This window comes from Oryctolagus cuniculus, chromosome 5, assembly GCF_964237555.1.
Source record: "Oryctolagus cuniculus chromosome 5, mOryCun1.1, whole genome shotgun sequence".
NCBI classification, from domain to species: domain Eukaryota; kingdom Metazoa; phylum Chordata; class Mammalia; order Lagomorpha; family Leporidae; genus Oryctolagus; species Oryctolagus cuniculus.
The window spans coordinates 156467560-156537462 of record NC_091436.1 but is presented as its reverse complement, the minus strand read 5'-3'; the positions used below and the strand labels follow the sequence as shown (position 1 = coordinate 156537462).

General features: G+C 51.0%; 1 protein-coding gene and 1 long non-coding RNA gene across 4 annotated transcripts in view; one reads left to right on the top strand and one right to left on the bottom strand.

The window, feature by feature from the left end:
- LOC127493094 (uncharacterized) overlaps positions 1–3382 on the bottom strand; it is a 5300-nt gene extending 1918 nt beyond the window's left edge. The window contains exon 1 of one of the 2 annotated variants that reach the window (XR_011389047.1): positions 2937–3382. This is a non-coding gene — a long non-coding RNA (uncharacterized lncRNA). Of the gene's footprint in view, positions 1–1985; positions 2791–2936 lie in introns of those variants that run through there. The other variant, XR_007923068.2, reaches the window with a different exon arrangement.
- A 17837-nt stretch (positions 3383–21219) lies between these two features.
- On the top strand, positions 21220–38363 carry CD83 (CD83 molecule). Of its 2 annotated transcripts, none has more exons than XM_051830990.2 (5): positions 21220–21639; positions 21737–21852; positions 34005–34236; positions 35373–35479; positions 36838–37103. In XM_051830990.2, the coding sequence occupies exons 1-5, from the start codon at positions 21597–21599 to the stop codon at positions 36961–36963; spliced, it is 624 nt and encodes a 207-aa protein (XP_051686950.2). In that variant the 5' UTR covers positions 21220–21596; the 3' UTR covers positions 36964–37103. The 2 variants fall into 2 exon arrangements, with proteins under 2 accessions (XP_051686950.2, XP_017200406.3); XM_017344917.3 differs by having other exon boundaries at positions 21223–21639; positions 36835–38363.
- The last annotated feature ends 31540 nt before the right edge of the window (positions 38364–69903 follow it).

Sequence of the window (69903 nt, the reverse complement as noted above, 5' to 3'; positions counted from 1 at the left end):
AATATATATTTTATTAATAAGAAAGAAACATATAAAACTGTCAAACTGGGAGTGAATGTTCGCTCTACATAAGATTTCACTTCATAGGCCCTTTAATTAGGTAGCTTCTTCAGTTCAAAATTATTTTTCGTTTTTGAAGATTTATTTATTCGAAAGGCAGGGTGATGGAGAGGGAGAGGAGAGAGAGGATCTTCCATCTAGTACTTTACTCCCCAAATGCCCACAACAGCCAAGACTGGACCAGGCCAAAGCCAGGAGCTGGGATTGCCATCCTGGTCTCCCAGGTGAATGTCAGGGCCCTGAGTACTTGAACCATCACCTAATGCCTTCCCTCATGCCTTAGCAGGAAGCTGGCTTGGAGGCAGAGCAGCCAGGATTCCAATAGGCACTCCAATATGGGATGCCAGAGTCTTGCGTGGTGGCTTTGCCACTAAGCCAGAACACCAGCCCTGCAATTATTTCTATTAGCGTATTCTGGATGGAAAAAGACATTTTTATAGTCAATATCCTCATGAAATTAATAACTGATTATTTATCAAAAGCACATGATATTGAATAGCAACAGATTAGAAATCTGATTGAGGCCGGCGCCGCGGCTCACTAGGCTAATCCTCCGCCTGCAGCGCCGACACACGGGTTCTAGTCCTTGTCGGGGCACCAGATTCTGTCCCGGTTGCCCCTCTTCCAGGCCAGCTCTCTGCTGTGGCCCGGGAGTGCAGTGGAGGATGGCCCAAGTGCTTGGGCCCTGCACCCCATGGGAGACCAGGAGAAGCACCTGGTTCCTGCCATTGGATCAGCGCGGTGCGCTGGCCACAGCGCGCCAGCCATGGCGGCCATTGGAGGGTGACCCAACGGAAAAGGAAGACCTTTGTCTCTCTCTCTCACTGTCCACTCTGCCTGTCAAAAAAAATAATAAAAAAAAAGAAATCTGATTGACAGACCTTGATGACGTTTGCCTTCCCAGTGGACATTTCGTAAGTATGTGAGTGCCTCCCACATCTGCTGTGCCCTTGGCTTTCTGCTGGCTCTGTGAACACAATGACAGTGTGTTTCCAGCAACAAAGTGGAAGTCTTATTCTGGCAAAGACAGGAGATAGCCGTACAGAGTATTTGTAGTTGGAGTGTTTTATTGCCTGTCCTGAACTCATATAGTCTCTGTTCTCAATGACGTCATAGTCTTGTTGATAAGTGTTCAAATAGGCAAATATTTAAAAATATATCAAGCCGATTCCTACAGAGGATTATGTTGAATATGAACAGGTGCCAGAATACAGGGCACAGAAAACAGGTTCTAGATGATCAAGTTAGGGGAGGACTGGACTAACCAGGGAAACTGCCAAGAAAGAAGTAGTTTTGAGGGTTATCCATGCAAGGATGGCGCTTTTTTCTGGCTATAGTCTGGATTAGACCTTATGTTGATGATTTTATTAGTCATCTATGAATGCAATAATATCGCTTAACAAAATACCCCTCCCCCGAAATCTCAGTGTCTTGCTTCACAAACGTTTATTTTTCTTGTTCCTAGGCCAGTGGGCTGGCTGGGATACAGCTGACCTTAGCCAGGCCCAGCTGAGTACGATTCCAAGCTACAAGTCTACACTGGGCCCACTTCGCAGATTTCGCTGTGGGGTTGGCACTGGCCGGGGCAGGGTCTTTTCATGGGGACCGTACAAGCACAAGAGGCCAAGTCAAATCATGCAAGCACATCTGAGCTTCTGTAACACAGTTTTCACTAAACCTGTCTCTCAAAGCAAGTCACATGGCCAAGCCACGCGCCAACGGGGTGAGGAGAAACACTACACCAGTTCTAGCGAGAGCTACCGCACAGTCCCGTGGCAAAGTCCATGAATGGGCCCTTGTGTAAGGTTGGTGGGGGGGAGTATAGTTCAGTTCCATATTTGAGAAAATCATGGAGAAGTTGCCATCGGTATGGATAGGAATCCCTTGTAACACAGGAACGCAGTGAGGAATTCTGGGATCTATACTCGTGTTTTCTGGCCTGTTGATAGCTCCTAACAATGTCTTGAAGAGACGGGAAGTTTGTTAAGTGGATCCACGCTGGCTGATTGGCCTTCCTGGATGGAAAATTAGTAATAGACTGAAGTTAACTAGGCTGAGAGCTTGGGTCAGAAGCAAATCCACTCTGGGAGATTAAACGCAGGCAGCAGGTAGGGGACCAACTCTGGGTCTTCAAGAGTGAGGGAGAGAGAGCCACGGGGAGCCGGAGCTGCCTTGCTCCCGGCGCCTGCACAGGCGAATGTTTCGGGTATTTTTCGGTTCTGTTTCTCTGATGTCGGTGTCACTTCCCCCGGCCAGAGCCCCAGCTGTGGCTCGGCGTCACAGTGCCGCAAGTGCCAGGACCCGTGACGGCCTCTGCAAGTTCTGCTTTTGGTTTCTCTGGCGGGGGTGTGCGGGGGCGGAGAGAAAGGCCAGGGTCTGCTCTGGGGCTGTGATCCCTGGGTGTCTACCGGAGACCGAGACGTGCTCCGGAAGCCTGGTCGTCTGCCCCGGGCCGTGTGCCTGCGGCACTGAGCGTGGCCTTGCGTGTGAGTTGGGGGCGGAAAGAGGCCACAGACACCTGACTTGTGTGCACTGGACCCCACACAAAGCCAGCTTCCGCTCTCAGGGTTCCCATGCAGATCGCAGGACCCTCGGAGTCATCTGGGGCGGGGGCAGGGAGGAACTACAGCACTGTGCAAGCCGCAGGCGCCCCAGACCACGAGAACACGCCAAGTGGGGCGCGCCGCCCAGCACGAGTGTTTAACAAAGAGCTACTCCCACTATGTGGAAGCAAGCAGATGACTTTTCCCCCTGTCTGGTGGTGTAGACACTGCTAGCCTCAGGCCATGCTGGCGAGAGCAGGTTGAGGCCCTGACCTGATAAAGAGGAATCCTCAGATGCCCCCAGCTCAGGACGGTCAGTTAAAAAATCCTTACCAAACAATATTTGTCAACAGCCACCCTCACCCGGCCCGGGCATCGCTGTGGAGGTGCCAGGCATTCCTAGCTGCCTCCTCATCCCCCACTCCAGACACGCTTGGGCCCCATCTGGCCTGAAACTGGCTCCAGGGAGGAGGCAGCATTTTATCCACTGTGGTGAACTCCACCGGGTTCAGCATTACACAGAGGTGGGGCACGCCCAGGCAGGGGCCGCACAAGGCCCGCAAAACCAGCCCTTGTGGCCCTGCCCCGGCAGCTGCAGGTGGGACTCAAAATTCAGTCTACAGCAGGCTAATGCTTAAGTGGGTAACTTTGTATGGCCTGTGAATGACGTCATAAACACACAAAGGCTCTTGGCAGGAAAGGGCTCCCCACTCCTGACCATAACGGATTGCAACACTGTCTAAACACATCTCAGATCACCCTATTCCGGTGCACCTCCACCGTCCACATCAGCTTAGGCACTTCACTGATTTTCACAACATGAGCTAACAATTAGCATGTGGTATCTTATGTCACCTGATGCTGTGAGAGGAACTCCATTCCTGTAGCTGAGTTGGAGATCTAGGACTACGTGTGGGATGGGCTGTGTCAGGAACATTGGATCATCCAGGTGTGTGTCTGGGTGTGGCTGAGATTGTACTAAACTTTGATAGTTCTCCCACCTGATTTACTGAGAACTTGTGTTTCCTCTGTCACAGCATGAAACCAGATTCAAGGGGAACGTGCCCATGTTTTAAGACTAACCTTGGGGGCCAGTGCTATGGCGCAGCGGGTTAACACCCTGGCCTGAAGCGCCGGCATCCCATATGGGTGCCGGTTCAAGACCCAGCTGCTCCACTTGTGATCCAGCTCCCTGCTATGGCCTGGGAAAGCAGTAGAAGATGGCCCAAGTCCTTGGGCCCCTGCACCCATATGGGAGACCCGGAAGAAGCTCCTGGCTCCTGGCTTCGGATTGGCACAACTCCGGCTGTTGTGGCCAACTGGGGAGTGAACCATCAGATGGAAGACCTCTCTCTGCCTCTCCTCTCTTTGTGTAGCTCTGACTTTCAAATAAATAAATAAATCTTAAAAAAAAAAATAAGACTAACCTTAGCTTCTTGTGGGGTCCACATGGGAACTCAGCAGAATTTCACCAGCTTTTAACAAATTATTTGAAAGGCACAGTGAGAGGCAAGAAGAGACAGAAAGGGAGAGAGGGGGATCTTCCATCTTCTGGTTCACTCCCCAAATGACTGCAACAGCCAGGTCAGGGCCAGGCTGAAGCCCAGAGCCTGGAACTCTATCCTGGTGTCCCACATGGGTGGCGAGAGTCTAAGTACGTGGGCTATCTTCCACTGACTTTCCAGGCACATTCCTGGGAAACGGGATGAAAGTGGAAGAGCTAGGACTTGAGCCAGCTCTTCAATAAGGGATGCTGGCCTTGCAAGTGGCGGCTTTGCCTACCATGCCACGATGCTAGTCCTCGTCACCCGGCTTTTGCCAAAGCCCACATGGGTTCCTGTCCTTCAGTGTTCAGCCTGGGCAGCTGCACCTGTTCACACGGTCAAGAGGCGCTGTCAGCCATGGCCTTAGTGTTGGCCCTGACCTGGCCTCGAGTCGACAGTGACACTAGTTTCCCTGGCGGATACCTGGGGGCTGGGATTTTTACCTTGGAATATTTTTTCCCCCTTTGTCTCTAATGCTTACCATTAATCCACCTGCCAATCACTTACACTACCCCTGTCTGGGTAGGTATCCTAGGTTTTATATATCAGCCAACAGAACTGGAGTTTAAGTTCTCATTTCTTCTTTGATCATGGACTTTCAGTAGGATTTTGAGTTGTGCCTCTGTACCTAGAGGCCACTAGGTCATGTACTAGTGGAGCTGGGAGCAGAATGGGGAGTGGGGCAGGAATATCCCAGGCTTCTCAGCTAATCCTTTGTTTCCTGCTTTGGACAACACACCTGCACAGAGCCATAGTTCCCCACCAAGAGACACGTGGTGGCACGATCCTCAATGGCCACTGGAATCTATGACTGGGGTTTTCAGCTGCCCTGGGGGCAGGAGAATGAGCCACGGCGCCTGCTGCAAGTATTTTTTATTTTTAAGAGAAGTCAGCCATGGCTGGTGCGGAGGCTCACTAGGCTAATCCTCCGCCTTGCGGCGCCGGCACACCGGGTTCTAGTCCCAGTCGGGGCGCCGGATTCTGTCCCGGTTGCCCCTCTTCCAGGCCAGCTCTCTGCTGTGGCCCGGGAGTGCAGTGGAGGATGGCCCGGGTGCTTGGGCCCTGCACCCCATGGGAGACCAGGAGAAGCACCTGGCTCCTGCCATCGGATCAGCGCGGTGCGCCGGCCGCAGCGCGCCTGCCGCGGCGGCCATTGGAGGATGAACCAACGGCAAGGGAAGACCTTTCTCTCTGTCTCTCTCTCTCACTGTCCACTCTGCCTGTCAAAAAAAAAAAAAAAAAAAAAAAAAAAAAAAAAAAAAAAAAAGAGAGAGAGAGAGAGAGAGAAGTCAGCCTTCTGGATTTTTAGGTGAGCTATCTCAGTTTTGAAACATTAGCTGGTTCATTTAAAAAAAAAAAAATCTGTGATGGGTGATTAAAATAGCCCGTGGACATTCAGTTCTGGCTAAAAAGTCCATGAGAGTATTTCAGGCATGGAAAGCCAAGACACTGTGGCAAAAATAAAAAAATGACCTAAATGAAAGATCTCTGTGAGTGAGATCCCAGTGGAAAGAACGGGCCATCAAAGAAGGAGGTGCTTTTCTCTGAAGGGAGGAAAGAACTTCCCCTTTGACTATGGCCTTGTCTAAACAAGGTCGGAGTTTGTGAACTCAAGAGGCTTCCATAGCCTTGGCAGCTCATGACAAGAGCCTCGGGTGATTACTGATGTGTGGGGAGCAACTGGGACTAGACTAAGTTACTGGAATTAAGACTTATTCTATGCATCTGCTCTCCCACAATATGGCGCTGAGAAGGGAGTAGCAGCTTCTACGCAGCTGCCTCTCGCCAATTTGATTGACTGAGCTGCAGGAGCTGATCTTGCTCCTGATTGGAGGAGAGCAGCATACTCGGCGTGTGGGTAGCAGAGTTGGGATTGGTGGAAGAGGACTATAAAGGAGGAGAGAGACAACATGCACCAGGAACATCTAAGGGGAACATCTATCTGAAGGAACACCTGTGCAGCCCCCGAGAGAGCCGGCCGGTGGTGTGCCGCTCCCCTGCGGAAGTGGGGAAAGTGGCAGGGGGAACCGCCCTTCCACGGAGGTGGAAGGGTCGGCAGCCAACCCGGGAAGAACCAGCAGCAAACCTGGGGAGGGCCAAGCAGACGAAAGGACAACGCAGAATCTTGTGTCGTTCCTCCACGAAGACGGGGAGCGACACTGATGCAATAAACAAGAGTGTCGATTGTTAAATCAACAACAGGAGTCACTGTGCACTTACTCCCCATGTAGGATCTCTGTCCTTAATGTGTTGTACTATGTCAATTAATGCTATAACTAGTACTCAAACAGTACTTTATACTTTGTGTGTCTTTGTGGGTACAGTCTGTTGAAATCTTTACTTAATATATACTAAATTGATCTTCTGTATATAAAGATAATTGAAAATGAATCTTGATGTGAATGGGATGGGAGAGGGAGTGGGAGATGGGATGGTTGCGGGTGGGCAGGAGGTTATGGGGGAAAAGCCCCTATAATTCAAAAGTTGTACTTTGGAAATTTAAATTTATTAAATAAAAGTTAAAAATGAGAAAAAATTAAAATAACAAAAAAAAAAACACAAAAAAAGAGAGAGAGAGAGAGAGAAATAGCCCGTGGAGGAGTAGACATTGTGGCACAGTGGATGAAATAGTCCCTGGAGATTCCCCCGTCCCATATCAGACTGCCGGTTTGAGTCTTCGCTTCTCTGCTGATGCAGCTCCCTGCTAATGCACCTGGGAAAGCAGTGGAGAAAGGCTCAAGTGCTTGGTCCACTGCCATCCATGTAGGAGACGAGGGAGGAGTTCCTAGGAGGCTTCTGGCTTTGGTCTGGCCCAGCCCCTGATGTTGTGGCCATCTGGGGAGTGAACCAGTGGATGGAAGATACCTCTCTCTCTCTTTTTCTCTCTTGCTCACTCGCTCACTCTGCCTTTCAAATAAATGAATACATCTTAAATAAAAGTAGTCTATAGATGTTGTTGAGGCCTGTGGGCAGCTGAGTGGAGGACTTTCCCTTGCAGAGGTGTCTCTTAAGTGTTGGTTCTTTGATTCCTGTGAGCACTGTTATTACCCTCCCTTAACATGAAGGAGGGCCCCTGTCCACACCAGTGGCAGGAAGGATCCGGGTCCAGACCTACATCTTCCGACTCTACGTCCGTGAATCCAGCTGCCACGTGAGTGATTCCTAGCTGCCGAGTTTCTCAAGGCGTAGCCCAACATTCTTATGGAATGCCAGGAAGTTCACTGGACTCTCATCAACCCTGGGTCTCCAAGACCTCAGATGTCTGTGAGCCCGGAGAAGTCACAGCGCTGTCCAGTGGAGAAGTGCACCTCACGGGGCTGCAACCCTGGTGGCCGCACACGAGAAGGTCCAGAACATCTCCGGATCGGCTCCCTGTATGCAGCCAGGGGCAGGTGGATCTGCACCGCTAGAGGAGGTGTGGGGCACGTTAGGTGAGGGGGACGGAGGCCTGGTGTCTCTGTGTTTTATGCTGGAATAACCGTAGACTGGGTAATTCGTGATAAGCACACATTTATCTGGCTCATAGCCCTGGCAGCTGGGAAGTCTAAGAGCTTGATGCCGACACATGGTGCCTCATCTCATGGAAGAAGACAGAAGCACACGAGAGCAGGCAAGCAAGAGCAAAGGGGGTGGACCCATCCTTTGTATCAGGAAGCCACTCTTGAAACAGCAGCCTCAGTACACCCACGAGGGCGGAGCCCCCACGACCTACACCTCCCAGCGGTCCCCACCTCCCAGCTCTGCCACACTGAAGATGAGTTCCACTCCAATTTGGGAGGTCGCGAATGCTCACACCGTACCTCCCAGCTTGCGTTCTCTTTCTCTTCCGCCTGAGACATCACCCCTTCCCTGACTTCTCCCTCGGGTAAGCCTGGGTGAGGACCATCTCCACAGGGACTGGGTCATCAGAGCTGGGACCCCCAAGGGTCTGAGTCTTAGCGAGACCTCGGGGCTGTTCCAGCGTGATGGTAGCACCTGCCCCTTCTCCCCTCTCAGCCTCAGCGTCCCCATCCATAGAAGGAGAAGTCCGAATGAGTGTGTCACTTGAGACTTTTTAAATGCAGGTACAGAAAGCTGAATCCAAGCAGGCAGAGGCAGAGGTGTGAAATGGTTGGTTTATGCCCTTAAGTGAAATGAGCAGAGGCCTGATCCAGGGCTATGAGCAGTATTTCCAGGATGTTGGCTGTTAGCTCTCACGTGTTCTTGGTCTCTTTTATTTTGGCTTTTTATTTCAAGGCTCCGCAAAAGGGCCGTGAGTACCTGCTGGTCTCCTGCTTCGCTGATGAGAAAAAGAGGAAGGTGGCTTGTCCGTGAACAGCAGCAGCCAAATCCTGGTGTGCTGGCTCAGCTGTGCTGGCCGCCTACCCCTAAGCCAGGGCCAGGACTTCACATGCCCACCCACATATGGGTGACAACCCACGAATGCCACGTGGGTAGGCTATTGGGAGAAGCACTTGCCCTAGGAAAATTAAGGTGTAAGTCTCCAAAGACGGGCATATGGCTGTTGGGCATTAAACTTCATTATTGATTAAATTGTATTGATTGATTGATTGATTGATTGATTTTTTGCTAAGCAAACATGAAGATGCTATCCCAAGTCAACACTCTGCAGAAATGTGTGTTCAGGGAAGTTTCATTTCAACCCATATCTCAGTCATTCCATCCGCCTGCACTCCTTAAAGGTAACCAACTATAGGGTTTTTAAAATGTGTTCTTACTCTGCAGAATTTGGGTGTTTTCCTTCTTTTTTGTTAAAAAAGATACGTGCTATATTTTATGCAACCAGTCCCCTAGGTTTGGCCATGTAGGTAGTTTCTAGCGTTTTGCTATTACAGATAATGCTGCAATGAATAGCCTTTGGGCACCAGTATTTTACTGTGGAAGGGTAGATTCATGGAAGTAGAATTGCTCGTTGCAACGGCAAATGCACATGGAGTTTCGTGAGGTATCACCAAGTGCCCATCGCAGTGGCTGTGCCACACCCTGTTCTCACCACAGTGCGTCAGGGTGCCTGGCTCTTGAGTCTCATCAGCCCTGTGTTGTTGTCAAGCTTGGAATTCCTTTGTCCATCTATTGAATACCAATGCTATTTAGTGTGAATCTAGTTTGCATTTTATTAGGTGTGCAATTGATCATATTTTCAGATGCTTAAAGACCAATTTTATATCTATTTTAATAAATTGTCTATTCATGTCTTCTGTGTTTCTGTGTGTTTTTCAATCTTTTTCTCAATTTTTAGACTTTCTTATGTTAAATATTGGTCCACTATAATCTGTGTTGCAAATACTTTTCTGTTTGCTTTCACTCATGTTTTAACTACACGTATGACTTTGTTCTCAATTTTATTGCCAAGTTTTCCAATCTTTCCTTTGTGGCATTTGGATTTTTAGTTATATTAAAAACTCTCACCCTTTACATTTTATGTAAAAGTTTTCTTCGGGGACTTACATAGTTTCATTTAGTATCTGGAGTTTTGTTTGTTAATTTTTATGATTCTAGTCTGATATATCTAATTATAATACATAATATAAAATTAAGACTTACCATGTATTATTTATAATATATACTGTTATAGAATATATTTTATAATATTACATGTAATAAGATAATTTACAATGTATAGTTATGTCATTCTATTTTACTTTTTCAAGGAACTATCAATTTTTTTTTTATTTTTTTGACAGGCAGAGTGGACAGTGAGAGAGAGAGAGACAGAGAGAAAGGTTTTCCTTTTGCCGTTGGTTCACCCTCCAATGGCCGCCGCGATGGCACCGCGCCGATCCGATGGCAGGAGCCAGGAGCCAGGTGCTTTTCCTGGTCTCCCATGGGGTGCAGGGCCCAAGCACCTGGGCCATCCTCCGCTGCACTCCCTGGCCACAGCAGAGAGCTGGCCTGGAAGAGGGGCAACCAGGACAGGATCCGGCGCCCTGACCGGGACTAGAACCCTGTGTGCCGGCGCCGCTAGGCGGAGGATTAGCCTAGTGAGCCGTGGCCCCGGCCCCTTTTTCAAGGAACTATCTAGCTGTCCTAATACCCTGTTTGAAGGTGACCATGGCTTCTTCTCAGGGTTCAGTGGTTTAGGGGTACCTCCTTCACATAAGCTACATCTCCATTTCTTGACTTTCCATTTTTTCCATATATTTTTGTCTTAGTACCATACTGTTGATAATAGGAATTTCATAGTTGGTGTTACTATTTATAGGATCACTCCTCTTTAATGCAAGATTTTTTTTTTAAAAAAAGGATTCTTCTCATAGTATTTATAAGCTAATGAGAATGAGTGGGAGAGTAGGGGCAGGGGAGAGAGGGGTGATGGTGAGGCCACACGTGGAGAAGTCTTGGGAAAGAGCCAGAAAAAACAGATTCAGGAAGTTGGCCAACGTGTCGGTGAGAGGAATTCTCCGCTGGTTTTGTTTGCTAGTGAAATAAGAACCCGGGTCATCAGTTCAGAGTGGGGAGAGAGGACAAGAAGTGAGGGGCGTATCCAGGACTGACGAGGGACTTACCCAGATGGTGCTGGGGCGCACTTGAGGTTTGTGTGATGACTGTGGGGCAAGGCCAGGCAGCGTCGTTCTGTGTTTTCCTATTGCTTCACGCAATGGCCGGCATTTGGGAGCTGAGCTGAGTTGAAAGAGAGTTGGATTTAGCCTCAGAAACATGACAAATAGTGACAGGTGTTGTGTCATGGAAGGAGCGTGGATGCCAGTGGGCAGAGTGGAGCGCCAGGGCTCCAGATTGGGCGAGGGGACAGCTGTGAGAAAGACAGCAGCAGGAATGGATTACGAGATCCTGAGTGTCTGTGTTTGGGAGGCAGTGCCCCTGGTCTAGGCTCTGATCTTGGGTGAGGAGGGGCAGAAGTAAAGATGTGTGGGGCCGGCACTGTGGTGCAGCGGGTTAAGTGGCTTCCTGTTGATGCTGTCATCCCATATGGGCACCAGTTCAAATCCCAGATGTTCCACTTCCTATCTAGCTCCTGCTATGGCCTGGGAAAAGCAGTGGAAGAAGGACCAAGTCCTTGGGCCCCTGCCACCCAAGTGGGAGGCCAGGACAAACCTCCTGGCCCCTGGCTTTGGCCTTGCCAAGCCCTGGCCATTGTGGCCAGCTGGGGAGAGAACCAGGAGACGGAAGATTTCTCTCTTTGTCTCTCCATCTTTGTGACTCTACCTTTCAAATAAAGAAATCAATCTTTAAAAAGAAGAAGAAAAGATGTCAACAAGGCAGTGGAAAATGGAAGGCCCAGAAGGCAGGCGGGCTGTCCCTGTGGTAGTGATGATGGTGGTGGGGAGAGGCAGTGAGCCGGATCGGAGCGCTTCAGCAGTGGGGCGGCGCTGGGCCGGGACTGCAGTGCAGGGGGTGGCCGCTGGAGTCTGATTGAGCCATCGCTCGGGGACCTGCAGCACGGCACCCATGCAGCTTCTAGCATCCATTGGACCATGAAGTCTCCTTGTGCCTGTCTCTGAGTCACTTTCCCGGCATGCCTGCGGCTTGCCTGGTGTCTGTTTGGAGTTCCTGGAACATCCTCCAGTATCCTGTAGTGAGTTCTGTAAATGACCAAGACAGACGCGTTAGGCCTTATCTGGTTATTCTGGGTGTTATACCCTGAAAGAAGAAATCCGTGAACGAATCATTTCCTAATCCTCCAGAGGCTCCAGTTCAGTTGTTCAGGGAATGGTTGTGGACCGAATGATGCTGAAGTTGGTCCCTGGCATCCCGTGATCTGTCTTCTCTCCTCGTAGCATGGCGTTTCTTCTTTTTAGATTCATTTAATTTATTTAAAAGGCAGAGAGAAAGGGAGAAGGAGAGGGAGAGAGAAAGAGAGAGAGAGAGAGAATTTTCTATCTGCTGGTTCACTCCCCAAATGGCCCCAAGGCCAGGGCTGCGTCAGGCCAAAGCCAGGAGCCTAGAACTCTCTCTGGGTCTCCCAGGTGAGTGGCAGGGGTCTAAGCACTTGGACCGTCTCCTGCTGCTTTCCTAGGTGCACCAGCAGGGGCCTGGGTCAGAAGCAGAGCAGCCAGGACTCAGACTTGTAGCTCCAGTGTGGGATGTAGGCAGTGCTGTTGCAGCATCGGCTTCTCCCACATCGCTGGGTCCCAGCGTGACATCTCTGTGTCCGGCAGAATCTGTCCCCTGCCCCACAGGAGGAAGCAACTGGTCACCTCCTGCTGACCCGTGCCATGGAGGACACCCCCCATCAGGCCCCAGAAAAGCCCGCTGCCCCAGATGTTACACATCATGCCATAAAGGAGAAGTTGAACAGTGGCAGCCAAACGCGTGTTTGGTCTTTGCCTTGCTTGGTGTTGCGAGTCATTTGCAACTTGTAAGAGATTTCATTTAGGTAGCCAAATTCTGAGCTTCTGCCCCTGCCCCAGCCTGCCAGAGAAAACTTGAAGGATTTGGCAATGCCAGGTCAATGGTTTCACGTTGGCAACAACTGGCTGCAGCTAAGTGATGGTGATTGATGTTCAATTTGCCGTAGTCTCCACTACTCCCTATTGCCTCCCTTCTCACCCAGGCCATGTTTACTGTCAGGCAATTGACTGTTAATCCACTCACACCACCTTCCTGGCCCTGTAGGTGCCTATGAGACACATCACCTACTTTCATCTAAACTCTGCCAACTCGTGCCCATTTTCTCAAGCTGCCCTTTGGTGATGCCAGCCAAAGGAGCCCTTATTGAATCAGCAAACTCACAGGAAAATATGCATGGCCCTTGGGGTCTGATATCTTTAGCAAGTTACAACGCCCACAGTAATGCTGCTTAAAAAGCAGTCACTGGAGTGGGCATTTAGCAAACAGAAGATGCCCGGGTCTCACATTGGTGGTGTACCTGGGTTCAATTCCCAGCTCCGGCTCTGGGAGGATTTCTTTACTTGGTCCCTGCAGATCTGTGCTAAATCTTTGGGAGACCCAGGCAAAATGGAGCCCTCTCCCCTGCGTGCCCACATGGAGCCTGACACCGGTTTCTCTGTTTTGGTTTTGTGCCACGTGCTTAGCTGTACGGCTCCCGCCTCATGGCTGACATCAGAACCAGCTCTCTGCCTCTCACAGGTGAGCAGTGTTTCTTTTTTCTTTTTCTTTTCTTTTCTTTTTCTTTCTTTTTTTTTTAACAGCTAGAGTTAGTGAGAGAGAGAGAGAGAGAGAGAGAAAGGTCTTCCTTCCATTGGTTCATCCCCCAAATGGCTGCTACAGCCGGTGTGCTGCGCTGATCCGAAGGCAGGAGCCAGGTGCTTCTCCTGGTCTCCCATGCGGTTACAGGGCCCAAGCACTTGGGCCATCCTCCACTGTCTCCCCGGGCCACAGCAGAGAGCTGGCCTGGAAGAGGAGTAGCCGGGACAGAATCCGGCGCCCCAACCGGGACTAGAACCTGGGGTGCCGGCACCGCAGGTGGAGGATTAGTAGTGAGCCGTGGCACTGGCCACCAGTGTTTCTTAAGTATTTCTAGTTTCAGAGAATACAGGAAAAAAAAAAACAAAAACAAAAACAAAAAACAAAAAACAAAAATGGGAAAAGTCCAGAAAATAACACTGATTCTCTTTATCTGGTTCATTAAGTGAACACTTAAGCCCATCACTGGAAAGTACAGGGTGACTAAGAAGTAACCTAAGGGAAAAACCTAGGGGGAAATTTTATTAAAAATCATAGTTGACACATCCACATTCGGGCTTCCCTTTCAAGCCCTGTAGGGTTCTCAAAACCCTGTGGTGTGTGGGTGCCAGCAGTGGGTGCAGGGCGTCCCTGTAGGTCCTCTGGCCTTGAGGGAAAGGCTGCGGGGAACAGGGACAGACGCGGGCTGTCGCAGTCGGGGGCTGCGGGTCAGCAGGTGCTCACCCCAGAGGTGGCTCTGGACAAGGGCTCAGCAAGGGGCGGCTGCCGCGGTCAGTTTGCTGGTAGCACACGTGCTTTCCACCCAAAAGCCTTTTTCTGAAAAGACAGAGGCCCCAGGGGAACCCTGCCTTCCCCTCTCCGAGTACTTCCTCCTCCTGTAGGTTGGCCAGCGTGGAGGCCGGGAGCCGGGGAGAGGGCTGCGTGGGGGAGGCAGCGTGCCCTTCTGCTCCCAGCAGGGACAGGCAGTGGTCCTCTGATGAGCCGTTCTGAGGTGACTGCAGGCATCTTTTTGCATATTTATGATGCGCACAGCACCTGAAAGGGGTCTGGCCATGTGATCCAAGCGGGTTCTCTAGCGCCTCCCCGCGGCACTTCTGCCTTCCTCTCACTGCCTGTCTTCTCTGAATCCAGGCGTCCCTGCCGTAGGGCTGCCTTGTGCCCCTGCCCTGCACCCACCGGCTCAGATCTCCAGAGAGAAATGGCGCAGAGGCGAGAGGGCAGCCCGGCCCACTCTAAGAGCCTGTGCCCCCCCCCATTGTGACTTCCCTCTTGAGCTGGAACCCCCCCTCCACGACGAGCCGCCCCTGGGGAGGGCAGGTGAGACGATGCCATCTAACTTCCCAGAGCGTTCTTCCCTGGCCTCCACCTCTGCCCAGGTCCTCAGATGTCTGAGCAGACCGTCAGGACACACTCCCTTGGCAGGCTCTCGGAGAGACCTAAAACAACAAGGGCCGAGTAAGTAACAGTCAGACAGGAAGGTCTGGGGGCGACCAGGGCGTGCAGGGCGCTGGCTGGTGTTACTTTCCGCCCCAGGTTATCGAGTGCTGGCCCTTGGCCGTGAGCGCACGTAGCTGCGGGGTCGGCTGATGATTGGGGGTTTTCTCCTTTGATAAGAACAGAGCAGAAAGATGTGAAGGTGACAGGCGGTGGTTTCAGAAGGCAGGAACCTCTTCCTTTTGTTCATTTTCCTTGCCCTTCCTAGGGAAGGGCAGGGTCAAGCCATCCGTGACTCCTGGCACTGGTTCAAGGAAGACCGCAGCTTAGGGCTTGGAGCTGTGGCTTCCGCACGGTGCACGGCCACTTTAGAGACTGACTGTGAGGGTCTCTCTGGTTTCCCATTGGAATGAGGCTCATAGTTAATCTGTAAATGCGTCCTAGGAATGGGCTTCCTCAGAGATGTCTTCCTACTCATACAAGGGCCCAGTCGGCTCGCCGGGAAGAAGATAATGTGAGTGAAAATACGCTTTGGAGAGCGGCACTGTGGCACAGCGGGCTAAGCTGTTGCCTGCGGTACCAGCATCCGTCTCATATTGGAGAGCCAACTGGGGTCCCAGCTGCTCTACTTCCAATCTAGTTCCCTGCTAATGTGCCCAGGAAAGCAGTGGATGTTGGACCAAGTGCCTGGGCCCCTGCCACCCAAGTGGGAGAGCCAGTTGGAGTCCCAGTCTCCTGGTTTTGGCCTGCCTGGCCCAGCCTTGGCCACTGCAGCCATTTGGGGCATGAACCAGAGGATGGATTCTCTCTCTCTCTCTCTCTCTCTTTCTGTTATTCTGCCTTTTAAATAAATAAAATAAATCTTCAAAAACTTTGACACGTCTGTGGCTTAACAGAGGACAGCTGTACCATCACATTTTTAGTTTATCGGATAGCAGGTTGGATGCTTCCATTTTCAACAACGTGGATTTCCTTGCAGTTTAAAGTATGCTTTATGGATTGCGAGGGATGTTGATGAAATTCTAACAAACGCACACCCACACTGGGAAGAGGACCATGGAGCAGCATGCGCTGACCTGGGGCTGCAGGCGTGGGCCCGGAGTGGGCGTGGCAGCCAGGGATCAGCAGGTCTGACAGGAGGCCGCCTGGGCCCCAGGGGAGAAAGAAGGTGGAATCGAGACCTCTGTAGGGGACAAGGGGACAGGCAGGGGGCACAGGAGGCTGTGACAAAGCTAACGCCTCTTTTGGGGGCCACACCCTGACCCCAGGCCCTCCAGCCTCCAAACCCTGATCTGAGGTCCCTGCTGAAGACTCATTGACCATTAAAAATCAGCCAGCACATGAAAAATAACAACCAAGAGTTAGCCAACAAAACAAAAAGCCCCGTTGAAACTCCAGCATCTTAAGAGACAAACTCTGGCTATTGGGTGCATGTGGAAATAAATGTGTTTAAAATAAGATCGTGAGAGAAAGAATAAAGAACACAGTAAAAGAAGATGCGGTCGAGAAAGACCAGGTTGAGTTAAAGAAGAATGAAACAGAACTCGGGAATAAAATAACTGCAGCTTCAAGTTAACGCGTCAGACAGCAGCTCACTGGGGAAACAGCTGGCGACTGGGAAGACAGACGCGGGGAGGGCTGAGCAGGGAGCTGGGGAGGTGGGGCTGTGCGGGAGGGCTTGCTGACCAGGGCTGTGGGATGCGAGGACCCAGTGCACAGCTTACAGACGTCCCAGCAGAACGTACAGAGACCAGAGGGAAGGCCTAAGAACGCATGAAAGGCACGAACCCTAGCAGGCTAAGGAACACAAAATCCTCTGCTAGACCCAACCAAGTACACCTGAAACGACATGAGGTGTGAGGGCCGGCCAAGGTCACAGAAGCGCTTCTCCTCTATGGCCACACCACCCTGAATGCGCCCGAACGCATCTCGTCTCTGAAGCCAAACAGGCTCGGGCCTGGTTAGGACTTGCATGGAAGAAGCACATGAAAATAAAAGACTACTTGCTGAGGATTGAGCATCTGACTACCCAGGGCTTTGCAATAGCGACCGTGACGTCAGAAGACCGTGCAATGATGTATTCAAAGAGGTCGGGGAAAATCGGTATTAGCTTACCTTACAACCAGACTGTCTTCCCAGGCCATGGGCACAATGAACGTTCTCGGACAAGAGCCGGGGGCATTTACCACTGACAGGTGTTTGCTCAAAGAGTTACCCAAAAAGATACTTCAGAGAAAATTGACCTGCAAAAGAAATGAGATGGGGAATAGTAGGTACATTGGAACAAGCACTTAATACCTGATCATGATAGTAGGTAGGATGGGTAGAGATGGGATGAGTTCAGACATTCAGGCATTTTAGGAGAAGAGTAGCAATACTGATTAATGTTAAAATGTATTGGCCAGCGCCGCGGCTCAATAGGCTAATCCTCTGCCTGCGGCACCGGCACCCCAGGTTCTAGTCCCTGTCAGGGTGTCGGATTCTGTCCTGGTTGCTCCTCTTCCAGTCCAGCTCTCTGCTGTGGCCTGGGAGTGCAGTGGAGGATGGCCCAGGTCCTTGGGCCCTGCACCCGCATGGGAGACCAGGAGAAACACCTGGCTCCTGGCTTTGGAAAAAAAAATGTATTAAGTATACTTACTGAAAATTATTCAAAGGTAACCACCTAAGAAGAGAAATAGCAAATATGTAGAAAGACACCACTGAATTAAAAAAATCAGCCAATAAAATAAATGCAAGAAAGGAAAAAGAAAGTAGAGAAAAATCAGGTTAATTATAAAGCATGAAACAAGACGACTGAACTAAATCCAAAGATGGCAGAATTCAATTCAGGAAATAGCAAAATTTAGCTCTAAATTAGATTGTCATTTGTGTTGGGTTAGAAAAAGCTGATGATATTGTTTTCCTAGGAAGATTCTATTTATTTAGAGGCAGAGAGGCAGAGACAGAGGATGGCGGGGAGGCGGGGGGAGCTCTCAAATGCCCACAATGCTTAGGCTTGCTCAGGCCAATGCTGGGAGCCAGGAGCTCCTGCAGGTCTCCCATGTGGCAGCAGGGACCCAGCTACCTGAGCTGTCCCTGTTGCCTTCCAGGGTCGGCATCGGCAGGGAGCGGGAGTCAGGAGTCGGAGCTGGGAATCCAACCCAGGTGCTTCTTGGGGCATACACGCATCTGAAGCATCAGATCAAATGTCTGCTCCCAACTCTGTGCTTCCAAAGAGAAGACACGCTTAGACCTGAAGCATCAGGAAATGCTGAGTGTAAAAGTACAGAAAACACCAGCCAGGTAACAGCTCAGAGAAAGTGGTGTGGTTGTATTAAGAGTAGACACGGCTGTCTTTGAAACGAATAGGAATATTGGAAAGGTGATATTCAACGAGATTAAAAAGGAACAGTTTACCGGAAACATATATCTTGCAGGCACCTAAACATAACACCACATTATATGAAGCAAAAAAAAAAAAATGTCCAGAATTTCGTAGCTGACTGGAGCATGCGGTGGGTGCACAGGGGAAATGGAATGGATCTCTCAGGGTCACAGTGACAGGAAGAAAGGCTACAGGACTTCTCAGTAACAGAATGAGCAAACCTGGTCAAAAAGAGCAACGCAGACACTAGACATTCTCTGCAAGAACATGTGGCGTGCTCACCGGGAGAGAGAGAGAGAGAGAGAGAACACTCCAGAGGCCACGGAACAGCCAGCCAGGAGCCCTCTCAGCTGTTGGATCCCAGCAACGTTAAAACCAAACCGTGCACTTGGAAAAACACTTAGAGCCCCCGAAAAACTCACCATTAAAGAAGCACCTTAAGGAAGTATCAAAGAACACACTGTTACTACTAATAGGAGAGTAAATCTCTATTCATTGGCTGTGAACACCGAGAAAAATGTAATTTAGAAAACAGACGTGAGGCCAGCACCGCGGCTCACTAGGCTAATCCTTCACCTTGCGGCGCCGGCACACCGGGTTCTAGTCCCGGTCGGGGCGCTGGATTCTGTCCTGGTTGCCCCTCTTCCAGGCCAGCTCTCTGCTGTGGCCCGGGAAGGCAGTGGAGGATGGCCCAGGTGCTTGGGCCCTGCACCCCATGGGAGACCAGGAGAAGCACCTGGCTCCTGGCTTTGAATCAGCGCGATGCGCCGGCCATTGGAGGGTGAACCAACGGCAAAAGCAAAACCTTTCTCTAGGTCTCTCTCTCTCTCATTGTCCACTCTGCCTGTCCAAAAAAAAAAAAAAAAAAAAAAAAAAAAAAAGACGGGAAAATAGCAACACTTAAAGGTACTTAGGACTCAATCTATCAAAAGATGTAAACTTTTATGAATAAAATTTAAACATTCTTACAAATGGAACATACACAATGTTGCTGGATTTGTAGACAGATTTCTTAAGAGCAAATTTTTTGCAATTTATACATTTCAAAGTTCAAATAAGATTTTTTTTTTAAGTTCACAAGTTGATTCTGATTTGTAGAACGAAGCGTTAAGGGTGCCAGGCCAGTTTTGAAGAGGAAGTTCAACATATGAGGACTCACGTCGCCACCACAGCAAGATCTCATTAAACTTAATTAGAGTTAAGTTGCAAGAAGATGTGATATCCACACAGGCAGGAACAGAACAGAGCCTAGGAACAGGCCCACTAATACCGGAACCTTGTATATGGCCGAGATGTCATTTCAACTCAATGAAGACAGCACGACTTTTAGCAAGCAGCTCTTAGAACAACTGATTATCCATATGGAAAAAATAAATTAGATCCCTACATGAAACCGGATTTAAATGGATTAAAGACCTGCATATGGAAAAGCGTGACTTTAAAAAAGTTTTGGAAGAAACGGAAGGAAAATGTTTTTATGATTTCAGGGTAGGGAAAGAGTTCTTAAACACTGAAAACACAACACATTCATAGAAAGACATAAATTTGACTACATTAAATATTTTTAAAAACTTCTTTTGTTCATTAAAGAAATCATAAACAAAGTGGAAAGCACAAACCCTAAACTTGGAGGGGCTATTTGGCATGCACACAAGCAAGGAAGGAGTTGGCCCAGAGTTTATAAACAGCTCTAACGGAAAAGGCCAAGGGATAGGAACAGGCACTGCTCAATAGAGGACATCCAGGGGCTAGGAACACGCGCAATCAGCGCCGTGTCGTTTCAACAAACACTCTGAGACAGGCAAAAGAAAAAACCTGGCCGTGCGGAGATCTGCTGCGGGGGCTGTCAATGGTGCGTCCCTTGGCAGGGCCAGATGCAAGATCTACCGGTGCAGGAATTGCTGACCCAGGACCTTTGAGCTCCTTCGTCTTCCCTGGTTATAATTCCCTCTTTATAACAGAGGGAGGTTTAAGCCCCCAGGTGGGGATCCAGCAGAGGGCTCAAAAAACTTAGTCATTTTTTGTTTCTTTTTAAGGACTTTATGTTTATTTATTTGAAACGCAGAGTGATGCGGTGGGAGAGAGAGAGAATATGGCCACAGTGGTCAGGGCTGGGCCAGCAGAAAGTCGGGAGCCAGAAACTCCATCCAGGTCTCCCTCATCGGTGCCGGGGCCCAAACACTGGGGCCATCTGCTGCTGCTTTCCCAGGTTCCTTAGCAAGGAGCCGGATCAGAAGTGGAGCAGTGGCACCTCAGACCAAAGCTCTGATCTGGGATGGGCTGAACCCACCGCACCACAGCTCGGGCCCCAGCATGCTTTGTTTCTTAGAACGGACTGCATACTGATGTGTTCCATTCCACAGTTTCCCTTACTTCTTGTCTGCCTAAAAGTTTCCCAGTTAATTTCCTTTAGTGTGGGTTACAGGGAAAAGGCACTCCGGTTGCTGCAGTCACTTCCAAGGGCAATTTAAATCTCTACGGTGATGCCACTCTTGGGTGGACAGAGACAGGCAGGTTGGCTAGCAGTCTGTGCTGGCGAGAGCACGGGAAACGGGCAGCCTCCACCATGACGCCGCTGGTGGGACTATAGATTTTACCCTCCTTGGAGAACATTTTGGCCACCACTAACAACACTGGAAGGCCCCAGTCTCCTCTAGGTATTTATCCTAAGAAAATAAGCGATATTGGAACAAAAACTTACAATCACAGCAGTGTGATATTCCTAATGGACCACAACAAACCTCTGTGTCTAACAGGACACAGTTAGTTGTACGTTGTGCACTGTGGAATATTACCAGGCCAGCAAAAAGATGCTTTGTAATGGTGTGCAGCTGCTGGCAAAATACGCAGCTACAAGTCACACAATGTGAAAGGTAAGAAACCCCTACCTATGCAGTGAAGTCAAAGTGCCAGACATTCACAGAAGTTCCCGGGTGTCTTCTAGAACTGACTTTGCCAAAGACTTGGGCTAAGTGTGTGTATATGTTTGTACTCGGTGGGCTCTCCTTCGCTGAAATCACTTAAATAGGGGGACACTGGTAACCCCTTGAGGAAGGCAGAGACCCTAGTCCTGGAAATTTAACCCATTCCCATGGAAGTCAAGTATGTCCCCCCTCCTTTTTTTTTAAACACGGAGGACGTGGGTTCACCAGTGACGTCACCATGGTCAGGCCGGGCTTTTTGGAGAAGCTGCGCACCCTCTCTGAGTCCGGGCGTGACCAGCTCGATGGCCTGCTCGCCGGCGTGGCTTTGAGGGTCGCCGCGCCAGGGCCAGGCGTGCGAGCGCGGTGCGAGAAGCCCCAAGCGCGAGGCGTCACGCAGGGATGGCTGTGGCCGCCGCCCCGCCGCGGCAGCGACGCTGACTCGGGGCGCCTGGGCCCCGGCGCGCGCGGGCGCACGGGGGGCGGGGACGGGGCGCCCCGACCGCCGGGGGTTCCCCGAGGCTGCGCGCGGGGAAGTCCCCGGAGGCGCGGGGTACAAAAGCGCGCGGGCGGCGCGGGCGCGCCAGAGCTCGGCAGCTCCGGTCGGCGGCGCAGTGTCCCGGCCATGGCCATGGCGCGCGGCCTCCCGCTCCTGCTCCTGAGCTGCGGTAAGGCCCGCGGACGCCTGTCGCCCCCACGTGCCCCGACACCCCCGGGGGTCGCTGGCTCACGGCGCGCGCGCTCTCTCTCTCTCTCTCCTTGCAGCCTGCAGCCTGGCGCCCGCGACGAGGGAGGTGAAGGTGTCTTGTTGGGAGGATGTAGACTTGCCCTGCACCGCCCCCTGGGACCCGCACGTCCCTTACGTGGCCTCGTGGACCAAGGTAAGCGCCGCGGTGTCCCGGACTCGGGGTCTGGTCGGTCGGCTCGTTTGCGGGCAGGGGGAGCCAAGTCCTTTAGGCTGGAGACCCTCTGTGGCGCGGGGCGGGGGAAGGGAGGGGTCTCCTGCCGCCTAGCCAGGGGCACCCGGTCCTCCCCGCGCCTGCCCACGACCCCACGCCTGGGGATGAGGCGGCCTGAGATTTTCTTCCCTCTAAAGGTGGCCCTGGGTGAATGATCCGAATAAGGCGAATGGAAACGCAGACAGTCTCTCATTGGGGTCAATTCTGGAGGCCACCTGTGGTTGGGGCCGGTAGGCAGCGACCGGGGCGCTGGGCAGGAGGAATGCCCGCAGTCTGGGATGTGGGGTTCCTGCTTGAATGACTGTGATGTGCGCGAGGCACGGGAGGAGGGGTACAGCGGGAGAAGAAGCGCTCAAAGCCCAGGGGTTGAGGCTGCCGGGTGGGTGGCGGCTGTCAGCGGGCAGCCCCTGTCTGGCTACCCTGGCCTCCTCCCCTCTCTGCCTGCTTCTCCTTCCTGTGGGAAGGAGAGGGGTCCAGCCAGGAGCGGAGGGGAGGGTGCAGGAGGCGGTAGACCACGTGGGTTCTTGTGAGATGACTGAGTTCCGCCCAGGTTTCCTCGCATTGGGTTCCACTGTTGCAGCTCCCCCGGGCCTTGCACAGCCGCGCAGCCACGGCGAGCGGGGACAGGTGCCCCGCTCCCCTTCTTTAAGTCAGCTCACTGATCCAGCAGCAAGGCCACAAGGTGTGGATAGCCCAGCCTCACGTCGTGCCTCTCCTGGATTCGCGCATAAGTCTCTGTTGCTTTCTTCTGCCCCCATGAAAGACACAGGGAGAGCCTGCACGTGGCGCGCGCGCGTGTGTGTCTCTCTCTCTGTGTGTATTGTCATTCTTTTTCTCTGGGGGCAAAGAGTGCAGGACGCTCTTGTGTAGCCTGTGTGGCACTCAGTGTCTGTCCTGCTAATTGCAAAGGTGCTTGATGCGTTATGCTCAGTGGACATGGTGCGGCTACTTAGGGCTCTGTATCGTGTGCAGAGGTGTCATGTGCCTGCTGCATCCATATCTTAGTCTCTGTGGGATCAGAACACTTCCAGAACTGTTCTCATGGTCAAAACCATGGTAGCTTTAAAAAATATATAAAAACAGTGTTATTGGAGCCCTCACGGTATGCCAAGCTCCAGGGTGAATGTTGACATGGACTCCCTGTTTGTTCCAACTCAGACTGCAGAGGCTGCTGCCCTACAGGGACGGGAGCTGCCCCTTGGGAGGAAATAACCCGGTGCCTGTCACGTGCCTGGCCTTGTGGGATTTGCCTGCAGACCCTGGGCTGTACGGCTCTCTCCAGCTGTACCTGTTTTCTACCTTAATTACTCCAGCTAAAGAAAAATCAAAGTATCCCAAGGCTACTCGTGCAGGGACTTCCTTACCTCAAAGAAGAGGGAAAACATGAAACCACTATCCCTTCCAGAGAGAAATTTAAAAAAAAAAAAAAAGGAAACATTATTACTATCCCCAGGGGAGTAATTAAACCATGCTCATGAAACAAGCAGATGAAATTTCAGTCTGTAAAGTTCAAGCAGTTGTCAACTTAAATCTTCTTGCACAGGGTCACAGGGAACGGTTCAGTTAACCATAGCAATTAACCTTTGCCTTCTTGGATGGCAGCTGATGATGTAACACTGTAATGTATGTGCTTGTTTACTGGACACGGTTCTTGCAAGATTTACCTCCAAAAAGTCTCTCAAAACTCTATCCCCACCCCCCAACCCCAGCCTCCCACCAAAAGAAAAAAAAAAAAAAAAGATGGAGTCTTGTCTCTAGACATTGTTTTTTCTGTTGGTCTGCAGAACAGAGTCATTGAAAAGTCAGACCAAAGCTGTTTCTAAAGAGATAGATTAGTAGATTATGATTGAGACTGTGGGAGCAGAGAGCTGGACTGTGCCAGGAAACCAATCAGGCTCCTTGAAAGTCATGTGTTTTGTTCCATCAAGTGCTTATTTATAATCTCAGCATCTCCTGTTGATAGCTGGTATTTTCTAGTCCAGTAATTAATGCTTTTGCATAGACTGTGCTTGTACAGCAAAAATGGACTGTGTTCTGGAAGGAAGGCCGGTGCACAATAAGGAAATACTTTGTTTTACAGAAATGCTTGCGATTTCGCTTGTAGCTTTCTCGTGAAGTGCTTCAGTGAGGTGGGGAGTTGAACCCCAGTCAGCCAGTCTCGGCTCACCTCACGTCACTGTGTGCGTCCCCCCACCCCCTCCAGGAGTGGGCTGCGTGCCGGGCAGGAAAAGCAGAGTCGCCATCCGCCAGCTCGAACCCCACGGCTGCAGGCCTTCTGCGGGTCGCAGTCATGATTGTAATGACTCACGGTTTAAAGTTCCGTTTGCTACTCAGGCCTCAGGCACCCCAGAGCATCCTGCCGCTGTCCAGCCAGCACTGGTTATTTGTGATTGCAAGGACCCTGGTAAACCAGGCTTTCCACGTGTTTTTTTTTTTTTTTTTTTCATCATATGCCTTTTACCAAAAAAACTCATCCAATTCCTGTTGGCGGCACCAGTGTGAGTTGGGAAGTATCAGTGTCCATTGTATTCTCTCTGTTTCAAAGATAGAATAAGAGGGGGCCAGAGGGGTTATGCACAGGAGGGCAAAGTCAAAGCCACAAGTGAGTGGGGAGGGGTAGCCCAGTTCTTGTTGACCCAGCTCTTCTTTCTTATGGGCCAGTATGGTCCTCACTGAGCTCCAACAAAGAGTGCTTCTCTCACACATTCCTCTCTCCTGTGGCAGGATGGGCGATGGAGAGGAAATGGAAGAGTTACACAGTTATGTCCCTTAGGATGGTAGATCAATTTAACTGTTAACATTGTAGCAGAGTGTGGTTCTGGGGGGAGGTGGTTTGAGAACAGAGGCAAGTGAACTTGGGTCTGGCACTCTTCTTCCGTTGACTGTGACCTTTGGTTAAATCCTGGCATGAGAGGGCGTAGCTTACGTCTGTGTCTGCAAGGAGTAAGACCTTGCATGGGAAGGGCTGCACCTGTGCCTCCTGGCTGCACTCTCTAAAGTGAAGCTGCACCAGGTCTGGAGGCAGGAGATCAGTCTGGCTGCAGAGCTCCAGGCACGGCTGATGTCCTCCACAATAATGATGAGTGGCCATTTATCCGGGAGAGACAGTGCCATCTTGTGTCGCAGTGGGAGCCCTGACCATCTCTGGTGATGATGCAAATCGAAAGAGGATATATGGTGTCATCGCTGGGTGATGCTGTGGGGGCGAGGACAGCCGTGCATCACAAGACAAGCGCTCTATTTATACGGTCTCCAAAGGAAGGGAGAAAGGGGAAGTAGGACAGTGATTTCAGATACTAGGTCAGCCTTGAACTTTATAATCTGGACAAGGGCCCCCACTGTGGCGGATCATGGCCCAGGCCATTTCTGACATTGCTGCCAAGGGGGCCATCGGAGAGCAGGTCAGTGGCTCGCGTGAGGCCTCCGCAGACATTCAAGGACAGTCCCCGCAAGACTGCTCTTGTCCTTGTCCCGTTCCATGCCGTTTCCCTTGCGTGTGGCTGAGCGCACACCAGCAGGGTTCTGTTTTCTGCGTCTACCTTCTTGGGGGAGATGAGCTGTAACGCAAGGGGCTCCGAGGAGAGCAGAGCACTCTGGGAAGGGCTGGAGTTGAGAATGGAGTTGAGAGCGATGCCACAAGTCTGGCAGAGCCCTGAAGGGGCCACCAGTACCATTTGCTGCCTTTCTTTGGCTCTGGGAGACAGCCTTTGGACGGAGCCATTTACAAACATGTTTTGTAGGAGAGAAAGGAAACACTTCTCCCTAAATAGAGGAGTATTGAAACCCTCAAGTGTGCAAACAATGTGTATGTGCTGGAATCGCACTGATGTTTGTACTGCTGGCCCCGGTCAACTCGCTTTGATGGACTCCACTGTAGGTCCAGGCAAGATGTAAAGATGGCTTTCAGATGTCTCCATTATCTGTAGTTTCATTATTTAGCAGATATTTCTAAGTCTTCAATGTCTGCCAAGTCCTGGGCCTGGCTTTGGCCACCCCAAGGTCAACATGGAACTTTTGCCAGGGGAACATTTTGGATAAAGGTACAGAAATGGAGACCCACCCAAAAAGTCTTCTTAGGGACTGGAGGGGCAACTGGCGATCGAGAAGGGGGAATTCCACAGCAGGTGGCTGAGAGAGCGTGTAGAAAGCAGGCTGGGCCAGGCTGTGAAGGACCTTGGATGGGAAACTCTTTGGGTCACAGAAAGGTTTTAAGCAAACAGAATGACATAATGCAAAACATGTCTAGAAAAAAGGGTACTTCTCAAGGTGTTGGGCGGGATGTGGTTCCTGCCAGAAAATGAGTCTTGGGGAGGCTTTGTATTTTCATTGCCATGGAATTCCCATCAGGCTGAGTCAACAAAGGGTTGAGCCCATTCTTGGGCTTCTCCTTACTTTCCCTCTTGGTCACCAGCCCTGTCCGTGTGGCTCCATGGAGGCGTGGGCGGGGCACAGTGAGCTGCCTCAGAGGGGGCTATGGGAGAAGTCTCAGTCAGACGAGAATGAGACTTTTGGATAATGGTTGAGCAGAGCGAAGTTGCTGGAGCTTGAAAAGTGTAGGGAAGAGGAAAGCGGCTGAGAGTGAAAAAGAAGACCCCACCCCTAACCGTCTTGTTTTCCATGACTAAAAGGGGGAAATGCAGTCACATGAGGACTGGAATAGCTTAGTTACGTTCTCGGTTGTGTCGCTCCATGAAAAGAGGAAGTTGGGAGGAGGTCTCAGTGACTTAGCTGTATGTAAGGCAGGATGAGAAAAAAATGGATTACCTAAAAAGGGATTCTTCCGTCTAAATCTGTTTCCATAATTCCTTCCTGGCTGCTACTGCAGTAACCTTAAATTATCTTCCAAGAGTCCACAGCTCAAACCAGACCTGGACCAAAACACTGCTCTAAAATTTCTTTCTATCCATAAGTGTAGTTTCGTTTTGCCCTGAGTTGATGTGTATTTGGGTAAAATTCCTGTGTGTGTCATGCGGATCCAGTACAGACTTGGGAGCCCAAGGTGTGACCAGCCTTTCTTTACGTCCTTGTCCTCACTCTGCAAAGAGAGATGATTCCAGAGGAGCTGAGAGTTGTCTAAGGATTATGGGTCCAGATGGGGAAGAGCATTGGGAATGAAGAATGACAGTGCTGTAAACAATTCGGAATCACCCTGGGCCAGACTCTCTGGATCTGTACTGCAGAGCAGGGTCTGTGTCCTTTCAGGCCCCAAGGTCTCATTCCCTGATAAGTGGGAGGCCTATGAGCCCAAGGACAGAGCAGGTCTGGGCTGGGGGCTGAGCCATGTGGCATGTGGCAATGGCGACCTGTGAGCCTTAGCTTTTTAAGTGGCACAGGGTGCCCCCATCACGTTAGGACCGTTCCAGTGGACAGAGATTGTAAATTCAGGCACAATTAACTTAAAAGAAAAGGAAATAAATGTAGCAGGGATGGAAAAAATTATACACTCATAATACAGTTCTTGTTTGAGTTACGGCTAGTGCTGTGGATTGAATTGTGTTCCCCCAAAAGATACATTGAAGTCCAAACTCTTGGTGCTCATTATGACTTTAATAGGAAATAGGATCTTTGGAGACATAATCCAATTAAGATGAGACCATCCCTGGCCAAGGTGGGCCATCGTTCAATATGACTCGTGGCCTCATTCTAAGAAGAGCAAACAGACACAGACACGAGCAAACCGGGAGCGCCTTAGAGGAGGGGAGACAGATGGGGCGATGTGTCCACAAGCCAAGGAATGCCAAGGATTGCCGGTGTCCCCAGAACCGAACAGGAAGTCATGGCCCAGATTCTCCCCCAAGGGCCTTCTGGGAAGAACACAGGTTTCCCAGCACCTTAACTTTGGACTTCTGGCCTCCTGAAGTGTGAGAGAACACATCGCTGTTGGCTTTTGCCACCCAGTTTTGGAACTTTGCTACCATAGCTCTAGTCAATGGATACACGTAGACGTAGAGGTTCATGGATGTCCCCAAGGCTTGGTGACTGTCCTCTTAACTCTTCCTTCCTGTTGGTTCTGTTATGAGCCTCCGCATGGCAGCAAGAGAGTAGCCAGTGACCACAGACGTGGGTACCTTTTGAGAAACAAGTTTAAGGGCAAGATTGTGCCTCTCTTCTACATCTCAGCAAATGGCTGGTTGATCTCAGGCGGCTCTGAGTGGGTCGTGTGACTGTCAGAAGCAGTGTCTGGGACGTCAGGTCTAGAACCCAGTGCTGAGCTCTGCGGAGGCCATGAACTCAGAGCTCCCGACAGTGCCTCTTCTCGGTCCAGCAGGCCCCACGAGGTGCTCGTGGAAGGAGGATGGCTGGCATGACCCACGGAAGATGCAACACTGCTTCTGAGTCCCAGTTCTGAAGGGGTTTTGCCATATCATCATAGTGGTGCTTTGGTACATTGAGGAAGTCGAGGCTGGTGTGACTAATGTTCTTTCTCATTGTTCCTAAAATTCACTCAGCAAAGATTTTTTTTTGAATACGCCCTATGTGCAAGGAAATGTTTAATATGGTGAATGAGCTTTGACTATAAAAAAAGAGAGAGTGTTGTAACAATCCAGGGCTTACCGAGTGATCGTGCCTGAGCTTGGGTCCATACACAGCATCATACGAATCTTCATGCCACCTCTGTGAGACACAGTCACCCCAGGTCCCAGTGGGGCCAGGCAAGCCCCGGAGCTGGTCGATCAGTTGTCCGGGAGCAGAACTAGCCATGGCGGGGCTGGGCTCCTGCTGTGCACAGCACTGAAGCCTGTATTCTTAATTATGCTCCCTCTGCTGTACTCATAACTCTGTTACCAGCCATAAATCCAATCCTGTCTGTTAGACCCAGTAAATCTCAAAGTGGAAAATCATTTTTCTAATAAAACTACACTTAGAAAAAAACGATGTTAATGCTCATAGATTCTACCCTCATTATGACATCAACCTTGGAGCCAAACTATTTTGCACGTTATAAAGAGCTGTTTTTATGATGAATGGAGATTATATTGGCACTTTAATTGAGTTAGAAACCAAGGTACATGAATGTTAGTGCACAAAAAATGCAATAAAACAAAGCCATTCCAATATGGTTGATATATATCAGATTAATTTAATGCCACCATTAAATCCTTAGAGTCCTTGCCTTTGAATATGTTTTATTGGATTTTTAGATGAAGTATTTATATGCATAGGTAGGTATGTACATTTTTCTCCCCATCAGAAAGTCTATTCCTTTGCTTTTAATTAGGCCCCTACCACCTTAACAGATCTAATGTATGATAAAGTTCTACTTCAAGTTGATGATCAAAACCTCTCTTTCGGCTCTGGAGTTGGAACTTTTGCCCTCTTACCTTCAAAGAAGGCAATCGAAGTGATTGGCATAAATTTGGATAAAATCAGGGAAGCCTTTTTAAAACGCTTTCCGCAGGAGGGTTTTTCAAACAGTGGTTCCAGGGCAGCCATATTTAATTATTTATTTCTTTTGTTCTAGTTTGGATTTGCCCGTCATTCAGAACAAAAACCAAAGCTCTTTAATTCCATTGCCCTTCAAGTTAGTACTTGTGTTTGCTTGATTTCGTATTCAGCAAATTAAAGAGAGTTCATTTTAATGTAGGCCTTGCGGTTTCCTTAAGGTCAAATCTGCGTTTTATGAAGGAATGTGTTGTTTAAATGATTTAGTCAAATTGGAGGCCTTGAGACAAGTCAGAGTCCTTAGGCTTTCTGAAAATGAGATGTTCCATATTTTGCCCTTTGCTAATTTAATTTAAAAATTGAGTTGTCAGCAGAAAAGCTAATGCGCAGGGTGTAGGTTTTAAAAACATTACTGGGGATGAGTGTTTTGAGAAATTAATTTGCTCAAATTGTGTTGTGCTTTAGCTCCGTGTGCTACGATATTAGCATTGTGAAGTGTGCATTCAATAGTTCCCGTCACTGTGCCGGCTGTGAATGGATCCGAGGGTTCCTTTTGTGATAAATTACTATTTCCTAAAATGCTTTTGCAGAGAAGCCATGAGACCCGTTTGGATTGGGAACACTGAAAGAGCCCTTCTTGCCTGGGGTTGACTTTGAGCCTGCTCCAATGTTTATGAGAACTCATAAAACATAGCAAAGTCAGGGATGGCCTGATTACTGTTCCTTTGTTTGCCTCCCACTGAAATCCCTCCTTTGGGTGCCTCCTGGCCGCATACCTAACTGGGAAGATTTGTGCTCCTGCATCGGACTTCCCTTGATGCTGTTAGGGAGGTTAAAAACTGCTACTACTTTTGCGGCTGTGGGCAAATCCCATCTATCTCAGAAGGAGCGTCCTGGCAAAAGGAAGGGGCAATAGACCTGGTATATACCTAGAGCTTGGAATTAGAGGGCGGGCTCTGAAATATTCCCAGGCGCATGGTGTGAATTTGCAGAGGTGGAGTTTGCTATGATCAGTTATCAGGCCAAGCGTGCTGCTCACACTCTCAGGTTAGGCCAGGAGTTTTCTGGGCTGTTTAGGGGAAGGAGTCTTTGGAAGATGGCTCCGTGAGAGCTGAGGTGTTTTCCTGTGGTCCCACTGACAGCTGTGACATTTCAGCAGATCACAACGCTGCAGGAGTGGCTCAGTGGTTAACTGGCTGCCCGTGATACTGGCATCCCTTGGGAGTGCAGGTTGGAGTCCCGGCTGCTCCACTTCTGACCCGGCTCCCTACTAATGCACCTGGGAAAGCAGCAGAAGATGGCCCAAGTGCTTGGGCCTCTGCCACCCACCTAGGAGAACTGGATGGAGCTCCTGGCTCCTGGCTTTGATCTGGCCCAGTACTGGCCATTGTGGCCATTCGGGGAGTGCGAATGGAAGATCAATCTCTCTTTCCCTCCCTCCCCTACCCCCATCCCTCAGCCTTTCAAATAGATACATATTTTTTTAAAAATAATTCTCCAGGAGGTAGTTCAAGGTTCTTTATTTTGCATTTAATTTAGCCTCTCTTTCTGTACTTCTGGGGCATCTCAACTGGCCTGTGTGTTAAAAATCCCCAGGGCTGGAGGCTTAACCAGAACCCCAAGGGAATCTGACCATCAAATAACTACTTTTTGTTGTTGTTGTTGCTGAGTTGTAAATGCATTCCCCCACCCCCACCCCTACACACAGGCAGAGGCTCCTGCCACCAATTCTGCTGGCCAGCACCGCCAGCCCCTAGCAAGATAAAGGGGCCAGTCTTTATGTAAGGCACTGGGTTTGTATTTCCACCAGTGTCAGAGGGCTTGGCAGATTGAATCTTGACTTTGCCATTCTGAGTTGAGGGAGGGGTCCCGGCTGGCTGCGGAGCTCCCCAGGAGAAAACCTGGACAAGATCTCAGAGTGGCTGTGGCGGTCACGTTTGCTCCTGGAAGCTCACGGAGCAGAGAGCTGCGGGGATAGCGCACCGCGCAGAGCCTGCAGACTGGCTGTTAATTAGTCGCACCGGTCACACAGGCACTCATGGGCCCTGCGTGGCCTCCCAAGGCAAGTGGGGCGGGGTTGAACACAGGAGGAGCTGCAGTTTGGGGTTCACTTAGGCTTCAAAAGAGGAAAACTGTGCTAAACCAAACTGCTCTGCCATCAGCTGGCTGCCTACAGTTTTCCTCTGAGGTTTCCTGGGCCGCCTCGCCTTTCTTTGCTTTAGCTTTGAGCCCTTAGACGCCCTGTCTTGTAGCTTCCTCTGGCTGATGCTTGATTATTTAGGAAGGAAGCTCGCTGCACAGCAAACAGCCAAGGACTGGGACTTAGGTTCTTCCACTGGGCCAGGCAGAGCTGTTTGTCTCAGCCCAGGGCTTGGAGTGAGCGAGCTGGGCTGTCCTGCAGCAGCCAGAGATCGACCACCAGATGTCCCTGCAGCCCACCGCACAGGAAGGCTTGCCAGTGCAGGGGCTGGGACCCCAGCTCCGCGGTGACCTGGGGCGCATCCCCTGACTTCATCAGCTCAGCAGAGTGGGCAGAGTATGTGAGTGAGTGTGTGAGTGTGTGAGTGAGTGTATGAGTATGTGAGTATATGAGTGTGAGAGCGTGTGGGGAGTGTGAGTGTGTGTGTGAGTGTATGAGTGTGAGTGTGTTAGTGTATGAGTGTGTGTGTGGAGTGTGTCTGTGTGTGAGTGTGTGGGAGTGTGTGAGTGTGTGTGTATGAGTGTGTGGGAGTGTGTCAGTGTGTGTGTGAGTGTATGAGTGTGTGTGTGGAGTGTGTCAGTGTGTGTGTGAGTGTGTGAGAGTGTATGAGTGTGTGGAGTGTGTCAGTGTGTGTGAGTGTATGAGTGTGTGTGGAGTGTGTCAGTGTGTGTGTGAGTGTATGAGTGTGAGTGGAGTGTGTCAGTGTGTGTGAGTGTATGAGTGTGTGTGTGGAGTGTGTCAGTGTGTGTGTGAGTGTATGAGTGTGAGTGGAGTGTGTCAGTGTGTGTGAGTGTATGAGTGTGTGTGTGGAGTGTGTCAGTGTGTGTGTGAGTGTGTGAGAGTGTATGAGTGTGTGGAGTGTGTCAGTGTGTGTGAGTGTATGAATGTGTGCGTGGAGTGTGTCAGTGTGTGTGTGAGTGAGTCTGTATATGCCTGTGTGAGTGAGTGTGCCTCATAGAGAATCCCCGATTCCCTGGGTACCTGTTCCTCTGTCCGTGCCTTTTTCTAGAAGTCCGAGGACAGCGCCAGGGTGCCCCCAGAATGGGAGAGCGTGAGCATGGGCAGGTGCAGGAGGAGACGTGCCAGTGACACCTGCCCTTCTCTGTCCCTGTCTCTGAGGTGGCTCTTGGGTGCTGTCACAGCTCCGAGGATAAGGCGAGGGACGCCCTTTGATCCTAGGCTCCCTGCTGGTCCCCAGTCAACCACCAAGGGCAGCTCAGGTGCCTCGAGGGGAAGCCACGTGAAGAGTGTCCAGGAACGTGGGGAACTATGATTTGCTTTACTGTTTTTGCCCATCTGTGTCAGAAGGTGAAAACATTTCCGTAGGGGAGTCACCGATGAGCCCATTCTGCAAACAAAACTTAAGTCTAGGAGAGAGAGAGACAGTGATGAAGGTGGTGTGTGCCAGCTCTTTGCCATAGGAGATGCTGAGAACACTCTTCGCCCCCGACGTAATCACGAGAAAAATCGAGGGAAAGGAAACCAACCAGATGAATTTGTGGGCTGGTCTGTCGTAGGGCAGTGATAAGACATACTACCCTCGCACGTGCAGCTGGACACAGCTCCTGCTGATCTGACCCACACGACCTCTGCACAACACCGTGCCCAGCTGTGTCCTGTCCTCAGGGAGAGGAACAGCATGGTGCACCTGCACCATCGGCCGTGGCCACACACGTGCAGCTGAGGAAGATGAGGGGGATGTAGGATGCTGGCTCATCTGCTTCTCTGAGTCTACATGAGCCTTCTGGCCTTGACCTTCATGAACTTAGGAACTTTTTCAAATAAAAGGCTGGAATCCAGAATTATGAATCAGTTGGGGGTCTGGCCCTGTGGCCTAGTGGGTAAAGTCGCCACCTGCAGTGCCGGCATCCCATATGTGTGCTGGTTCGAGTCCCGGGTGCTCCACTTCCTATCCAGCTCTCTGCTATGGCCTGGGAAAGCAGTAGATGATGGCCCAAGTGCTTGGGGTCCTGCACCCGCATGGGAGACCCAGAAGAACCCAGCCCAGCTCTGGCCATTGCAGCCATTGGGGGAGTGAACCAGCAGATGGAAGACTCTCTCTCTCTCTCTCTCTCTCTCTCTCTCTCTCTGCCTCTCCGTAACTCTGCATTTCAAATAAGTAAATATTTTTTTAAAGAGTCAGTGGATGGGTGAGGTGGTATCTGAAGGAAACAAAAGAACATTTAACAAAGAACAATCTGCAACAACATCTTAGCTAGAGTCACTCACACTCAGCCCAGCCCCATTGTCAGCCGTGATGCTGGGCCGTCACAGGGCGGAAGGTGGACGTTTTGGATAGCCCTGTCCTTATCCCGGAGGGAACAGAGCCCTAAGGAATTGTCGTAGGTCCTCTCCTCTTCCCGCTTGTTTTGGAAGCGTGAGTTTAGGCTTGGTTTTGTAGAAACAAGGTGGCGTGAGCTCCTGCGCTTGCGGGGTCTGGCGGTGGATCATGGGGCATGGAACGTGATGCACTGTGGTTGCTTCTTCCCAGTTCAAGGAGGGCAGCGAGGAGAGCGTTGAGATCCCCCAGGAGGATCTGCACCTCGGTGGACAGCACTCCCATCAGCAGGGGCAGAACGGCTCTTCGGAGGCCCCCAGGGAAAGGCCTTATTCCCTGAAGATCCGAAACACTACCAGCTGCAACTCGGGGACCTACAAGTGCACGCTGCAGGAGCTGCACGGGCTGAGGAACCTCAGCGGCACCGTGATTCTGCAAGTGACAGGTGAGCGGTCCGCTGTTTCTTTCCTGCAAAAAACGCACGGTGCCCTTTCTGCAGGGCCGCTCATCACGGCCCTCGTTTGGGGCCACGCCCAGCGGCTTTGGAGCCCATCTGGGCTAAACGCTGAATTCTGCCACAAGAATGGCATCACCGTTTTCTTTGTGTGGCTTAAACTATGCCTTGCATTTGACTTTCACCCGACACTCGTTAGGGGCTGAAGATGGAAGGGACCCACATGTCGTCCTCGGGCCTCGGGTCCTACAGATGGTGGTCTTAGACCTACAGGCCCCCAGCCGCTGTTAAGGGGACAGTGTTGTGTTTTGCTTGTTGTATGTGTGAGGGTCGGCCCTCTGTGCCTGCGGGTCCCTGATCTACAGAGCCAACCATGAGGAGATTGAAGAGATCTAAGAAAGAATTGGGTCTGAACTGAAAACATGCATTTTTCTTACCATTTCCCCCTAAGAGATAAAACTGTTTACCTCCTGTGCACATTGTGTGCAGAATTATAAGCATAATGCATAAGATGTGTGGGGGTGGGGAGCAGGTCTCTGAAACTGTGGTTCAGATGTTACTCGGGACACCTGTTTCTCGTATTGGCGTGCCGGGTTCTGGCCTTCACTCTGCTCTCCATCCCAGCTTCCTGCCGGGTTCTAGCCTTCACTCTGCTCTCCATCCCAGCTTCCTGCTAGTGGTCTGGAAGTCAGCAGGTGTTAGCTCAAGGACTTAAGTCCTTGCCAGCCACGTGGGAGACCAGACTGAGTTCCTGTCTCCTGGCTGTGGCCTGGCCCACCTGCAGCTGATGTGGACATTTGAGGAATAAACCAACAGATGAAAGAGCTGTCTGTCTCTGTGTCTCTGCCTTTCAAACAAGTAAAAATTAATCACTTAATTTTTAAAAGTATACAGGAGAATGGCACCAGTCATAGGCAAATACTGCAGCATTTATTTGGGACTTGGGCATCCATAGATTCTGGAATCTGTGGGAGGGTCCAGGAACCCATCCCCTGTGACCCAGGGCTTTTCTCATGGTGTAGGCGTGAGGGCAGGGAGGGGGACACCTGTGGGACTGGAACAGAGTGGGCACAAGGATTGACAGCGTCTGATCACGGTGGCTTCATGTGTTCCTTGTTTATCTTAAGGATGCCCCACAGGACGCAAAGAAGCGAATTTCCAGAAGTACAGAGCTGAGATAGTGCTGCTGTTGGCCCTGGTCGTTTTCTACTTGACACTCATCATTTTCACTTGTGTAAGTCTCTTCTGCAGCGTCTGTGGCTGTTCAAGATCCCCTTGGGGCACCCACCTGCATGCTTGGTAGTGAGCGTGAATCGTTGAGTAACGGTGAGGAGGGGATCCTCTAACCCCTGGCTGCATGGAGGGCCCTGGGCTGGGAGCCTCGGGACAGGACTCCCCCTGCAGCATTTGCAGCTCGCTTTTCGTCCAGAAAGTCTGAGAAATGCCCAAGTCTGAGACCAGAGGCCCTCGTGGCTGCGAAGGTCATGTCCCAGCACCAACTGAGGAAGATGCAGGCGTCCCGAGTGGGACTTAAACATAGCTCCAGACGCCAGCCCCCCACATCACCCAAAACATCACGGCTACATGGGGTGCTCGTCTCTCATCATTAAACCACGGTGGGAAATTCTACGTTCACAATGCCCATGATTTGGCATGCTGTCAGTTTTTGAAGGAATGATCTGTGTTGATTATCTCTAAAGGATTTTTTAAAGTAAAAAGCTCTTAAACAAAAAAACAAATGCAGGCCAACAAAAGGAAACCAAAGTGAGCACCTGTTAGGTACGGGGCATGGTGCTGGGCTCGGCTCGGGGTCGCAAAGATGGAAGATGTTGTTCCCGCCTGCCTGAAGCTTGCAGTGTGCTTTCCCGCTGTTTACACATGAAGAGAAGTAGCGATACTGTGTGATACATTTTGAAACAACTGACTGCAATTTCCTCTTGGAAAACGCCTGCTTCTGTGGTCACTGATCTTCCATAAAGATCTCCAACGGAGGCGCGTGAAGTGGCAGCTGTGTGTAAACGCGTGGCCCGAGTGTGCAGGTATCAGTGAGAGGGTGCACGCTCCATGTAGAGCAAGTGGGGGGGCACGTGCACCGGGCCGCGCAGAATCGGCTGTCCACGAGCTCTGGGGGAGGGCGTTCAAAGGCAGGTGCCGGGGGCTGGCGCTGTGGCGCAGCAGGGTGAGCCGCTGCTTGCAGGGCTGGCATCCCTCATCGGAGCTCCGAGTCCAGTCCTGGCTGTCCTGCTTTCCACCCTGGCCCCTGCTACTGCACCTGGGAAGGCGGCAGATGATGGCCCAAGTGCTGCCCCAGGTAGGAGACTGGGAAAGAGTTCTGGGCTTCGGGCTACCTTTTGGCCCAGCCCCAGACATTGCGGCCATTGGAGGAGAGATGCAGGGGATGGAAGATCTTACTTCTTCCCCTCCAGCCCTCCTTGCGCCCTTCCCCCTTGCCCCCTCTCCATGTCTCCATATCAGTCTCCCACTCAATGTCATTCCGCCTTTCCAAAAAACACAAATAAATGAAGGTGAAAAGTGCCGCGTTTTTCCAATTATTTCTCAACTTCTCTCCTCTGTTCCGTTTGTTTTCAGAAGTTTGCACGGCTACAGAGTATCTTTCCAGATTTTTCGAAGCCTGGCATGGAACAGGCTTTCCTGCCGGTCACCTTCCCGGGCAAGCATCTAGGCCCAGTGACTCTGCAGAAGACAGAGGTGGTGTGAGCGAGATGTCTGTGCGTTATTTTCTCTGCCGTCGAGGGCTCTGGGAGATGCCCATCTGGCCACGCTGGACAAGAGGAGGAGGAGCCCACGCCCGGGCTGCCATGCTTCCTGTGCAGTGACAACATCTGCAAGTGTGGCTACACTTCCTGCCAGCAGAGCCACGACAACAGCCTATGACCATGCAGCACGGGGCCATCGCGACTTCTCCGTGGCAACTACTGTGGCATTTCACGCGGCTGTCTGGTCCACCTCTTGGGAAATGTTTTCTGTCCTACAAAAGCTACGGTGAGAGTCCTGCCGGGGCCTCTTGGGAAGTCCCAATGCCTGGAGCTGTCCCTGGGAAGCCCTCCAGGACCCGAGCACGGCTGTCCCCTCCCACATCTGGCAGACGTCTCCTTGGATTCGCTGGGCTTTGGTGCAGCAGGCCAGATGTCTTCCATCTGGGAAAGAGGAACCGGCCAACGGGCGCGAGAGTAAGAAAGACTTAGCAAATGGTTTCCTGGTGTGAAGACTCTGTCTTTGGCGGGGAGTAGCACGTGTGCCTAGGAACAAAAGGTCACTGAGCGCTTCTTCCACTGGGCCTTTTCCTCCGAGAGCGACATCCACCAGGAAGCGATGAAGAAGGCGGCTCTGGTGATTTCTACACATGCTTGCCGGGGAGGGATTTGCCCCCCCCCCAACCCCTTTTGAAATCTGCATCGTCTCATAGCATCGCTCAATGAGGAGCACCTGTTAGTGGAGAAGGAGAAGAAGTGAGAAAGGGTGACAGCAGGATGGAGCAGCCGAGTGACTGCTGGAGACGCTGCCGTCCGTGCCGCTGGGTGCTGGCTCCCGTTGTCCCACGCCCTGGGCGAGTTCCTCCTGACTCCTGCCGTCTCAGCTGTCAGCCCGAAGGCTGTTGGACGCAGTGGTGAAAATAACGTGAACATGAAGCACTATTCAAAGTCGGAACTCCGCTGGGCCACGTTACCGGCCATGTTACCGCCGGGCCATGTTACTGCCTCTTAGCTGGCAGCCTTCCCATTTGTTTTCTGTCATTCCAAAGAAGGTGATGCAGGTGGCTTTTCGTATTCAGCTGTGGATTCCTTTGGGAGGGTGAGAGAGCAGGTCCCTGGTCTGTTCTTGAAATCCTAGCCAAAGTACTACAAGGTATGGACCCGTGGGAGCCCTGGACCATGGGCAGAAGAGAGTTGGCAAAGCACTGCCCTGATGCTTTGGCGGCTGTTGGGTTTCTCTTAGGAAAGTGGCCCCTTTCCTACTTGTTTTCCAAAGAGAATTTAACCCCTCAGTAGTGTGTGTGTCATTACACTAATGTTAGAGTAGAAAGGGGGTACCGAGTGGAGTTGGTATTTTTTGCCTCTTTGTTGTTGCTTTTGTGTTATTAAAAGTTTGCATGTGAATGGGGAGTGTTTTTCTTCTTTATATTTAAAATGACTTCTGAGGCTTTGGGATGAAGGCCAGGATGTCTATGAACTAGTTTTAGAACGAGAATCCAAAGATTCGATGGGCCAAGTCCTTCCCCTGGGAGAAAGGCTGTCCGTGGCAGGGAGGCCTCTGGGAAACACCTCCTCCCTCCCCAGAGATGCTCCTGGGTTCTGACCACAACTGCATTATCCCTGGGTCCGTGCACTGTCAAGTTCATGTGAATGACTACAGGTGGGAGGCATGGTAAGAGGGAGGGTTCCTGAGCTCTCTAAGCCCTGGGTGGTGGGCATTCAAGATGAGAATGAGTAAGAATAATAACAATAGTTACAATCCTCACAGGTCTGGTGTGAGGATTAATGAGATGACTTACTGAAGGGCTGAGCCTGGTGTCTAGCAAATGGTGCTCGATGGATGTAAAAGCAAGAGAGGAGAAGGGGGCGGAGCATGCGTCCCTGACCACGAATCTTGCACAAAGTGATTTTATTAAAAGGAACAAATGCACCGGTGGAGGTGTCATTTTGCTTTAGGGGGATTAGTACAGGGCGGTGAACGGACTGCTTGGTGGCCGTAGGAATTACAGAACCAGGGAGGAGGGTCGCCCAGCCGTCAGCTAGAACGTGATGGAAAGTCGAGAGCAGGCAGACCCAGCATTTCACACCTAGTCTTTGGTGCAGGAAAGGGTGTGTGTGTGTGTGTGTGTGTGTGTATGTGAGAGAGAGAGAGAGAGAGAGAGAGAGAGAGAGAGAGAGAGAAGGGGTAGGAAGACAGGGCAAGAAAGGGGTGGGAGTTAGAGGTGGAGGCAGAATTTATCAAGGTGACTTAGCTGGTTTTCCATGGCTAACTGTTTGCTGGGGTTGCAGGAGAACAGATATAACAGCAGCAGGTGGGCACAGAGACAGCAACGTGAGGCTGTGCCTTCGACCCCACAGCCCGGTGACAATCAGCATTGTCAGGATAATTCAGTCTGGACCTGTGGCTCCTTCCTCATTGGCAACCTTTGGCTGCATCCACTGAATAACTGTGTAAAACTTCATCTTTCTCATGTAAAACCATGAAGGTCTTCATTTAGGATCTGTCTGCTTAATTCACCAGCAGTTGTCCTTCAGAGTTTGGTAAGTGACAATTTGCAAAGCCAGGTTTGATCTGATTGGTTGGTAACTCAATCAGCTTGTTGTTCAGAGTCTTCCATCACTACTTACTATCTTTTTCAGACCACATGTGCTTACTTTCCGACTTCTACCTTCAAATTGCATGAGAAATGAAAATTCTACCACCTGCCCTTTTATAGAGTGTGTGTGTGTTGGAGGGATGGAATTAAACCCAAGTGTTTTGGCTGAGCCGATACTCTGGACAAAACACTGTGCAGTTCTACACACAGTGTACAAGAAGCTCATTTCAAGGAGCTGAGAGTCTAGCAGAAGGAGAAATGAGAGCTACGTGCACAACTGTTCACTCTATTTCATATTCTGGAGGGAAGGCAAGAATAATGAGAACACAGGCTGGTGGGCGTGTCCAGATTCACATGGCAGTTCTGTAGAAAGCTTTGCAGGACCGCTTCCGAGGGAACTTGGACTTGAAATGTAAGCAGGATGTTAAATGGTAGTGAAGGAGAAGGATGGCAGCAGTAAGGGCGCAGTCTCTAAGGCGGGAGAGTCGAGAAGAGGTTTGCCTGCGCTGCATGAGGGTTTACGGAGGCACAGGGCAGAGCAGCGAGGAGGCAGCGATGGCCAGTCGACACGCTGCTGGCAGACAGAGCTGGCACGGTAGGGCAGAAGGAGTCTGGGTTGGGAAGCCACATCAACAGGTGGCATTTTAGGATAGCAGCCAGGAAAACAAAGCAAAGGAAGAAATGAGAGAGGAGGAGGGGATTGGAGTGTCCAAGGAGAAGCGTGATGGACAGCTGCCCCACACTGCCTCTCAGCCCTCAGTCCTAGGCTTCGATCTGCAGCTGCTGGCCATGTTTTGTTGTTGTTGCATAGGACTCCTGCCCTCTTTTATTGTGTTTACTTGAAAGACTGAATCACACACACACACACACACACACACAAGGCAAGGGAGTGGGTGGGGGATCTTCTATCTGCGGGCTCACTTCCCAAATGGCCACAATGGCCAGGGCTGGGTCAGGCGGAAGCCAGGAGCCTGGAACTGCATCTGGGTCTCCCACATGGATGACAGGGGGCCAAGTCCAGGGTCAGCTGCCACTGCATTCCCAGGCACATTAGCAGAGCAACTGGGGCTCAAACTGGGGTTGCAATTGGTGGCTTCACCCACTGCACCCCAGCACCAGCCCTTCCTTTCCTCTTAGAAGACCCTGTCCCGTCCATCTGCACTCTGCACATCAGGCAGGACTCAATCACCTGGGGCCCCAGGAAATGTCCGTGTTTCCCAGCCTCACTCCAGCTAGTAAGGCTGTCACTCTTGCCGACACAGACTCCGTGTGCTTCAGGCTGGCTGGATTCGTCTTCATTCCCACGTCCACCTCCATGGTCCTGTCCCAGAAGAATGTTCCAGGCTTTCCCCACATGCCATTTTTTTTTTTTGACAGGCAGAGTGGACAGTGAGAGAGAGAGACAGAGAGAAAGGTCTTCCTTTGCCGTTGGTTCACCCTCCAATGGCCGCCGCGGTCGGCGCGCTGCGGCCGGTGTACCGCGCTGATCCGATGGCAGGAGCCAGGAGCCAGGTGCTTCTCCTGGTCTCCCATGGGGTGCAGGGCCCAAGCACCTGGGCCATCCTCCACTGCACTCCCTGGCCACAGCAGAGAGCTGGCCTGGAAGAGGGGCAACCGGGACAGAATCCGGCGCCCCAACCGGGACTAGAACCCGGTGTGCCGGTGCCGCTAGGCGGAGGATTAGCCTAGTGAGCTGCGGCGCCGGCCCCCACATGCCATTTTGATACTGTATTTCATCAGCAATTGGTTGACAGAGGAAGTGTAGTGTGCACTCTTGTCACAAAATTGCTTCTTAGCGAATTTTAAAAGCAGAATCCTCCAGCATCTGGCCCAGCAGCAAACCCTTGTAACGGAAGTGTGATGATCAACGGGAAGATACCAGGTGATGTGTTGGGATGCGTGTGGCTGACATGGGACAGGCATGGCACCGTAGAGCATCGTAGATTGTGCCAGCGCTTGGTGAATGACTCGCCACCCCATCTGTCCAGAGACTTGGCATTTCACACAGAGACAAGTCTTTGTCTTGTTTTCCTCGTCTTTATTTCATTCTCCCCATGGGATCCCAGGCAGCGCATAGCGAGGTAACTGAGGACTCCCAGGAAAGCATCATCCAGGCTTGGTGTGTTTGTTTCCCTGCCTCCGAGAAGATGGGGTGAAGGAGGGAGGTGAAACTTGGGCACAGAAAGCAAATCTCTTCCTTTCTCCTCTCAATGCATAGACACACGCAGTCTCCCTCCGGGCAGTGGGGACAGCCCTCACTTACTGGTTCATTGAGATTCTGCGGGAGAAGGAGATACTGCTTTATTCTTCATTATCAGAGGGGCTATTTCTCCAAATTGACCATTTTCCTTCCCTGTTCTTTGCCAAAGTAGCCTGTTTACAGTCTACTCTTGTAGATCACAGTGCTTAGTAGAGAGAAATGCAGACAGTGACAAGCTTTATGAGATCCCACAGAATTGGAATGCTTTTTTGCAAAGGAGAAAAAAAAATCTGCAAATGCATATGCATTTGCCTGTGTCCCTAAAAGAGCCAGCTGGACATCCCATAAACAACTCCCATTCAGGAGCAACAAAGCCGGACATCCCATAAACGACTCCCACTCAGGAGCAACAAAAGCCCGTGTCAGAAGTCAAGGGACAGGAGCTGAGAATGCATAATAATTTTGCACTTACCCAGCGGTTTTCATCCGAAGACCTCAGAGTGCTTTATAAACATTAATTAAATCGCCTGACAGCCCTGGGAGGTGACTGTGTATCACTATTTCCAGTTGGCAGGGGGTGCAGGGAGAAGTGTCTTCACGGGGTGATGCTGGCTTCAGGCCATGCCACTGTGCATGTGGACTCAGAAGGAGCAGTGAGAGTTTTTTCCTTGTAAGTCCAAAGCTAGGGTCAGGTGCACGTGCTACCTGCTGGGCCTGGGGGATGGTCTGGTGACACCCCCCCCCCACGGGTTCCATGTGCACCAGGGCTTGAAGAGCGTTGGCACATCTTCCCCACAAGCTCAGCTCCGTGCCGGGTTGCTGTCGTTACGGACCCAATCCTTCAGCGATGGCCAGTGGGTTTCCCATCAGGTGTGAGCCCTGATTGTGTGGAGGGTCAGCCAGGGCAGGACCATCTGCTCAGTGGAATGTGCCACGGGCCACTGCTGCCTGAGCTGCATGTGGGAGAAGGTGACTGTTGTGGGGGGTGGCATTGTGTCCCCGCCCCCCTCCCCAGCAGAAGATAGACTGAGCCCTGCCCCCTCAACCTTACGGGGAAGTAAGGCCTTTGGAAACATAGTCCAGATGAGGTCCTATGGACTAAGCTGTTGTCCTGGTGATAGGGAAATAGGGACACAGGCACACAGGGCAGAGGAGACCTCGGGGAAGACAAGGCAGAGCCGGGGGTGATGCATCTACAAACCAAGGAGCCTCTAGGATTGCAGGCGACTACAAGAAGTCAGAGAGCGGCCTGGGGCAGATCTTTCCCCAGCGTCTTCAGGGCGAGCAGGGCCCTGTGGAGTCCGTGGTTTGGACTTCCAGCTTCTGGAACTAAGAAAGAATGCATTTCCTCTGTTCTAGCCTCAGCAGTTTGTGATACTGGAAACTGATCCAGCGGTCCTGCCTCTGTGGTCGCGGCAGAAATTGGGCTGCGATGGTGGAGACGAGGGAGGGTAGGTGGGGGGCGCTGCGATGGTGGAAACGGCGGAGCGGGGGTAGGGGGGCGTCTCAGCCATCCTCCGGCGTGGCAAGTGTGGATGGTTCTGACAATTAGCTGCTTTGGGGAGTCGCTGCTGTTTTAACATGTCGAACTGCAGTTGTGTAAACGCATTTAACGTGTTCCTTTTCTTAATCGTTACAGGGAAGTAGAAAATCAGCATGCAGAAGCCGTTGGTGCTAGATCAAGTGTAGTAAAAGGAAAAAATAATTGCACAGGACAGATTTTCATTACTGTAATGCAATGCCCAAGGCAGGCTCCTTTACAAAGGAAAGTGGTTGCTTTTGGTTATAGGCGGTGGAGGTTCCAAGTCCAGGATGGGGCAGGAGCCATTAGATTGGGTTTTGGTTGCTGGCGGAGTCCTGAGGCGGTGCAGGGCGCACACAGTAAGAGACGAGAAGTGAGGTGTCTGTCTAAGCCTCTGTGTCTCTCCTAAAGCCAGCAGGATTCAATCATGGGGCTCTCCCTGAGGACCTAACCCAACGGAATCGTTTCCCAAGGCCCCACTTCCAAGCACCACCCATGGTTATGGCTCCACCCTCTTGGAACCACAAATGTAAGATTTGGTGGACTAAACTCCTACATGACTCTGGTAGGGGGACGAATATTCAAATCACAGTAATAATCTGTTGGAATTAAGATCCAGATGCTGGCTCAGTGGGTTAAGCTGTAGCTTGCAGCCCCGGCATCCCATAGGGGTACTGTTTTGAGTCCTGGCTGTTCCACTTCCGATCCAGCTCCCTGCTAATGGCCTGGGAAAGCCATGGAAGATGGCCCAAGTCACCCATATCGGAGACCCAGATGAAGCTCCAGGTTCCTGGCCTCTGCCTTGCCCAGCTCTGGCTTTTGCAGCTACAGGAGGAGTGAACCAGCAGATGGAAGAGGAAGATCTCTCTCTCTCTCTGCCTTTCAAATAAATAAATAAGTAAATAAATATTTTTTTTTTGACAGGCAGAGTGGATAGTGAGAGAGAGAGACAGAAAGAAAGGTCTTCCTTTTGCCATTGGTTCACCCTCCAATGGCCGCCACGGCTGGCGTGCTGCGGCTGGTACACCACGCTGATCCGAAGGCAGGAGCCAGGTGCTTCTCCTGGTCTCCCATGGGGTGCAGGACCCAAGCACTTGGGCCATCCTCCACTGCCTTCCCGGGCCACAGCAGAGAGCTGGCCTGGAAGAGGGGCAACCAGGAAAGAATCGGTTGCCCCGACCGGGACTAGAACCCGGTGTGCCAGCTCCGCTAGGCAGAGGATTAGCCTATTGAGCCGCGGTGCTGGCCAATAAATCTTAACAAAAAAAAAACCACACTGCTCCAGCTCTGTGCTAATACTCCCGGAAAGCAGCAGAGGATGGCCCGAGTACCGGGGTCCTTGCCCTGCACATGAGAGAACTAGGTGGAGTTCAAGCCTCCTGCTGGCTTTCTCCTGGCCCAGCCCTGGGCATCGTGGCCACTTGAGGGGAGTGGACCAGGAGATGGGAGACCTCTTGCTCCCTCCCTCGGTCTCTCCCTCTCTCTGTGTCACTTTTCTAATTAGTAAAATAAGTATTTTAAAAAAAGAAAAAGGAAATACAAATAGTCCTTTGGCAGATAACAGAAAAGCATTGGAGTCATGGCAGGCCACCTGCTGCTGTGGGGATAAAAGGAGTCGTTAGAGGCAGGGGAGGTGAGCTGGAAACCAGGCTGCGTCACTCACTGGTTCACCAGGTGTGCAGCAGGTCACATGACCTCCTGGTGCCTCGGTTTGCTCGTCTGCTAAATGGGTGGTGTGTGTAATAATGTTCTCCTGCATTTGCTGTGAGAACTGAGCCTGGTCTGTAGTTGGTACTAAATAATCAACAACATTTGCTTTCCTCAGAGAGCAGAAGCCGATGAGGTGGGACGGGTGTGGCTGGGGGAGGGGCAGGCGAAAGGTGCATTAAAATTAAATTAAAAAGATGCAGGGTCTCTAAGACCCGAATACCAGCCTTGATTCAAAAAACAAAACCTTTGCTGTTTTCTCATGAAACAAGAATGATATCCTAAAGCAAGCTGATTTCTTTCTTCATTAAAAAACATTTATTTATTTGTATTTATTTGAAAGGCAGAGAGAGACAGAGGGAGAGAGAGAGGGATTTTCTATCCACTGGTTCACTCCACAAATGCCCTCAACAGCCAGGGCTGGGCCTGGCTGAAGCCAGGAGCTGGCAGGTCAATCTGGGTCTCCCGAGTGAGTGGCTCGGGAAGGACTGACCCCTGGAGCCGTCACCTGCCGTCTCCCAGGGTGCACGTTAGCAGGAAGCTGGCACGGGAAACAGAGCAAGGACACAAGCCCAGGCACTCCAGTGTGGGCTGCAGGCATCCTGAGCAGCGTCTTACGGACTGCGCCAAATACCAGCCCAGTGTCTTGGCGGTGCTAAGTGGCTCTGCACTGCCCAGGGCCACCTTCCTCATTTTCTCCTTGGGATGACCAGTGCTGCGCTCTTCTCTGCCACCTGGTGGACAGATTGTGCAAATGCATCCTCAAGTCCCCCTGCTGCACTCTCTGTCACCCCAAAACGGTAGCCAGGCAACACATGCCAGCCGTTGCTACAGGACGATGCCCGGCCCGTATGGGCTCCCAGCAGGCGTGGACTTTCTGGCTCACCTCTGAGGCTCTGTTTGTCCTTAGGTTAAGAAAATTATTTCGTTGAGAGCCAGAGAGCCCGAGAGACGCCTGCACCAGGCAGGGCTGAGCTCGGCTCTCAGCTGGGAGCTGAGCCCGTGTCTCCCACATGGGTGGCAAGAACCCACGTATCTGAGCCACCGCTGCTGCCTCATGGGGTCTGCATTAGTAGGACGGTGGGGTCAGGATTCAGTCGGGTCTTGAGCCTGGGACCCGGGCTTCGAAACAGCGCCTTGAACATTGGGTCGGACACCTGCCCCGTCGTCTTGGAAACTCTCAACCCCAGGAAGGCCTGGGCCATCAGACTGAGCCTCTCGATAGTTTTTCCAGGACGCCCACTGCGGGTGGTGGCCGCACATCTGAGGTTCAGCTAGGTGGGTGGGGTTTGTCATTTTTCATCATCTGTCCCAGTGTCAGCAAGTGGGTTCCGGATTTCTTGTTAGAAAGAAGAAAGGAAGGAAGGAAGGGAGGGAGGGAGGGAGGGAGGGAGGGCCATCACCATAGGAGGATACATCAGAAAGTTAGCAGAAAATGGAATTAAAGCATACGTTTATTTTGCTGCAAAAAATAATTTTTGAAGTTACGTGTGATCGTTTTTTCCTACAGCACGTCCCCAAGAAACTCTGGGAAGAGACCTCGTGTTTCTGGCTCAGGTCCACTAGGGTTGCGATGACCTCAGCTGGGGTCCCCCCGCCTCCTCCGCAGTCTCTGCCGCTCCTTCCCCACCCTCCCTGTGCTGGAGCCCAGAGCAGCCCCTGGCTGACGGCAAGCCTGCAGTTTTCGTCTCCCAGGTCCCCTGGGACCAGGTGGAAGCACAGGAGAAGAAGAGGCAGAGACGAGCTTTTGGTCCATGGGACGTGGCGCTGGCTGGGACGCGGGGCTCTTGTCTATTTTTCCCCAATGCCGGACTCTTGGTAAAGACAAAGCCAGGGTAAATCTCAAAGGGAAAAAATAGGAAGCAAATGTCACCTGGAGGTTCTGCACACACACACACACACAAACACACACACCATCCCTCAAGGGCAGGTGCAGTGAGGCTCCTAGGGCAGGTCCTGACTTGGCAGGGGAGATGCAGTCCACAAGGGGGCAGGGAACGCCTGCTTCGCCCAGGCACCCTGGAGCCCTTAGCGTTTTCCCACTTTTCCCCCAACACCCTATTGATGGAAGTAAGCAGACCTCGGAGAGGCTGAAGAAGGTCCCCAGGCCCCATGGTTCCTGTGTGTGGAGCCAGGATCCGGGCTCAGCTCTGCAGATTCGCTTGCCTTGTGTGCTCTGGCCATGTCCGCTAAAGCCCATTCCGGCCGCTGGGAGCAGGCAGGCAGTACAGCCAAGTCTCCTATGCAGTAGCCCGGCTCCTGTGGTCTACCACCCCTCCGTGCCTCTGCCTCGTGCCCCACCCCACCCCATGCAGCTCTCCGAGCTGATGGAAATGGCACAGTCTGCTGACGTCTGGAATGGCTCGGAGCTGCTGTGGCCCCAGATGGCCTGGGAGGCTGTGCTGAGAGAGCGCCGTGAGTGATGTCTCTTTGGTAAGGGAGAGGGGCACAGCAAGCCCTTGGGGAGGTCTGACAAGTGACCTGGAGAGAATTATAGCAGGAGTGTTTGCAGTTGGTTGAGCCCCCGTGATTCCTCTGAAGTGTAAGGTGCAAACACAAGTCTGTGACTGCTCGTGGCACGTGCCTGTGTCCGCCTCGTGCCCTCCACTGGCCTCAGTGTTCGTCCCCTGGCTTGTACGAGCGCTGTGGTGCCCTTCCCTGGCGAGATCCCCACTGCAGCCTCCCCCTCTGTGTGCAGGAAGAACAGTGAAGTGATGCAGAAGGACAGCGGTCTTGTTCCGAGCCCACGGAGCGAGTGTTGCACTTAGCGACCTTCTGCCTCAGTGCTCTGGTCCTTCAGGGATTGAAATTGATTTGGCTGCTGTCTGTGCGAGCCCAGCTCGGGCGCACGGCTCTGTCACCAATGCCCAGGTCAGGAGTGTATTTAAGGATGAGCTGCGGCACTCTGGGAAAGATAAACGAGAAAAGTTGCTCTGCCATCGCCCTCTGAAACCATCACAGATGGACAGGATGTGTGCTTATGTTTCCAAAGAGCAGCTTTTAATTTCCCATGTCGTGTGTGTGTGTGTGTGTGTGTGTGTGTTACGGTGGGGTGTCTGAGCTATGAGGGAACAAGTGGCAATCTGTCCGAATTTCTCCTCAGGCCGCTGGGACAAGAATGACGCCAAGTGTGGCACTTGTCTCTGGTATAAGAAGTTCAAAATGTCCCTACTCAAGATAAAATTATTTTAATGGTGTATCTTCTTAAAAAATATTTATTTGGGAGCCAGCATTGTGGTATGGCATGTAAAGCCACCGCCTGTGATGCCAGCATCCCATTTGGGCACGAGTTCTTGCCCCGGCTGCTCCACTTCCCATCCAGCTCCCTGCTAATGTGCCTGGGAGGGCAGAGGTGGATGGCCCAAGTGTCTGGACCCCTGCACCCACATGGGAGACCAGGATAAGCACCTGGCTCCTGCCTTCGGATCAGCGCGGTGTACCGGCCGCAGCGCGCCGGCCATGGTGGCCATTGGAGGGTGAACCAACGGCAAAGGAAGACCTTTCTCTCTGTCTCTCTCTCTCACTGTCCACTCTGCCTGTCAAAAAATTTTAAAAAAAATTAAAAAAAATCAAAGTGAAAGCGAAACACAAACCTGTGATGAACCAAATGTCAGAATTCACGGTACTGATTTCTCCCTCTTGTCTCACGTTCCAGGATGATTTTGCAAGGCACTTGCTTCTTCGTGTAGAATGTGTGTGCTCCGTGCGTCATGATGATTTTGCATTCTTTTGATTCTGATGGTGTTGCATGAAGATATTGCTTATCTCGGTGGGTGAGTTCCTGGTGCCTCCTTTGGCTTTGCCCACAAATGAATTCCCTCCTCCCAGTCCCAGACCCCTTTAGGCACTGTTCCCATCAGAGGCAGAGACGTTGTTGAGATCGGCTAAACACACCAGCCGGCATTTATTTCCAGTCTCCAAACCACAAAGGAGTGGTTTAATTATTCCTCTGGCTTGTCGCTATTAGAGTCCGGCGCAGCACCCCTGTTCTGTCGTCTGCTTTTTTCCTTCTGAGGTCATTGGGGCTGCCTGGTCCCTTCTCCGTTGCTGTCAGGAGACTCCCGAGAATCTCTAAGGACAAGGGGTTTATTTAGCCACAGCTCTGGAGATCCCAGAGCAGGGTGCTGGCGCCGGCTTCTGGTGGGAGCCCCACGGCAGAAGGTACCATACTGGGGAGCACAGGTGTCGGAGGTGTCAGCTGGTGAGAAAAGGTGCGAGAGAGACAGCCAAGGAATCTAAACGCACTCCATAAAAACACACCCTGGGGGTCACTCACGCAGTCTCACGAGGTCTGAGTCACCCCTTCCTAAAGACAGGCATCGATCCCTTCGAGGGTGGCACTTCCAGCGACCACTGTCTCCCAGCACAGGAACCTCTGGGGCACAGAGCACACCCAAGCCATGGCACGTGCCACGCAGAAGGAGTAAAGGAGAATCGAGTTCCCTTGGGAATGGTGCTGATCCTGTGTACACGATGGATGGTCCCAGAGCTGCCCCGGATGTGGGCTTGTGGTCGGTGCCCGAGTTCCATCTGGGCAGCCAGTGCTTGCTGACCCTGCCGAAGCTCACTGCACCTGCTCAGCTGGGCGTCCCCAGTGTGCCAGACTGGCAGGCTGCACAGGTGCAATGCTAGCAGCCGCCCTTTATGGCCTGATGATGTCTGGTGCTCCTGAGAACCGTGAGCTCTGTCACAACTCGAAGACTGACCTCTGCTCCCCAGCTCCCCTGCGCACAAGGGCGCTTCCTGGCAAAGCCATCTGCCCTCTTGCAAGACGAAATTATCTCCTGCACCCAGCCCAACACTCCCAGGCCCCCTCCTGTGTCGCCACAGTGATTGCATCATTGTCCGATTCCAGGAGCCAGCACAGCCCCTCCTGTCCCAGAAGGCAACCCAGGTGTAAGGCACCTGGTAGGGCTCTGTCCCCGCTTCCGGTGCTCACCGCTCACTGGTCTCCTGCGGGTCTGTTTGTGGCACCCTCTCCACCCCTCCTGCCTGAGGGTCACTGCTTGGCTGCCAGCCTGCCAGGTGGTGGGGGTCTCAGGGGGTTGCCTGGCTGGACGGGCTGGAGCTGGAGGTTGTCCCGCCCTCCGGCCCTCCGTGGTGTCTGTCAATCTTGCATCAGTCTCCTCCCTGCCACCTTCAGTGACCTTGGCGACCTGGGACTCCTGACTCTCTCTAGGGCTCTAGAAAGTGGAGGAACCGACTCATCATCGCCGTGCCTTTTAGCCTGCACCAGATACACCTTTCTCAGGTGTGTGCACATCCTGGGTCTGACTTCATTTTGCTCAGCTGTAAAATGATACAAAGTTCCTGTTATTTTTCACTTCCATTAAAGGAGTAGAAAAAGCTGATAATCTCTGAGGTGACTTGCTAAGCCCAGGACTTTAGTTTGGGAGAAAAAGAGAGCTCTTCTTTGCTGGTTCACTCCCCAGTGGGCTGCAGAGGCTGGGCCAGGACAAATCCAGTCACTTTAGCCATCACTTTCCGGGGAGCGCTGTGATGAGGGACACAGGGATCTTAACCTCTCTGATTGGATGCCAGCATCCTAATTGCTAGGCTACCTAATTGCCTGCTACTGAATCTTTTTTTTTTTTTTTTAGTATTATTAACGATTCTCCGTGTTAGCAGACATTTTGATTAACTAATGACAATGCGAGTATATCAGATAGTAATGTTTATATAAGGAAAAACCAAGGACTCGCGCTGGGGAGAGCTGAAGGACCTGTCTAGAGAGGCGTGAGTAATGTCACCCTCTGGCCGAGGCATTACCTGTGTCCCTTCTGTGACTCGGTGGCTAATGGTGTAAGGATCAGGGACAGATGTTATTGGACCAATTAAATAGTTCAGAGCGCTTTAAAAAGACCAAGTTTTCATTATGCTTTCCAAGAGTGGGCTGTAATTTTTATTTAAGCACACACAAACCGCAGAAGTCTGCATTGCATTACTGCCCGGCGCACGTAACTGTTCTTTGGCAAATGGGAGATGGCCCGGGATTGCTACTTGGGGAGTCGTGTGCCGCCACCGCTGGCAGGCGCCAGCAGCATCTTTGGAACTGCGCTGGTTTTGGAAAGAGAAGCGAGCAGATGGGCCCCCGGCGGACGCCATGGCCTGCCTCGGGACTCGGCTGCACGTTCCGCGCGTGGGGGTGCCCATTCGCCGAGGCTCGCGCTTGCTATTGGCTACTTGTTATTGCTGTGCGCGGAAGGAGAAGTCTGGGTCACTGAAGCTGCCAAGCCTCTCCCTTGGCCCTGAGATGGAAAAATCTTTCCAACAGAAAATGAAGTTTGGTTTGGCACCCGCGTGGGTCATTCGCCTGGAAATGTGCACTTGGCCCTGTTACTCTGCTTGAGCTAAGGGACCAGGGCTCTGCAGACAGTGTACACTCTGCCCACAAGGGCCAGCTGCCTGTCCATGAGCCCCGTGGAACCCGGGGCTGGCCAGATATCTGCTCGGGGCAGGTGCTGCAGCGCCAACTGCTTGCCGTCAGGGGGAAGGGACCGTGTGTCCCCGTGAGCATTTGAGTCTTTGGGTCTCACACTTGGTGTTTCCCACTCGAGCAGCTGCCGTGGCTCTGCAGCTCCACCCACCTGCCTCCCACGCCCCCCTGCACGCCCAGGCTTTCCTTCTGCCTCTTGCTGTCCCTACGCAATCATTGCAGCAAATTAAATATGGACCTGGCTGTGGTTTCCTCTTTGCCCCGAATCCCTTCTGAACAAGCTGTGACCCCACAGGGGGATTTTTGTCTGATCAGTTGCGTGGCTCCCATGTGTGCACTTAACCCAGTTTCCAACGTGGCTAAATTTCACCTCCGGTGGAAAGGGAGTTAACACCGACCTTGGGAGAGCCACAGCTGGGTTTGGGGAAGCACTGATAATGCTAGTGGTGTTTCGTGACTGGCACGCTCAGTGAGACACACCATCAAGGCCACAGACCCTGCACTCTCCAACTGTAACCCAAACCATCTGCGTCTCAGCGTGCCGTCAGTGGAGGTCAGGACTCAATTGAGGGCTGGTGCCAAAATGAAAACAAAGCTGCCAGTTACCTAACTCGGTGTGGGGATGGGAGGGGAGGGGAGACAGGGATGGGGGCGTGGGACAGGGTGGGGGTCGCTGGGGCCTTGAGGGGGAGTGGAGAGGGTGGAGAACTTGAGGGATGGAAAGGGAAGATTCCAAGGAGACACAAAAAAGCTATTCAAAGAGAGATTTCTGCAATACCCTAGCCTCTTGAGCAACCGGAATAAAAGGACCCAGGCTGGATACGCCTTTAGGTTCAAATACATGGACCATGAACCACCCCCCCTCCCCATGCTGGGCATCGCTCTGTGCCTCAGTTTCCCCTGTTGTTGACAGCGCCAACACTCCATGGCCCATTATCATGATTGCTCACCGGCACCCTTAGGGGCCTGATCCCAAGTGTGGAGGGGACATCGTGGCCAGGATCCCACGGATGATGGTCTGGGTCCTAGGTAATGGGAGGTGGCACCATAGCCTCGGACCAGGCACTAGACGAGGGTGTTTTTTGCCCCTGGGACAGAATGAGTAGCACATGGGTGAGCAATTCCAGAGAAGACACCTGAAGGAGAGCTCCAATCGTACTATTCTGAGAAGTAGCCATGTAGACGGTGTGGACCCAGCAAATGGGCATTAAATGTCCATACCATCTGATCAGTGAGCAATGGGCCAGCACGCGTGGATCTGAGCATTTAAGCCTTTATTGATATAGGATGTGGGGGCCGGCGCTGAGGTGTAGCCGATAAGACCACTACCTGCAGTGCCGGCACCCCATATGGGCGCCGGTTTGAGTCCCGGCTGCTCCGCTTTTGACCCAGTTCTCTGCTATGGCCTGGGAAAGCAGTGGAAGATGGCCCAAGTCTTTGGGCCCCTGCACCTGTGTGGGAGACCTGGAATAAGCTCCTGGCTCCTGGCTTTGGATTGGCGCAGTTCCAGCCATGTGGCCATTTGGGGAGTGAACCGGTGATGGAAGACCTCTCTCTCTCTCAGCCTCTCCTCTCTCTGTGTAACTCTGACTTTCAAATAAATAAATAAATCTTTTTAAAAAATAATACAGGGTGTGACTGCTGCTTCTCCTCCACTTTATTCTTCCTCTTCCTCTTCTTTTCTTGTTGGGTGGTTCCAACTGATTAGAGATTTTTTAAAACCATATGTGAAGGGGCTAGCACTGTGGCGTAGTAGGTTAAGCCTCTGTCTGTAGGTAACAGCATCCCATATGGGCACTGGTTCAAGTCCTGGCTGCTCCACTTCCGATCTAGCTCTCTGCTGATGGTCTGGGAAAACAGTGGAAGATGGCCCAAATGCCTGAGCCCCTGCACACATTTGGGAGACCCAGAAGGAGCTCCTGGCTTCTGGCTTCAGATAGGCCCAGCTCTGATCATTGCAGCCATTTGGGGAGTGAACAAGCAGATGGAAGACCTCTCTCTCCATCTCTCCCTCTCTCTGTAACTTTGTCTCTCAAATAAATAAATACATAAATAACTAACTATACATGACCCCATAATTTGGCCACTTCTTCCTGGTGTTGTAGCTATGTAACTTAATTTTTTTGACAGGCAGAGTTAGACAGTGAGAGAGAGACAGAGAGAAAGGTCTTCCTTCTGTTGGTTCACCCCCCAGATGGCCACTAAGGCCGGCGTGCTGCGCCGATCTGAAGTCAGGAGCCAGGTGCTTCTCCTGGTCTCCCATGCGGGTGCAGGGGCCAAGCACTTGGGCCATCCTCCACTGCACTCCTGGGCCACAGAAGAGAGCTGGACTGGAAGAGGAGCAGCCAGGACAGAATCCGGCGCCCCAACCGGGACTAGAACCCAGGGTGCTGATGCCGCAGGCAGAGGATTAGCCTAGGGAACCACAGTGCTGGCCGTGTAACTTAATTTTAATAATCCTAAATAAAATATGTATATATATTCAGTCCTATCAGATTTAATCTTGTTTGTTCTGGCCTGCTCTGCAAACTTGCCGAGATCTTTCTGAGATGGAGGTCTATCTTCCAATATGTTCCATGTTATCTTCAGCTCTCTGGTAACTGCAAAATTGATATTCATGTTTGATATGCTTTTAAGGACAGGAAATATTGGAAAGATAAGCTTGAGGAAGACGACACCTCTGGAATCTTATTAGAGATCTCCTCCTGCTGCCCACCCACACGTCGGGGCGCTCTCTGGGTAATTTCAACCAGCGAACCCGCCAGCCAGCCAGCATCTTAGCCAGGATCCTGGCTCTGGGGGCCACGCCCCGTTCACAGCTAAAGGGCATGATGCCTACCACAAGCCTTACCTCCCACCTGTCTATACCACATGCCTGCTCCTAATCCGCTCATGCAGCTCATCTTTATACCTGTTGTTATGCCCCCTTGCTAGCTCACCCCAGTTTAAGAGTGATAATCTGGTTAGTTTTGGCCTAACGTGAGAAAGCTGGTACATGATATTCTCTAATTTAAATTTTAGATTAGGCAAATGAAAAGAACTTTGTACAGTTGCAATTTTTTTAAAGATTTATTTATTTATTTGAAAGGCGGAGTTACAGAGAGGCAGAGGGAGAGAGAGAGAGAGAGAGAGAGAGAGAGAGAGAGGTCTTCCATCCATTGGTTCACTCTGCAGCCGCCAGAGCTGTGCCAAATCCAAAGCCAGGAGCCAGGAACCAGGAGTTTCCTCTGGGTCTCCCACGTGGGTGCAGGGGCCCAAGCACTTGAGCCATCCTCTACTGCCTTCCCAGGCCATAGCAGGCAGCTGGATCGGAAGTGGAGCAGCTGGGACTCAAACCGGCACCCATATGGGATGCCAGCACTGCAGGCGGCAACTTTACCCGCTCCGCCACAGCACTGGCCCCAGCGCCTGTACATTTGCAATTGACCTAGAAGTGAAACCATAACATGGCGTTGAGTTACGGTTGAGACAACCCAAAGAGCTTCCCTCTCTCTGAGGAGAAGATGGGGAGGAGGGTCTAAGAGTCTCCCGTCTCAGATCGCTCTGAGAATCTTACAAAAGCCCTGGTCCCTCTCCACAGAGAAAAGCACAAAATGAACATTGTGCTTACAGTTCACCAGCCTTTCAAGTCTTGCCGTAATCAACCCTAAAGGGAAGGAAGTCAAGCTGGCTGGTATGAGACAATGAAGGGCATTCGCAGGAAGCAATAGGCTTGGGAAGAGAGAGACTCCAAGTCTGGTTCCAGAATCTTCCCCCAAACACTCCACTTCTCTCGAGATAAATTGAGTGAGTCCCTATTCTTGCAACTGAAGATGCTTGTCTTAGACAATCGAGTCAACCTCACTCTGTCCTTGAAGGGTTCCCACACCTCTGTGGTCTTCCTCCTCCTCTCCCTCCACGGTCCTAATTCTGCCATCCCCACCCGTTCCCTGAATGAGGCTTGTTGTAAAATGAAGCCCTAATCTGTCTCCCGGTTTCCAGCCCGGAGCCGGCCAATCTCACCTCTATGCAGCTGCAGGCTCAGGCGAAGACACCGCTCCCACAACTGGTGGGCAGTTCCAGGTGGTCCCGGAGACAAAGCCCATGAGTCCCCCCAGGGCACAGGGCCTCCACCCTCAGCCCCACCTCCTGCCCCTCCCCGCCAGCCAGTTCCAGGTGGTCCCGGAGACAAAGCCCATGAGTCCCCCCAGGGCACAGGGCCTCCACCCTCAGCCCCACCTCCTGCCCCTCCCCGCCAGCCGACTGCACTCCTCACACTGGCCCAGATGGTCCCATTTCCTGTCCCTAGATGGTCAGGGACGCCTTTACTAGTTAGACGTTCTCTTGGACTGCTCTTCAGCGAGAGTCCTTTGGGAAGGAGGGGCTTGAAAAATTCATACATACAGAGGCCGAAAGTTCCTGGAAAATGGAGTTAAAAATAAGTTTATTTTGTTGCCCAAAAAGAAATCCAACTCCGTGCTTAGCGTTTGCATCATACGTATTTCCCACGAGCTTTTTGCCTCGTGAAGACCTCTCGCAGCCCAGTGTTCCTCCTGGGGGGGCGGCTGCATGGCCTCCCTGTCCCGGAGACAGTAGCATGCAGCCCTGGCAGCCTTGCTGTCTCCCCCGCGCGCCTCCTGCATTTCTCTCTGCTCACCCCAGTGTCTTTTTTAAATAATGGAGATTAGTAAAAAAATTGTTCTTTTTTTTTTTTTTTTGATACGGGGCATTTTCCAAGTAGCATCCTTCGGCTTAGCACTCTGTTAGCAAAAATAACATTTTTTTCTTCCCTAAGAATTCACCTTGACTGGAAGGGAAAGTAATTCTGAAATATGATATGAATTTTAACTTATAGATGAATTTTAAGGAACATGTAACTATTCAAATAATAGTTTTTCTGGTTACAAAAGTCATTTCTGCTCAATGAGGTAATATTACAAATTACAAAGGACTATAATGACCTCAATAACTACAGCTCTGCTAATTACCACAGGCCCAACACGCAAACTTCCTCTCTCTCTCTTTCTCTCTCTCTCTCTCACTTGGCTACAATTCCTACCAGGCATCAGAGAGAACCTCTCCTAGAACTCTCAGAGGGTTGAAATCAAGTCCAACTTGTGAAACATCCTGAAGAATGTCAAACATTTTCTTTAGAAATACAAGCAAACGCCTCAACCTGAAGCCCATAGGTATTCACTCCCCTTTTTGAACAATTGATCTATTAAATATTTGAATAGGTTACGCATTCACCTGATTTGGAATTCTAGAAGTATAAAAGTAAAAACTTAGGATGATGTCAAATATGTCTGCAAATTCTTTGGCATTTCTCCCGTCAAGAGATGGAGTCAATTTCCCTCCCTTTAAATACGGCTTGGCCTACTGATTTGTGTTCTTGAGTACCCGTTCTGAGATTTTTTTTCAAGTGCATACACTTCAAAAAGATATAAAATATGTTCCTTCCTCTCCTTGTAACATGCTGTTTCATACCATTTTTTCTTCATTTGCCAGTAAATATTAGAGACAGCTCATTCTTTTGCTCACCTGAGTAATATTTCATTGTTTGGGTCCTTTTTTAATGGACATTTAAGTAGTTTCCAATCTTTCACTGTTCCAACATTGCAACAAATAATACACATCACTTTGCATGTGTGTGGCTGCAACCATAGGATAGAGGCTATGAAATGGAACTGCTGGGTCACAGGGCGGCTGCATTTGTGATTTTAATAGATAATGCTATATTGACCTTTCTTGTCCTCCAATTTATTTCCAATCCAAATACAAATGAGTTCCCTTTACTCCCAGCCTCACCAACTGACTATGTTATCTGACTTTTGGATTTTTGACAATCAGATGAGGAAAAAATAGTATTTTAGTGCCATTATAACTTGCTTTTTTAAATGAGTAATGTTGAACATTTTTCATATTTAAAAAAACTTTTTTTTAAAGATTTCTTTATTTAATTGAAAGTCAGAGTTACACAGAGATAGGAGAGGCAGAGAGAGAGAGAGAGAGAGAGAGAGAGAGAGAGAGGGAGGTCTTCCATATTATGGCTCACTCCCCAGATGGCTGCAACGGCTGGAGCTGTGCCGATCTGAAGCCAGGAGCCAGGAGCCAGGAGCTCCTTCCTGGTCTCCCACATGGGTGCAGAGGCCCAAGGACTTGTGCCATCTTCCACTGCTTTCCCAGGCCATAGCAGAGAGCTGGACAGGAAGTGGAGCAACCGGGTCTCAAACTGGTGCCCATATGGGATGCCGGTGCTTCAAGCCAGGGCGTTAACCCACTGCACTACAGCACCAGCCCCTAAAAAGAGCCTTTTTAATATATATTTCTCTATGAACTGTTTATGTCCTTTGCCCATCTTAGAAACAGATTGATGGTCTTTCAGGAATTAATTTGCAAGAGAACATACATATTGGGGAAATTAGCCTTTGTTTGTGTAGGGGAAATACATTTCCTGTTTTGTCATTTGTCTTTTTGGCTTTACTTGTAAAATTTATTGCAAAAGCAATTTTCTTTCATGATATGACAGAATCTTATCAGTCTATTTTTTCATGGTATCTGAATCTTGCATCACTGTTGGGAATGTCTTTTCCGTTATCAAGGAGCTATAATTCTCTTATACTTCTACTACCTTGGAGTTTTAGTTTTTCACTTATGGTGTAAGGTGTGAGGTATGGATCTAACTTCATTTTATCCAAGATGGCTGCTGTGTTGACCAAATAGCCAAAACCAAATAATCCACTTTCTCACACTCACGCGAGATGCCATGTAGTCCACACACTCTATTCCCAGATATGTTTCAGTTGATATCTAGACTTCCTCTTTTGTCCCACTGATTTTCGGTTGTAGATTTTTTGAATAGGTTTAACCATATGGTATCCCCTATTCATTGTTCTATTCATACGTCCGCAGATGAATCTTGTTCATTGGTTCATATGAAATCTCCGATCATTTTTAGAAGTGAGTATCTGTCTACCCGTATCCTTAAACCCTGGGTGGTCTGGCTGTCTTCTTTCAAGGCTCTTAGGTTTTTCATATTCAATCCTAATTGATTCTTACTTCTTGGTCAGAAGCGACTTTAAACACACAGCTTTCACTGCCTCCTGAAGGTGAAGTTATCATCAAGACAGGTCAAAGGAGCCACATCTTTTGTAACACAGTGTTACACACGTGAATAGAGAGTATAAATGCAGCACTACCTGTGGGCGAGTGTTGGGAGAGCCTCATCGTATCCCCCACTGGTGGGGCAGTCTGCAGGGTGGGTGCCTGGTCTCATGGAACTTTCTAGCAACATAGAACAGACTAAGACACTGGCCAGGCAAGGTCACGGTGCCTGTGACCGTTGTCTCTGCTTCATACTTGAACATTGCTCAGTTATCTTGAGCACGTCATCGAGTCTCACTGAGCACGTGAGTCCAATATTTGCAAGATAAACTCTATCATTTTCCAAGAGTCACCACCTTAGTACAGCAAGCTATAGTCCTGGGGCTGGCATTGGGGTACTGTGCGTTAAAACACCACGTGGGACGCTGGCGTCCCATATCAGAGTGTCGGTTCGAGTCTCCGCTGTTCCACGTCCAATCTAGCTCCCTGCTAGTGTGCCTCAGAAGGCATCAGACGATGACCCGAGTCCCTGGGTGCTTGCCACACACATGGAAGACTCCGAAGGAGTTCCAGCCTGGGCCATTGTAGCCATTTGGGGAGTGAACCAGTAGAAATCCCCCGGAAGTCACTTCTGGCAGGTGGAGGAGCTGCAGGTGGGAAGCAGCCTCAGCTGTGAGAGCCTGGCTCTGGGACCGTGGGCTTCCCTGCAAGGGAGCAGGAGCCCCAGCGTTCTCTCTGCAGCCAGAACTCTGCTTTATCTCAGAGCAGAGGCCAAGTTTATAAACCAAACGATGAGAGACGGAAGAAACTCAAATCTCTGCCAAAGCCTTTAAACCACCACACCTTCCCTCACAAGGGCTGTGTGCTTGGAACTGAGCTCCCCCCCCCCCCCTTAGGGCTTTTTTTTTTTTTTTTTTTGTAATTAAATAGAATAGACAGCGGTTGGTCAGTTTCACATTTTTTACCATGAGGCCCCTTGCTGCTGAAGTCCAGCCCTGTGGGCCCCAGTGCTGGAGCACATTTTCCCCATTTGGGCAGAATTCCCAGAGTTCCACTGCAGAACTGAATGAGCTCTGCCATCCCTCAAAGCCAACAACCCAGGATTGGCACTGTGGCTCAGTGGGTAAAGCTGCCGCCTGCAGAGCTGGCATCCCATATGGGCACCAGTTCGAGTCCTGGCTGCTCCACTTCCTATCCAGCCCTCTGCTTTGGCCTGGGAAAGCAGTGGAAGATGGCTCAAGTCCTTGGGCCCCTGCACCCATGTGGGAGACCCAGAAGAAGCTTGTGGCTCCTGGCTTCAGATAGGCACAGCTCTGGCCATTGTGGCCAGCTGGAGAGTGAACCAGCAGATGGCAGACCTCTCTCTCTCTCTTTCTCTCTCTCTCTCTCTCTCTCTCTTTCTCTCTCTCTCTCTCTGCCTCTCCTCTCTTTGTGTAACTCTTTCAAATAAATAAATAAATCTTAAGGGAAAAAAAAGCCAACAACCCAACTCCCCCTCAGATGTCCACTTTTCTGAATAACATAAAATGCAAACATGCTGAAGAAAAAATCTAGACTTGAAAGAGACCAGACAAATGACTGGGTAAATCGAAGTTTCTCCCAGTGATGATCATCATGCTATTTCCATAAGGAATTTTAAAAATGAATTCTGGCAATTAAAGGAATTTGGCCATCTTGGAATCAGAAATCCTCTCTCTCTCTTTCTCTCTCTCTCTGCTTCTCCTCTCTCTGTGTAACTCTTTCAAATAAAATTAAAAAAAAATCTCAGAAGAAAGAGAACTGTAGAAAGCTGGGGCAAACCAAGAAAATGAGGAGACAAGAAAACAAAACAAAAACAAAGTAACAAGACACTGAGCAGTCAAAAGGACTAGAAACTTATTTTTCTGCCATTCCCCAAAGTGTGGACCTTTACTACGAGGAACTGTAGTTGGCAGACAGAGCTCGACTCTCGTGAGCCTTCTGTTTATCTTTTTATTTATTGCTCACTTACATGAACTTGGCCATCTGAATTTTTAAAATTCTCTTCCCTGTGTGAGCCTAAGTGACTAACCTCTTTCCGGAAATAACAAAGCAAGGTCTGATTCACTTTGGCGGCCTTGAGAGCTCCTAACGCAAGGTCTTGAACATGCTGTGCACCTATTCATTAGCCACACCTGAAATAATGAACAAAGAAGTGATGGCAATGACATTTTAATGCTAAAAATGAAGACACCCTCACAGTAACAGCCTGGCTTAATGCTCTTTGTTGGTGGTTCTTGAGCAAAATCTTAGAGTCATTCTTGAACTTGAAGATAATTGAATTTGCACCTTTACACAAGCTGGAACATGATTTTACTGGTCTCTGTTGAGTGTAGGTCCTCGATAACCCTGCTGGGCCCTTGCCTGAGTAGTAGGGAGTCCGCCTTTGCAGGCTCAATGATGAGGGTCAAGTTCCTGCTGCTTGAAGACAAGGCATCTTCGCTGGTCTTACGGATGGGGGTACCTCCCCTCAACATGCAAAGGTTGCAGCTTCGACCCCCTGCGCGATTGCTCAGATTCCGTATTTATTTTTGGGAATCTTGCTGATCGCCCCAGGCATCCCAGCTGACTGCCCCTACCACAAAGGCACAGCCTGCATGTCCCTCAGCTCTCGGAGCTCCTGGGTGCCGGCCGGCAGCCTCCTCTATCCCAGCAGATGTGCCAGCTGCGTGCAGAAGCCAAGTCTCTGTGTGCTTTGCAAACCCTGGCTGCAGCCGAACTCAGAAGTCCTGAGCCGCACCTTGTATCCCTCGAGGCTGGCACCTGGTACCCTCTGCATTTGATCCCTTATCTGCAGAAACTTCCCACGCCCTTGACATGGCCTCTCAGTGGCTGAAGACAATGTCTTGGCCTTGCAGAATACTTTATGACTCCTGTGACTAAGTGCAGATAAGAAGGTCCTAGTCTAGCCTCACGAAGACTAGGACGGATGAAAAAACATCATCTCCCAAGACATGGATTTGTGAGAAAGAAAAGCCTAGTAACACAAGAAACACGGTCTCAAAATGGAGAAAACAGAGCAATCGGAAAAGGTATTCTAGAACTACAGGAACTGCTACAGTTTCTTAACATTTAAAAGAATAACTTGGAAGACAAATAAAAATTGCCACATTAGAAGGAAATGTTAGGTACACAGCAGTTTTAAAATATGCATGCATTTCTTCGCACACACGAGTCCCAAACCTCCTGGGTTCATCCTCCTACGACTGCTTTCTATTTCACTCTCACTCAACAGCTGCAAATGGCTTTGGTGCATTGAGCTAGTACATTTCCATTAACATTAGTGAAATTTGTGTCAACTACACTGACAATGACTGTCAGCCCCAGAGACCCTCATCTTCCCTTGCAGAGAGAACACGCACAGGTGTCACACCCACGGTTTCTGGTACAGCACGGCGCCGTGTGTCTCTCCCGGTTCCATGTTGTTCTCCTCGGGACTCAGAAGGCCGGTTGCTCATCCATCAGCGTTAGTGTCCATGGGCTGCGTTCTGCCCCTGTCCAGGCAGCCCCTAGCATTCCCTCCTCTGTCACAGCTGGCTTTTTTAGACCAGCGAATAAGGCTTTGCTTACAGAGCAGCTACCTTGTTGTGCTGCTAGGATTGGTGACGGATGGGTTTGATGCTGCACCGTTCTGCATAACCCCAGGGTAATGTCCATTGCTCCATAAACAGACTCTTCTTTCTATGGCAACAAGTTCAAGTTCTCAGGAATCCCACCCATGAGGACCTGGGAGACCAGGTTCACAGATTTTCTGGGTGTCAGGTGCACAGACAGCCCTCAAGCTCAGTCAGTTTGTGGACACTGAGCCACCCGGCTATGGGGCCCAGCTGAGAACTGACCTGTCTTTCTCCCAACTATTAGTGGTGAAGAACCAAACCAGGGATTTCAATTTCCAGTATGTCATGGACTGATACCTTGATGAAATGCAAAATAAGGTGCTGTGTATTGTGGCGATGGCAATCAGCACACAAAAGCTCCTAAAAGGTTGTTTCCAGATTTCTGTTTGTTCCAGTGGGTGACACCAGCAGATCTTGGGCCAGTCCAGATCTGTGGGCTGCACCGTGAGTAGCATTTGGACTTGACCTATTGCTCATACGACTTAAAACTCACACTTGCCAAAGCAACACAGGGTAAGATGTGTCACCCCTATCACACAGACCAGGAGCGGTTTTTTTTTTTTTTTTCTGCAAGGAAGGAAACAATTTAAACTTGTTTTTGAAAGAACAGATGCTAAAAGCATCTGTCTTTGTTGCAACCCTTAGTCACTAGGATCAAAGCATGGTGATGTATTACATTCAGGTGGGAAAGAGAAAACAAACGAACCCACAAGGGAGCCAACAAGTCCATTAAATGCCTACTCAGAACTGGAAGAGGGGATCAGAACCAAAAATATGAATGTGTTAGGAGAAGTGGAAAAAACCATTTTAAAAAATATTTGGATATTTCCATGGGACTGATATGGGAGCTGCACACAGCAATAAATGAAGCAAACTGCTTTTCTCAGAGTTCACAGAGAAAGCAAGAAGATGGTGCTCTAGATGCTGGGGGAGAATGGGCTTGAGGATGTTAAAGGCTGCACCTTTTCCCAGAAAAGACTCCTGTAGGGCAGCCTGGAAGAAGAGAGGAACGCACCCCGTGAAGAGATGAGCATGCTGCTTGATAAAGAGATTGAGTAAGTGCGTAAAACTGTTGATTATAAATACTAGTGTGGAAAAAAGAATTTCAGAGGACCCAGAGTAAGTTTCCAAAAGAACCAAAGGGACGGCTGAATACCACTTACAGTGACGGCTTGAGGGGCTGGCACTGGCCTGGGAAAGCAGTAGAAGGTGGCCCAGTGCCTGGACCCTTGCACCCGTGTGGGAGGCCCAGAGGAAGCTCCTGGCTTCAGATTGTCCCAGCTCTGGCTGTTATGGCCATTCGGGGAGTGAACCAGTGAATTTCTCTCTCTCTCTCTCTCTCTCTCTCTCTCTCTCTCTCCCTCTCTAACTCTTTCTCTCTAGTACATAAATAAATTGTTAAAACAAAAAAAGAGAGAAAGATGTTTAGAAGAGAAAAACGGATGGGGCTGGTGGCTGGGGCTGGGTGGGTGCACAGGTGGCGTCAGTGTCCAGCTGGGAAGCCGTGGTAGAAGACTGAGCTTGGGGGACCCTTGCTGAGCTCAACGAGGGTCACGATCAGTGGGAGGAGGCTCAGGGACCGTCTGTGGTCGCCTTAGCCGAATCTCCTCTTTGCTCTCTGCAGCAGGACGTGAAAATTGCTCTCCTACACAGAAACTGCTTTTGATGTGGCGTTCACGATGCTGGAATTGTACCTCTCACGTGGATGGTAGCCATCCCAGGTCTGGACACCGTTTGGAGACGTTCCAGGACGTGTCATTCGTTGGCCGAAACGTACAAACTCTCCGTGGACTGATTCGATTTTGCAAGATGCAGGAAACATCTGGAAATTTTTTAAAAAAAGAAAAAGAAAAACAGAAGCCGCGATTCACCCAGCTCCTCCTTGCAGTTTTCGGCAGATAATACCACGAACGCTGGAGCATCGACCACAAATTACATTCAACAGCCGCGCTGTGTATCCCTCCGCTGGAAACAGGTAGGAAGCGAGATGCGGCAAGTGGCATGAACTGAAGGACGAGAGCAAGGGGACGTGAGCGTCTCTTTGAAGTTCTCTGGAAGGATTTTACAGCTGAAGCGAACACAGTGAGGTGATAGACATTGGATGGCGACCTCAGAAGCATCTTTTTTTTAAAGATTGATTTATTTATTGAAAAGAGTTACACAGAGAGAGGACAGGCAGGAAGAGAGAGTGGTCCTCCATCAGATGGCCCACCCCCCAGATGGCCACAACGGCCAGAGCTGCTGGTCTCCCACGTGGGTGCAGGGGCCCAAGGACTTGGGCCATCCTTCACTGCCATCCCAGGCCACAGCAGAGAGCTGGATTGGAAGAGGAGCATCCGGGACTAGAACTGGCGCCCATAGTGGATACCAGCACCTCAGGCCAGGGCATTAACCTGCTGAGCCACAGCGCTGGCCCCTCTGAGAAACATCTTACAAATCTTTTTACGACATCTTTAGTTTTACAAAGCCTTGGTTGCAGCAACTCCCTCTGATGGTGCGGCGCGCTGTGCCCCCTGGAGAGAAGCCGATGGCTTTTGCAAATAGCTTCCATGAAACTCGGGGCAGCGGCCCATTTCGGCTTTGTTGTGTCCTAAGCTAGAACCTGACCCACCACATCATAACAGAACAGCCAGCGAGAGCAGCCCTTGTGCGCCCGAGAAAAGCCCGTGGCGTCATTTTGACAATCTCCTTTTCCTGACACATCAGCAGAAGTGTATGTTTTCAGAAAATGAACTCCACTCTAAGAATCTTCTATCCTTAAATGTCTTCTTGACACTTATTAATCTGGGAGGGGGCGGGGGGATCAACCAGAGCTGTAAAATCTCTCTGTGTTGAGATCTAACCATCTCGTTTGTTCCTTTTAACTCCGGCGCCTGGGGTAACGGTCGGACCAAAAACAATTAGGCAGAATGTAGGTCACTTTGCCAGGTGATACATCTACCCGTTCCTTGGGATCCTCTGAAGCGGCTGAGCTGAACAGGACGGCAGGTGCTATTCTGAGCACAGATAAAAGAAAGGGTTCTTCAAAGACTGCCAGGGCACAAGGCAGGCCGTCCAGAGAGCCCGTGATGGACGCGATGGATAGGCCCATGGCCCGGGGTTCTGAGCTTCAGGAGGAACCTACAGTCCTGACGCAGCCAGGGAGGCTCCACCGGCGACGTGTAGGGAGCAGGGATGAGACGGAAGGAAAGGGTGTGACTGTGGCGTGGAGAGCACTCAGCTGGGGGTCCAGCGCCGGGTTTGGGCTGTGACATCTCTGAGTGTTCACGGAGAGCCGTTTGCCTCTCTGGCCTCAGTCCCCTCATCTCTAAATGAGGACATTTGTGGGTCTTCTAGGTGCACTTCATAGGCATCTTGGTTGGTTTTCTGTTGCTAGAAGAGAATGCCCAAGACTGGGCATCCATCGAGGATGGAATTGTAGGGCTGGCGCTGTGGTGTAGTAGGCTAAGCCTCTGTCTGCAATGCTGACATCCCATATGGGTGCCAGTTTGAGTCAACGCTGCTCCTCTTCCGATCTAGCTCTCTGCTAATGTGCCTGGGAAAGCAGCAGAAGATGGCCTAAGTGCTTAGGCCCCTGCACCCATGTGGGACACCCAGCAGAAGCTCCAGGCTCCTGGCTTCAGATGGGCCCAGCACTGCCAGCCTACTGCTGGTACCCCTTGGTGTCTGGTGAGGGCCTGCTTGCTGCATTGTAGTGTGGCAGAGGTAGGAAGCCGTCAAGTGTCAGCTCAGGGCCTCTCCCTCTTCTTAGAGAGTCACCATATTGTCCTATTTACCTCTCAAAGGCCCCACCTCCACGTATAAACCAACACGTGCATTTGGGTTTCGAATTTCTATCACATGGGGGCTGGTGTCTTGTGCAGTGAGCTAAGCCTGCTGCAGTGCCGGCATCCCATATGAGTCCTGGTTGGAGTCTCGGCTGCTCAGCTTCCAAACCAACTCCCTGCTAATGTGCCTGGGAAAGCAGCAGAAGACGGTCCAAGTGCTTGGACCCCTGCACTCATGTGGGAGACCCAGATGGAGGTCAGAACTCCTGGTTTCTCCTTGGCCCAGCCTTGACTTTTGTGGCCATTTGGGGAGTGAACCAGTGTGTGGAAGATCTCTCTCTCTCTCTCTCTCTCTTTGCCTTTCAAGAGCATAAAATAAATCTTAGCCCAAAATTTCTAGCACATGAAATTTGCGGGACATCTTCAAGCCACAGCAGTAGCTGTCAGTGGTTATCTCAATGGTCTAAGACTCTGCTGAGGATCCTGCAACCCCTTTCTATTGGGTGTTGATTTTTGTCAGGCTGGTGATCTAGTCTCCTTATGGAGTATAGAGGCAAAGCCGTGCCCTTGTAGAAATGTGCGTAGCCTCATCCCGGCAAGCTGCTAATAGGTTTCCTTCCGTGACAAAAGGACCTTAGGGTGTAATTAAATCAAGGACTTGGAGACAGGCGGACTGGCCTAGACTCTCCTGGTGGGTCTGATGTGCTCACACAGCTCCTTCTAGGGGGAGGCCTGAGTGTCGGGGTTGGGAAGGAGAGATTTCAAGATTATGCTGCTGGCTTTGAGGGCAGAGGAAGGGGCCGCGAGCCAAGGAGTGCCCCAGAAGTCTGTGTGTGTGTGAGTGTGTCAGTGCATCAGTGTGTGTGAGTGTGTGTGTGTGAGTGTGTGTGAGGGAGTGTGTTGTGAGTGTGTATGTGTGAGTGTGTGTGAGTGTGAGAGTGTGCGTGCACGCGTGTGTGTGTGAGCTTGTTGCAGCAGCGACAGAGAACAGCGGGGCCTCCCACTTCTGGATCCCCCCTTCTTGTAACGTGGCTGGGTAGTAGCTTGGCAGCCCAGCTGGTTAGCATGCAGCCATCCTTAAGGAAAAGGCTTTTGATTACCGGAGAGAGAGAGAAGAAAGAGCTAGAGGGCTAGCATCGGGCAATGGGGGAGAATGAACCTGTCACCAAAGAAGGCATCCTACTCACTCACAGCAGGGCAGTCTTAACATTCCCTTCTCTGCAGTGGGCAGCAGTGGAGCTCTGCCTTTCATCCTAACCCTGGTCTAGAGTGCACAGGATCCGTGGGAACAAGGAGAGCAGGCGCGACAGAGCCACAGTGAACATGCAGTGTGGCCGTGGCAGGAAACAGCCACAGGCAGGGGTGATTTCAGAACTTGCAGACAGACAGACTCAGGCTGTCAGACAAACAGATGGACAGGAGTGATGAGCGTGTCAGCTCTGCCATCAGGAAGGGCCTGCCGTGGCCAGCACCAAGCAGAGGGGTGGCACAAAGCAAGAGAGAGTGCGCTAGGCAGGAGACAGAGAGAATGTCCTACGATGACCGTAAGAGTGTTTTTCTGAACAGGGACCTACGGCTGACACAGAGGAATTTTAGTTTTATCGCTGTAGTTGGTATTTTATTATCTTTAGACACATTATCTTTAGAGCGTTTAAGTTAATCTGCAGTGCAGTGCATTTAGGAGTGCCTGTGTCTGATCTTTTTAAGTGGCTCAATCTTTGGTATTTAGAAGACTTTAAATTTATTCCAACCCTTGTTTAGCAGTGTTCTCTTAAGTGTGTAGACCCAAATAGAAAGAATTGTTTCCATGAAGATCTAAGGGAGCAGAAGAGGGGGGAATGGTACCCAGGCAAGGAATCATCCCTGTGTTCTTTGTCAGGGTAAAACATTGGGACAAGGTTATCACCAAGGCCTGAGCAAGACTCTGAGGGTGTGTGTGGAAGGGGAGCCGATTCAGAGCCGTGGTTGGCAGGTCACGGGGGGGACATGGCAGGACAGCAGGAACTGAAACAGAACTGCAAGTGAGCACAAGGTTCTGGCCAGGAAAGTGCAGCAGCAGTATTGGTCAGTGTCCAAGCAGGCGGGATGTGGAAGGCCAGGGTGCCCGGAGACATGGGACAGAAGGGAAGCAAATGAGGAGGTTCCGCAGTGCGTGCTGGCCAGTGGACGGTGCGCCGTGGGCTAAGGTGTGACGGCTGCGGTGCCTGGCATTTGGTTCTCATGTTGTGGTGGTAGACAGGTTGTGGGCAGCCAGGGGGCTCTGTAGCAGGACAAACAATCTTCTGAAAACATTGATTTTATTTATCTGAAAGGTAGAGTGACAGAGAGGGAGGGAGGGACAGAGAGAGAAAGAGATCTTCCATTCTGAGGTTGCGCCAGGAGCCCGGAACTCCACTGGGGTCGCCCGCATAGCTGGGCTGGCAGGAAGCACCCTCTACTGCTGTCCCAGGCACGTTAGCAGGAAGCTGGATCATTAGCAGGATGCTGAGTCAATGGTTGAAAGTACTTAGCAAAAGGACTTAAGCAAACATTTGATGTGTTGGTGAAAGACAATTCGAAGAGACATTCCACAGGCAGCATCACGAGGCAGCGGGTTAACTGCTCTCTTGGACGCCCCGTCCCACATCCGAGTCCTGCCTCCGCTTCCGTCCAACCTTCAGCCAATGTGCACGCTAGGAGGCAGCAGGTGATACCTCAAGTACTTGGGTCCCTGCTACCCATGTGGGAGATCTAGATAGAGTTCCTGGCTCCTGGCTTCAGCCTGGCCCAGCCCCAGCTGTTGTGGGATTTTGGGGAGTGAACCAGTGGATGAAAGATCTCTCTCTCTCTCTCTCTCTGTATCTGTCTGATCTGTCTGTCCTTGTCTCTCTCCCTCTTTCAAATAAATAAAAATAAAGCATCTGCTCTAAGTTGCTTAGCTTGTGTTGTATATGCACACGCATGGTCAACTCCATCGCTCCTCCTGCGTTCATCTTTGTTAATGAGTGCTCCTGTTGGCTCACGCAGCGCTGGGTCAAGTGCTTCCTCTGGACTGTGGGTGCTGCTGACTCTGAGAGTCAGGATCTCATCCCCCAGGTGCAGACACGCTGTGTGCAGCCGTCTCGGGCAGGCCTGTGCCATGCTGAGGAAGTACGGAAGCGCCAGACCACGGAGCTGGAGGAGTTTCACGCAACGCCCGGGAGCGACTTCCTTTCTCCAGGCAGCCATTCCACAATTACAATGAGGGTCAACGTAGTACCTGCTCCTAGGATGCTTACGACAAAAGCCACAGCCGGTGCATACAGAATGCTAAGCTGAGTAAGTGCCAGCTCAGTAGAGGCCCTTAACATAGCCCTACTCCTTCTAGCATCAGTACTGGTCCCAGTATGCACCCGATAGTGTGTACATGTCCTAACCGGGTCACCATACGATACGAGATCATGGACTCAAAACCACACTCAAGGACAATTGCTCTGTGGAAGAGCTGAGTGTGACAATGAAACCGTGTCTTCCAAATGTGCCATCCGCCTGAGCCCCTGTTCCTCTCCAGACACGGCCTGGTTGTTTCCATCAAATTTTCTTGAAAAGCTGTCTCATCTTATAGCAGGGGATTAAACCACCTGCCCCACCCAGCACGGGGCCAGAGCACACTCCAGGGCCTTCAGGTTGATTAAATATGGAAAACCCAGGGAGGGAAAGAAAATCTTCTTTCTCGCCATGGAGAAGGCACACTGGGCGCCTTTCCAAATGCAACAGGAAGCTGAGGGCCTTTCCCCCTCGCTAACAAGAAGTCCTGAGCAGTGTCTGCCTCCCAAGGCAAATGCTGCTGCTGCCCAGAGCCAAGGAGCCTGCAGGGGGTTGGGAGAGGACCCACCACGGTCAAGTGCACCAGGATCAAGTGCTCCCTGGTGGGCAGAATGCTCAGCTTCCTCCCTGCCACCCTGATTGTGTATCCGGGAGAACTCTTCCTGGGCTTGCAGAGGTGGACACTCATTTCCTCTTCAGTGGCCCTCCAGGA

What these genes read in the sequence shown, in the direction of transcription:
- CD83 (XM_017344917.3), top strand. Translation starts at nt 21,597, where the DNA reads ATGGCCATGGCGCGCGGCCTCCCGCTCCTGCTCCTGAGCTGCG. An exon ending in ACGTGGCCTCGTGGACCAAG is followed by an intron (nt 21,853 to 34,004) that starts GTAAGCGCCGCG and finishes GCTTCTTCCCAG; the next exon opens with TTCAAGGAGGGCAGCGAGGA. An exon ending in CGTGATTCTGCAAGTGACAG is followed by an intron (nt 34,237 to 35,372) that starts GTGAGCGGTCCG and finishes GTTTATCTTAAG; the next exon opens with GATGCCCCACAGGACGCAAA.